Genomic DNA, 63548 nt, shown 5'->3' on the forward strand with positions numbered 1-63548 from the left:
TACCTTGTTTATTTGAATGGGGAGGAGAAGAAAGACAGGAAGATAGAAGATGTGGCGATAGTGAGTGAATATCCCGATGTCTTCCCCGATGCATTGCCGGGACCCCCACCCGACAGGCAAGTAGAATTCACGATCGATCTGGAGCCCGGATCGGCACCAATATCCAAGGCACCTTATAGGATGGCGCCAAAAGAGTTGGAGGAGCTTAAGGTGCAACTACAAGAGCTACTGGAATTGGGATTCATTAGACCTAGCGTGTCGCCATGGGGAGCACCAGTGTTGTTTGTGAAGAAGAAGGATGGAACGATGAGGATGTGCATCGACTATCGAGAGCTAAACAAACTGACGCTGAAGAACAAGTATCCACTACCAAGGATAGATGATTTGTTTGACCAACTTCGAGGGGCAGGAGTCTTCTCTAAGATGGACTTGAGGTCTGGGTACCATCAGCTGAGGGTTCGGCGAGAAGATGTACCCAAGACGGCTTTTCGAACAAGATATGGTCACTATGAGTTCGTTGTGATGCCTTTTGGACTGACGAACGCCCCGGCAGTGTTCATGGATCTTATGAACCGCGTGTTCCATCCATATTTGGACCAGTTTGTCCTAGTTTTCATCGATGATGTGCTCGTTTACTCAAAGAACGTGGAGGAGCACAAAGCGCACTTGAGAACCGTCCTAGCAACTCTAAGGGACGAGAAACTATATGCCAAGTTCAGTAAATGCGAGTTTTGGCTCAAGGAAGTGAATTTTCTTGGACATGTAGTAACTTCAGATGGAATTCGTGTAGATCCGGCCAAGGTGGAAGCGGTGCAGGAATGGAAGTCGCCTTCTACACAAAATGAAATTCGAAGCTTCTTAGGACTGGCGGGCTATTATCGAAGATTCATTGAGGGATTCTCGAAGATAGCCAGGCCAATGACACAGCAACTGAAAAAGGGAGTCAAGATGATTTGGACACCAGAATGTGAGGCGAGCTTTCAGTTGTTGAAGGAGAAATTGACCACCGCACCAATTCTAGTTGTACCGGAGTCAGGGACTGACTATGCGGTGTATACGGATGCGTCGAAGGTGGGACTTGGATGTGTGCTTATGCAGAAGGGGAAAGTGATTGCATATGCATCGAGACAATTGAAGTCCCATGAGCTGAATTATCCGACACATGACTTAGAACTGGCAGCCGTGGTACATGCATTGAAGATCTGGAGACATCATCTCTATGGAGTCCGTTGTGAGATATACACGGACCATAAGAGTCTAAAGTACTTCTTTGAGCAAAAGGAGTTGAACATGCGCCAGCGTAGGTGGCTCGAGTTGGTGAAGGACTACGATTGTGGTATAAATTACCATCCGGGAAAAGCAAACGTAGTGGCCGATGCTCTTAGTAGGAAGTCTCAATCTCAGCTGGCCACTTTTCTTACTATCGAGGAGAGTTTGATCCAGGAGTTCAGTAAGATGCGGTTGGAAGTAGTGAGAATGCCCGAGACTGTGGAAGGAATAGTAGCCACGTTGGTGATGGAATCCGACTTAAGAGCCAGAATTGTGGAAGCTCAACGGCGAGATACGTTACTAGAAAAGATTCGCTCAGAAATGAGGACGGGTGAACTCGGAAATTTTTGTGAGGCAGCGGATAAGGGTCTCACATACAAGGGAAGGTTGTGTGTGCCTAAGGATGAAGGCCTGAGAATGGAAATCATGAGAGAAGCACATGAAACCCCATACGCTGCTCACCCAGGAAGTACCAAGATGTATCAAGACATGAAGAGGCAATTTTGGTGGAACGGTATGAAAAAGCATGTTGCAGCATTTGTGGAGAGATGCCTGGCATGTCAACAAGTAAAGGCGCTACACCAACGGCCCTATGGGAGATTGCAACCCCTTGAGATTCCAGAATGGAAGTGGGAACATATTGCAATGGACTTTGTGACAGGACTGCCAAAATCCCAGCGAGGAAACACTGTGATTTGGGTGATTATAGATCGCCTCACCAAATCTGCTCATTTTGTACCGGTTCGTGCTACCTATGGATCCAACCAGTTGGCTAAGATATATGTGCGGGAGATTATACGCTTGCATGGAGTACCAGCGACAATTACATCCGATCGCGATGCTAAATTTACTTCTAGGTTTTGGACGAGCCTGCAGCGCGAGTTGGGGACTAAATTGAATTTTAGTACTGCCTTCCACCCACAAACCGATGGGCAGTCAGAGAGAACGATTCAAGCCTTAGAGGATATGCTGCGAGCCGTGGTGCTAGATCGAGGTTGGGGTTGGGAAGAAGTGTTGCCTTTGGTTGAGTTCGCTTACAATAATAGTTACCAGGCGACGATCAAGATGGCTCCATATGAGGCATTGTATGGAAAGAAGTGTAGATCGCCACTTTATTGGGATGAAGTGGGTGAGAGAAGAATTCTCGGACCAGACTCTGTAGAAGAGATGATAGAGATTGTCCGACAAATCCGTGGGAGGATCAAGGAGGCACAGGATCGACAGAAATCATATGCGGATGTTCGAAGGACCGATTTACAATTCGAGGTCGGAGAAAAGGTCTTCCTGAAAGTTTCCCCTTCTAAGGGAATAACTCGTTTTGGAGTGAAAGGAAAGCTGAGACCCCGATTTATCGGTCCGTACGAGATTTTGGATAGAGTCGGCGCGGTAGCATACAGATTGGCCCTACCACCAAACTTTGGAAATGTGCACAACGTCTTCCATGTGTCACAATTGAGGAAGTACGTGTTTGACCCCACACACATAGTTCACCAAGAAGAGATGATGGTCCTAAATCCCGATCTAAGTTATGAGGAGAAGCCCGAGGCCATCTTGGATCGAAGGGTGCAAGAATTGAGGAATAAGTCAATTGTTTCGGTGAAAGTACGGTGGAGGAATCATGGAATCGAAGAAGCAACATGGGAATTAGAAGATAAGATGAGAGAGAAGTTTCCAGAGCTGTTTGAGTGATCTAGGCAAATTTCGGGACGAAATTTCCTTTAAGGTGGGAGGAATGTAATATCCGAAAATTAACTAAATAAGATTTTTTTTACTCTTTTAATTAAGGTTTGAATTTTGTGAATATCTTGTTTAAGATATGGTTTGGTAGTCTTAATTGTTTTATATTATTTTTTTTTGGTATGTGATTATTTAGATTTTTTTTTATGATTAATTGAAAAACAAAATAAAATCCTAATTAATAAATTAAATCTCTCTCCCTCTCCCTCTCTCTCTCGATTTCTCTCCCTCTCCCCACTACTTTCTCAACCTCTCCCCACTCCCACATAACCGATACACTTTCTCCCTTCCAATCTCTCCCCCACAACGGCTTCTCTCTTTTCTCTCTCGCAATCGTTCTCATCATCACGGTAAGGTCTCCCTCTTTCTCCCCCTCGGTTCTCACCTTTTTCCTTTCACTCCCTCTCATCGATTTCTTGGTTCATCAAGGTGTTACTCTCTCTCGTTGTGAATCGGAGTCGGAAGAGGAAGTAAAGCGTTTGAACTACGTTTGAACTATCCGGGAAAGGTAACCCAAGACCCTAACTCATGATAATTTCGAAAACACATGCATTTAGGACGTTTTGAATGTTTTAGATGCTGAATAGGCTTTGTGGTTATGTGTTTGTGTGGGGTATGTCTTCGGTGGTGACTGACAGTGGGTTCCGAACCCTTTTTGACGAAGCAAACGATCTCCTTTTGGTATGAAATTTTAACTGTGTAAACTTGGGTGTGTCTTCTGTGTGGTGTGTAAATTTCAGCTTTATTGGATGTCGGATGATTTTATAATGATTTTTGTAAGTAAACTGCGCAGTTCAGCGAGTTGTACGTTTCTGGGGGATGTGTTTATGTGCAATGGGTGTGAATCTGGGTGTTTTGATATTATGATGTATGTGGGTGTGTTTGGCCAAGGGATGGCTCGGAGGAATCAGCGTTTGGTTCGAGTGTTTTGTGTGTGTGGGCCGAGAGTTTTAGGGTTTGGCCTAGGGTGGTGTTGTGGAGAGTTTTGAAGGCTTGATCTCATGTTTTCGGGTGTGTTTTGGGATGTAGAATGTGTGGTGTGAATGTCGTATAAGGTTTGAGAATCGTTGGTTGGGGGAAAACTGGTGTGCACTTGATCGGGCCAGCGGCCGAGACACGGGCCAGATGCCGAGCCAGATGCCGAGACAGGTGCCGAGCCAGTGCCGAGAGAGGTGCCGAGACGGGCGCCGAGCCAGATGCCGAGCCAGATGCTGAGACAGGTGCCGAGCCAGTGCCGAGAGAGGTGCCGAGACGGGCGCCGAGCCAGATGCCGAGCCAGATGCCGAGACAGGTGCCGAGCCAGTGCCGAGAGAGGTGCCGAGACGGGTGCCGAGCCAGGGCCGAGCCAGACGCCGAGACATGTGCCGAGCCAGGCGGCCGAGACGGTCGGCCGAGGTGCCGAGCCAGGCGGCCGAGACGGTCGGCCGAGGTGCCGAGCCAGGCGGCCGAGACGGTCGGCCGAGGTGCCGAGCCAGGCCGAGACACCGAGCCTTTTCCGAACCTTTTCCGAGCCAAGTGAGCCGTTTGCACAAGGAGGGTATACCGGGAGTACGAGTGTTTCGGGTGTGTGTCGTGTGCGCGTCTTGGGTGCGTGGTATGCGTGTCGGGTGCGTGCTTGGTGTGTTTCGGACGTGTGTTTTTGTGTGATTGACTTATAAGATGTTGTTAAGTGTGTGTACGTGTAATGTGCTAGATGTTGAAGTCATCCACGTAGGAATCATGCATTGTCGTTTAAACCTCGTCTTTCCTGACTCTAATTATGATATTTATTTATCTTTCAAAAGGGTGATCTTTTACGAGGAAATTGTGGTTGAAGAAGGGAACTATTTAAAAGCTAAGCAATTGAGGTGGGCTTTTCTACCCTACTATTTTGTGGGTTATCTTTAATACGGACGTTGTTCCGGAAATGTTTATGGAGATGAACTGTTTGTCTTGCCAACTGTTTTGTTTTGAAACCTATCTGAAGTGGTTTACCACATATGTTTAATCGAATTCGGGTCTGTTGGGCTGCGAACCCTCAGGCTAGTGTACACGAGATCGGGAGCCATCTGAGAGCAAGTTGGCCGGTCTAGTTGACCTGGGGTGTGGCCACGCCCCTTGTCACCCGTTGGATCAGATAGTGTATGATGGTGGGAATAAGGGTGGCAATATCTGAAAATGACTGCGCAGTCGAATTTATGAAATATGTTTTAGTGTACTTGGGTTATTTTCTTTACACTTAAAACCCCAAGGTTCCACTGTTATGGCATGACAAACTATGACTTTGGCGTGTGTCCACTGAGTGCAATAAGTACTCAGCCCTGCATGTTGTTTTCTTAATGTGCAGGTTGAGCGACGATGGGGATGACGGATGTTGAGCAATTAAAGTCAAAATTGTGTTTTTACTTTGCCTTTTGGATGGTGTCGTGTCGTCATACCCGGCATTATCTATCTCTTGGTCTGTTCCGCTGCTTGTAATCCGATACAATGTTTTCATTTAAACTCTGTTTACTTTAACTTTAGAAATGTCGCTACAGTACTTTGTTTTGAAGTGAACTTCCTCTAATTAAACGTTTCGGGTCAAGTATTCTTGTTCTCCCCTTTCTTCCCCGCTTCTTTATTCCTCCCCTAGTCGCGGTCCACCGTACTTCCTATCCTTAGGAAATGCGGGCGTGACAGATGGCTAGGGCTTTCGAAGCAGAACTTTATGAAGAAGAGAAAATTCCATACACGACCAAGGAGGCCATGAATATTGCCCACTGGAGGGAGGCATGCTGATAGAGATGCGGGCCCTAATGAAGAACAATACATGGGAAGTATGTCTGAAACCTGATGGAGTCCGAACTGTGGGATGCAGATGGGTCTTCACCATCAAACGGAGGCCAGATGGGTCGATTGAAAGGTATAAGGCTAGACTAGTAGCCAAGGGATACACTCAAACTTATGAGGTTGATTATGCCGAGACATTCTCACCTGTGGCGAAGATGAGTACTATTCAAGTGATTTTCTCGATAGCAGTGGCCAGGGAGTGGCCACTACATCAGTTCGACGTGACGAACGCCTTTCTGCATGGGAAACTGAAGAAGCCAATCTATATGGAAGCACCTCCTGGATTTGCTGGAGAATTCGAATGAGGGAAAATTTGCAAGTTTAAACCGAAACTTTGCGGGCTGAAACAATCACCTAGAGTCTGGTTTGGGAGATTTACAGAGGTAATGAAGAAGTATGGATCCAAGCAAAGCAACTCTGATCATACCTTGTTTTTAAAGAAAAGAGATGGAAAAATTACATGCCTAATTATCAATGTAGATGGTATGATCCTCATTGGCATTGACGAAGAGGAGATGAGTCAGCTAAGAAAGAACTTGTTTGCAGAATTTGAGATGAAGGACTTGGGACTACTAAAATACTTCCTGGGAATAGAAGTCCTAAGATCAAAGAAGGAGATCTTCATCAGTCAGAGGAAGTATGTTATTGACCTCCTAACTGAAACAAGGTTGCTGGATTGTAAGCCAGCCGACACCCCTATGGTTCTGAATCACGACCCACATATAGTTGAAGGAGTTGAAGCTACTCACCGCACTAGATATCAACGTCTGGTTGGAAAACTGATGTACTTGTCCTATACCAGACCCGCTATAGCTTATGTAGTTGGAGTAGCCAGTCAGTTCATCCATGCACCCCAAGTAGCTCGCTAGGAAGCAACACTGAGGATTGTTCGATACCTAAAAGGAACGGCAGACCATGGAATTCTGTTCGAGAATCATGGACATTTGGAGATTCACGGGTTTATAGATGCTGACTGGGCAGGAAACCCGAATGACAGGAAATCAACTGCTGGTTATTTCACCTTCATGGGGGGAAATCTTGTCACATGGCGAAGTAAGAAACATAAAGTAGTAGCCTTGTCTAGTGCTGAAGCTGAATTTCGAGGCATTAAGAGTGGATTGACTGAAATCCTGTGACTGAAGAAGTTAATTACAGAGCTGGACTTAAACTCCCCGAAGTCGTGCAAGTTGTTTTGTGACAATAAGGCGACGATCATCATATCTGAGAATCCAATCCAGCATGATCGCACGAAACATGTATAAGTGAAACGACATTTCATCAAGGACAATATAGAGGCAACGACAATAGAACTTCCTTTTGTGAGATCGGAAGATCAATTGACATGTGTACTCACAAAAGCTGTTGATGCAAGGAGCTTTCATGAAGTATTGGGCAAGTTAAGAATGGGTAATCCTATTACTTAACTTGAGGGTGAGTGTTGGAAAGAAATCAATCTAAAAGGAAAGATTGATTAAGATCACGTAAATTAGGCAATTGATATTATTCCTTATTTCGTGACTAGGGCAAATCTTGCCATGTTTAATTATTTCTTTAGCCTATATAAAGACATCTACATTGTAATCTTTCAACAGTTTTGGTAGAAAAATTAATTAACCTATAAATACATGAACTTTTAAAATTTTAAACTGTTAATATTTACTAGAATTTCCAGAAACTTTGTAGACATTCTGATTTTCCCTAATGGTGGATGTAATTTAGATGAACAATATGTCATAAAATTTGTGCTTCGGTCAAGATAATATATAGACATCCCATACGAGAAATAATGTCTCAGTCATTTCAGGACGTCCACGATTTAGTCTTATTTACTTTCCTTCATTTTAAGTAAGTGGACCACAATCTTCATTAAACTGTTGCACACATATTTCATTATAAAACTAATATATAAAAATGTAGCACACATCGCACTAATAGTTTCCTCCAACTTTCCTTCAAAATTTTATACTAAAACTTATACCATGTCAAAGTGTGACTTTAAATCGTGTTGACGGAGGATCATGAGCCCGTGTCACCGACCCTCAAGCCGCCTGCGTTGTCGAGTCCAGGTTGCCCATCACGCTTGGCTTATCCGCCTCATTTGGATCACACCAAAAGATAAAGAAATATAGGTAAAAGTTGGGAGTACATAATTAGGAGGTAAGACATGATGATGGTAGATATATTCCAAGTGGACTAATTGGAAGACAATATGTGGACCAATTGGAGCACTATACGTGGAAGTCAGACATCTTCCTCACTGGTAAAAACAAACTAAACGATTAGTGGTGGAGATCCAGATGATGTTATTTTTTGTATAATAGTAGATGTATACTATAGTTTCTTGGTGGTAAATCATAATGATTGAAATTTGTGGGCCTTCGTGGTGTAACCTATCAGCTAGCCACAAAATATTGAGAATATCATTGTGATCAAAGCACTAACTCGGAGAGAAATAAAACTTGCTAGAAGGATCAGTGACATCAGTCACTCTCTCAATTATGGAGTTAATTAAGTTATAGTACAATAATCAAATCGTTGAATGTATGCTGCAATTGTTTGGACATAGTATATTTTTGGGCTTCAAATTGAGGCAATGATCACCTCTACATTGTTATATTAGTAATATATTTTTTAAAATTATGTTTTCTGATGAAACGTAAAAATGAGAATATTCATTTTTGAAAAATCTATTTCGGACAAAATTTCAAGTGGAAAACGTATTATAAAAAAAAATCAAAATAAAATCATTAAAACCTAGCGTAAATAAACCATTTAATTTGCCTCACTCTTATAAATAAGGAATTGACTATAAAATGAAATTGACTACTATACTTGGAAAATATGTGTAGACGCACTCCTAATTGAACATGCGTACCTGATTAGTCCAATACTATTGATGGAGTACGTACTAAACAAGCCCAACAGCAGTAAAGCCCAAGACAGAGTATCAGTTCGGCATGACTAAAGAGTATCAGTCCGGCGTGACTAAAGAGTTCAGTTCGGTACAACCAAAGAGTTCGGCCCCAGCCTACAGCTCGGTGAAAGCCAACTCATCAAGCTCTGCTCTCAGGTCGGCATCAAGCTCTACTCTCAGATCGGCAAAAGCTGCTCGGCAATAATTCAGCAGTTCGGTCTCAGTATTCGACCGAACTAGGAGATAGTGGACTCATACAAGATTTCCACCTCCACTACACCGACGATCTATTTAGTGGTGTCAAGCAGTCATTAACTCATGCAGGATAGTGGACCCATGCAAGGTCGCCACGATCTCCACGACATCCACTACCTAATAAATGCTGCATGCCACGATCTTAGTTCACTGTATAAATAGAACCTAGGTCAGATAGATAAGGTCTTCTGCTTCTTCTTTTAAACTCTAAAAAAGCTCTCTAGAGAGAATATCATAAAGCAGGCCAGTGTTGTAAGCTGTAATTCGCAGATCAAGCAATACAAACCTGCCCCCATTTCTCCCCGTGGACGTAGATTTACCTCAGTAAATCGAACCACGTAAAACCTCTGTGTCGTAATTTATTTTTACGTGCATTAATTACCATCGAAAATTCGCCGCTTCATCACTGGCGCCGTCTGTGGGAAACGAAGAACCAAATTTGTGATAAAGCGAGTTTTTGATCCTCTTCTACCAAAAAAAAAAAAAAAAAAAAAAAATGCATACCAGATCACATAACACCCGTGCCTCCGTCCGTGATAACCATGAGGAAGCTAATCCAGCAGCCCATAGGCCTGGAAAGCAGCCTCGTGAAAAATCTACTTCCAGTTCTCACGGAGAAGGAGCAAGCCGCTCAAAAGGTCCACACACCGAGTCTTCCCAGCAGCCTGATTTGAACGAGGCTGTCAAGCTGTTCTTGGCCGAGAAGCAGGAGGAGTTCTTAACCTTCCTGCAGAAGAGCCAACAGTCGGAGAAGACAACGGCGGATTCTCCCTCCTCATCCAGACATGAAAGTCACTACCGCAGTAGTGACGTGTCTTCCAGGAGAAAGAATCCTCAACCCCGACATGTTCCTCCTCGGTACCGGAACCACAGGAGAACTCCATCTCCTCCGTACCGAAGAGATGTCGGGTTCGCCATGTACGGAGCATTAAAGACTCCATTCTCGGACGACATCACCCGGACTCCTTTGCCGCGGAACTACCGGACACCGTCAATGACTTATGACGGGCTAGAGGATCCTCATGACTTCTTGGGACGCTATCAATATAATATGGCGAACCAGGGTCTCAATGAGGTCCACATGTGCAAGCTGTTCCCCGAGTTGCTCATCGGGAACGCCAGAAGGTGGTTCGACAGCCTTCCTCAAGGCAGCATCAGATCCTACCGAGATCTCATGGATGCTTTCCACAGGAGGTTCTTTCAGAAAGCGGAAGCCCGAATCACTTCGGCTCAGCTGCTTTCTATACGTCAAGGTCGCGACGAAAAGATCAGCGATTTCCTGACGAGATTCCATAAGGAATGCCTACAAGTAGATAATCTCAATGATCTACTTGTCATCTCGGCATTCCAAAATGGAATCCTGCCCGGAGCTCTCTACAGAAAGCTCGTGGAGTGCGGTCCGCAAACAGCTCAAGAAATGTGGGACATTGCGGACCAGTTTTCTCGTGCGGATGAGGCAGACCGTCGAAAACGGTCGTTAGACAGCTCATCCCGAGAAGAGAAAAAGAAGCCCGATCAAAGCGGCCAGGTGCTTCCTCGCCGAACTCCTTTTGAAAGAATTCAAAGGGTACCAGTACAAGGCAGATTGGGACCACGTCTCCATCCTGAGAAGCCGCCCGCTCAGTTCGTACCATTAAACAAGTCAAGAGCGGAAATTTTCGAACTACATTCCGATATGTTCGAAAAACCAAAGCGGATGACGAAATCAGCCGCACGGCGACTTCAGGATCAATATTGCTCCTTCCATCAAACCCACGGTCACGATACCGAGGAGTGCCGAGATTTGGCTGCAGGTATTGACGTTCTTGTGAAAACAGGAACGTTAAAAAAATACCAAAGCAAGCAGCCGAAAAAGAACAAAAGGCAGAGAAGTGCGAACTGCAATCCTCAGGATCCGAAAAGACATGAGGATCCCGAAGACGACGACGAGCCGCAATACGATGGAGTAATCCTGACTATTGATGCTCTCCCAGCCGGGAAGACTAAGTCGTCCCTAAAAGCAGAACGCAGAGGTTCCAATCAAGAGGAACCAACACATAAAAGGCTGAAGAAAGACGAAGTGATTACATTTTCAGATGCCGATCCCGTCCCAGCCATCTCTCCTCACCAAGACGCTATTGTCATCCAAGCCGGGGTGGCAAACAAACTGGTCCACAGAGTATTTGTGGATACAGGAGCGTCAGTCAGCATTCTTTTTAAAGAATGTTTCGATAAAATGGAAGTGGATCCAGCTCGGCTCAGTCCGGCTCCACTTCCTCTGAAAAGTTTCGCCCAGGAGGACACCCGCCCTGAAGGTATTATCAGCCTTCCGATCACGGTGGGAAAAGCGCCTACAAGCTCCAATACGATGATCGAGTTCTTTGTGGTGAAAGCTCGGTCTCCGTACAACATCATCCTGGGGAGGGACTGGCTCAACACAGTTCGGGCCGTTTGCTCTACTTATCACCTCACCATCAAGATTCCCACTAAAAATGGGATAGCGGTCATCCGAGGTGATCAAAAGAGAGCAAAAGAATGTCTGCAGATTGCGCTTAAAAGTGCCGAGCAATCAGTTCGGCACCATCAAGCATAGCAATCACAGCAACCGGAGTCGGAGGCAAGCGAGATGACCGAAGTCACTTCAGAGCCGAACTCAATGACCGTTCAGTTATACGAAGATGATCCATCCAGAACGGTCAACGTCGGCTTCGCAGGAACGCCTCTACTCCGGGAAAAGACCATTCAGCTCCTCAAGGAGTACAAAGATGTCTTTGCATGGTCTCCGTTGGACATGACCGGAGTGCCCCCCGAGGTAATCACTCATCGGTTAAATATTGATCCTTCAATCCGGCCAGTAAAACAGAAGCAAAGACTCTTTGCGGCAGAAAGAAGCCAAGTCATCCATGACGAAGTCCGCCAATTACTAAAAGCGGATGTACTATTCGAGGTGAAATATCCTTCTTGGGTGGCCAATCCTGTGATGATCAAGAAAAAAGGAGGAGGATGGCGGATGTGCATAGATTTTACCGATCTAAACAAGCACTGTCCAAAAGATTGCTATCCCCTTCCGAATATAGATAAAAAAGTAGAAGCTTTGATCGGCTTCGAAATTTTCTGTTTTCTTGATTTATACAAAGGATATCACCAAGTGTTGATGGATGAGAGTGACGCTCCGAAAACAGCTTTCATCACCGATTTCGGCATTTTCGCTTATAAAAAGATGCCATTCGGTTTAAAGAATGCCGGAGCCACTTATCAAAGGATGGTAGACAAGCTTTTTCGGCACCTAATCGGGAAACAGGTTGAAGTGTATGTCGACGACATAGTTGTCAAAAGCAAAAGCACTTCGGAGTACGAAGACAACCTCAAATCCACTCTCGACGTGCTCCGGAAAGCCAACCTCAAACTCAACCCCCAAAAATGTACCTTTTTGGTAGATTCAGGAAAATTTCTGGGTTGTTGGGTTTCAAAGGACGGACTCAAGGCAAACCCTTCAAAAGTTCAAGTCATTCAAAACATGGCAATGCCGAAGTCCATACATGACGTGCAAAGGCTAACCGGATGTCTAGCCGCACTGAATCGATTCCTTTCCCAAGCAGCCGAAAAGCAACTGCCGTTCTTCAAAGTGTTGAAAAAAGCACCAAAGTTCGAGTGGGGAGCCGAGCAGAAAAAGGCCTTTGACGAGCTCAAAAGTTATCTAGCCGAGCTTCCTATTCTCTCTGCTCCAACCGAAGCCGAAGTAATATTCTTATACTTAGCGGCATCAGATCAAACCATCAGCGCGGTGCTTGTACGAGAAGAAGGCCTAAAGCAGTTTCCCATCTACTTTACAAGCCGAGCATTAAGAGGTCCAGAAACAAGGTATCAACCTCTGGAAAAAATTGCTCTGGCGTTAGTAAATGCAGCAAGGAGACTGCGGCCATACTTCTATGCTCACAAGGTATGTGTCTTAACCGATCTGCCTCTTCGGCAAGTTTTGACCAAGCCAGAAGCATCAGGCAGAATCGCCAAATGGGCCATAGAGCTGGGAGAACACTCGATCGAGTACCTACCTCGGAAAGCCATCAAGGGACAAGCCTTGGCAGATTTTCTTACAGAGGCCAAGTTCGATCAAGCAATCCCTGTCATTGCCGAACAGAAAAAGTCTGCCAATGCCGAACTTGCACAGCCCTTGGAATCCGAAGTAGAGCCGCCAGACTGCTGGAGCGGATTCGTAGATGGAGCTTCAAACAAGATGGGAAGTGGAGCTGGTATTTTACTCGTCGCTCCCGACGGACACGAGGTAACCTACTCACTTCGGTTCCTATTCCCCACTACTAATAATGAAGCCGAGTACGAAGCCCTCCTGGCCGGACTTCAGTTAGCGCAAAGTCTGCTCGTCAAATCTCTCAAAGTCCATTGTGATTCACAAGTCATAGTAAATCACATGTTGGGTACCAGTGAAGCCCGTGACGAGAGAATGAAGAAGTATTTGGACAAAGCGCAAAGCATCAGCCGAAGTTTCTCCTATTTTCGGATAATCCGCGTTCCCAGAGCGGAAAATAGCCGAGCAGATACCTTAAGTAAGTTGGCCTCAGATCCGAGCTCAAAGGCGGAAGAATTAATGCATCGAAGCATTGATGAAGCCGAGGTACATTCAATATCCAGCTCGCCGAACTGGATGACGCCGATCTTGCAATATCTGGATCAAGGACAATTGCCCGAAGATAAGAGAGAAGCTCGGAAGATCACGTGCCGAGCACTTCGGTACGAACTTCATGAAGGAGTCCTCTTTAGAAAGTCTTACCTCCAGCCGTTATTGCGGTGCGTAGGACCAGAAGAGACGGACTACATCCTCAGAGAAGTTCATGAAGGGTCGTGCGGTAGCCACATCGGAGCTAGAGCTTTAGCTAAAAAAGTTCTAAGATGGGGATATTATTGGCCAACCTTGGTACAAGAAGCAGTGCAGCTCGTCAAGACATGCCCGAAGTGCCAAATCCATGCAAATATCCCAAGAATGCCGCAGACCGATCTATCCACTATGCAAAGCCCTTGGCCTTTCATGCAATGGGGCATAGACATAGTGGGACCACTTCCTCAAGCTCCTCGGCAAATGAAGTTCCTAGTCGTTGCCGTGGATTACTTTACGAAGTGGGTAGAAGCTGAACCATTAGCTACGATAACGAGCTCGAAGGCATTGGATTTCGTCTGGAAGAACATAGTGTGCCGATTTGGCATACCCCACATCCTCATCTCGGATAACGGGACTCAGTTCACCGACAAGACGTTCAAGAATTGGTGCCAAGAGCTGAATATTCAACAGCGGTTCACTTCGGTCTCTCATCCACAAGCAAACGGACAAACGGAGGTAACAAATCGTATCCTGGTGAAAGGGTTAAAAGCTCGGTTAGAACAAGCCAAAGGACAATGGGTAGAAAATCTCCCTCAAGTCCTATGGTCCTACCGAACTACACCCACAACCTCCAATGGTGAAACTCCATACAGTCTGGTGTACGGCACTGAAGCCGTAATTCCGGTGGAGATCGGCGTACCCAGTCCCCGAACTCTAAATTTCTCCTCAGAAATGAATGACGACGGACTGAGAGCCGAGCTAGATCTTGCCGAAGAAAGAAGAGAATTGGCATGCATAAAAGCAGCCAAGTACAAGGAGCAAGTAGCCCGGTATTACAACCAAAGGGTGAAGAAGCTGCAATTTCAAGTGGGAGATCTCGTCCTGAGAAACAACGAAGTAAGCCGAGCAGAAAAGCTGGGCAAACTCGAACCCACATGGGAAGGTCCGTATCGGGTATCAGAAGTCCTCGGCAAAGGGTCTTACAAATTGGCTCACATGTCAGGAGAACAGGTACCCCGAACATGGCACATTTCCAACCTCAAAAAGTTCCATTTGTAAGAGACAGTCCGGTCAGTCAGTCTTGAGTCCTGTTTGCTCAATGTGCTTTATTTGGTTTACTTGGTCTTTATTTGTCTCTGTGCGTTTTGTTTGTGTGTTTTGTCTGTCTCTGTGCGTGTCGTCTCTTACAAATGTTACTGAGGTATCTTGTTCTTCGAAGACTGATCCCCTTCTTAGAACATATACAAGCTAAACAATTGTGAGTCAAAGCTTCTAAAGAGGATACAAGACCACAATTCAGCTTAAACAAGCAGTTCGTCTGAAACGAGCTGCAACAAGCCCACGATTGTGCGTCAAAGCTTCTAAAGAGGATACAAGACCACAATTCAGCTTAAACAAGCACTTCGTCTGAAACGAACTGCAACAAAAGTCCAATTCTCGCGATAAAACTTGCCTGAATTAGGACTAGGGAAAGTCCGATCCACGCGATAAAACTCGCCGAATTAGGACAAGGGAAAGTCCGATCCCCAAATTAGGACAAGGGAAAGTCCGATCCCCAAATTAGGACAACGGAAAGTCCGATCCGAGCGATAAAACTCGCCAAATTAGGACACAAACCAAGTCCGGTCAAAGAAGAGTTCACTTCATGAGACCGTGGACAAACATCAACTTACCCCATACTTTTTTCCAGAATGCCGAAGTGATTCACTTCGCTTTTCGGGGGGGGGTAGTGATGGAGTACGTACTAAACAAGCCCAACAGCAGTAAAGCCCAAGACAGAGTATCAGTTCGGCATGACTAAAGAGTATCAGTCCGGCGTGACTAAAGAGTTCAGTTCGGTACAACCAAAGAGTTCGGCCCCAGCCTACAGCTCGGTGAAAGCCAACTCATCAAGCTCTGCTCTCAGGTCGGCATCAAGCTCTACTCTCAGATCGGCAAAAGCTGCTCGGCAATAATTCAGCAGTTCGGTCTCAGTATTCGACCGAACTAGGAGATAGTGGACTCATACAAGATTTCCACCTCCACTACACCGACGATCTATTTAGTGGTGTCAAGCAGTCATTAACTCATGCAGGATAGTGGACCCATGCAAGGTCGCCACGATCTCCACGACATCCACTACCTAATAAATGCTGCATGCCACGATCTTAGTTCACTGTATAAATAGAACCTAGGTCAGATAGATAAGGTCTTCTGCTTCTTCTTTTAAACTCTAAAAAAGCTCTCTAGAGAGAATATCATAAAGCAGGCCAGTGTTGTAAGCTGTAATTCGCAGATCAAGCAATACAAACCTGCCCCCATTTCTCCCCGTGGACGTAGATTTACCTCAGTAAATCGAACCACGTAAAACCTCTGTGTCGTAATTTATTTTTACGTGCATTAATTACCATCGAAAATTCGCCGCTTCATCACTATTACTCCATTTATTTTATTATAGTATTAAAATATTATATTTAATCTTTTTATTATTTTATTTTGCTCTCTCTATTTTCGAATTCTGGTTCTGTAATTACTAATTAGATATACTTTGTTTTAATTTTTGATGATATTTTGGTATAGAAACTTGGTTATTTGAGTTTGACGTAAGATTGGTAAATGGCCAAGAAATGGTGGAATATTATTACTATATCTCTTCATTTTCACCGCCTTCGAGAAAGACTGGCTAACTCAGTCTCCTCTCTCAACCGCCTTCGAGCATCTTAGGCTGATTTTGGATGAGGTCGTTAAATAATTTTAGTATATATAATTAAAAGATTATCTAAGTTAAATATTTTGTGGGGGACCTTTCCCTTTTAATTGTTCAGCTTTAGATAGCTAGTATAAAAAAGTTTCACCGATATTTTAGTATATATCTCTCTCCCTCACTCCCTTCCATCAGTTTACAAACTCCTAATATCTACAATCACATCATACCAAAACCCTAAAATAATAAAAGTTGCAAAAAGTGAAAATAATGGATAAATTGAAAAAGTGATGGTGATTGGGTATGTATATATGAGTAGAGGTCCCCAAACCGAACCGAACCGGCCCGGAACCGGAACCGTCGGCGGCGGTTCGAACCGTGACCGGAACCGTCGGTTCCGCCGGGCCGGTTCAGGTTTCATTTTTGGATGAACCGAAACCGGCGGTTCAATCACCGGAACCGCCGGCGGTTCCCGATAGCTTTTCAAGCTACTTCCGACCTACCCCTAGCCTTTTCAGAAACCGATTCAGAAACCGCTGGTTTTCGTCAGAAAACCATTGACGAAACCGGCGGTTTCGACATAAAACCGGTGGTTCCGCCGGATTTTCAAAAATTTGAAATTTTGATTTTTTTTTTAAATTTAATCACAATTTTCCCCTATAAATACCCCCCTCCTCTTCATTTCTACTCACCTCATTCTTGTGTTAATAAGAATTTCTCTTCCCAATCTCAATTTCTCTATTCTACATCATCATTCTCTCAAGTTGTTTACTTTATTTGCGCTCATAATTTACTCACGTTGTTCACGTTATCATATTCACACAATCACACTACTCTTTATTCTCCACTTTCAATTTTCATAAATGTCATGTCTTCATCTCGTCGTCGCGGTGATCGGGGCAAGAGAATTGCCCAAGATCAAAGTGATACTCGTCGTCGATGTGCCCCTACTAGAGCACAAGTTGCGGAGGAGGTGGGAAGGCGAGCCGCTCTTCGAGCGCAAGTAAGTTCTAATATGTTTTTAGTTTTTGTTAATTCATTTTTATTAAATTCATAATTTCATTTTTTAAATCTATGTGTCAATGTGTTTTATTTTTGTGTTAGTATTTTTACTTAGTTGTATAATTTTCGTAGGAGGAAGAAGATCGAAATGCAGCCTTGTTACTTGCCCTCGCCGACGACGACCAACAAGGGGGGCATTCACATTCGGCTTCGTGTTTCGAATACGATGTGAATCTATCGTCGGACGAAGGCGATGATGGATCGCATCAATTCTCCCCTTCTAGCGCCGGCCAAGTTGGCGAAAATGATGAGGAGGCCGATGCTCCTCCTGCTTCAGGACGACAAAAGAAGAAGATGCCACCTAAGTTGAAATCCGATATTTTCACCAAACATTACAAGAAGGTCCCGGTGGTAATTTCAAATCCTAATGATCCGACCACTACCGTGGAGACAAATGAGTTCAAAGCATATTGCAACTATTGCGATAAAGTCTATCCATTTGGAACCGGTGGGGGATATGGTACTCTCCATCGCCATTTGAAGACAAAACACCCCGTGGAATATGGGCATACTAAGTCCCAAAGCCAAATAAACTTCCCTGGCGGCTCATCGTCTCAAACAGGTACGCCTCTATTTAAATATGATCTCAAAAATGTTACCGATGCTATGGTAAGATGGGCGGCGATGAAGCATTTGCCGTTTAATTTTTTTAATGACAAAAAATATGAAGTTACTATGCAAACTGCTTTTAATGTTGCTACAAAAAGAATTCCCCCCTCAACTGCTCAAAGATCTAACAACCGGCAATTTTTTGATAAAAAAAGAGAAGTTGGAAAATTTCTATCCAACTTGGGGCACAAAGTTAATATTTGCTCCGATGTGTGGACAGATTCTTTCCAAAGAAATTCTTACATGGGAATTTTATGTCATTTTATAGACAATAGTTGGTCTTTAAATAAACGTTTAATTGGTTTTAGATAATTTCCTTCCCCACACACCGCACAAGCAATTGCATCTTTAATTATTCTAGTTTTGAATGATTATGAGTTATGCAACAAAATATTTTCGGTTGGTTTTGATAACGCAACCGCCAACACTGCAAGTATACCCAATTTAATTGCGGCTTGCTCCTCGTTGATAAGTGGTAAGTATTTTCACCAACGATGTATTTGTCATATTTTAAACTTATATGTACAAGATGCTTTGTCTTTATGGCAAAGACATATTCAACCTATTACAACAGATGTATCATTGATCCACTGGAAGCCTCAAATTGGCAAGGCGTGGAAGAAGTATTGTCACTCGAAGAAAATAAGGTACACAACTTTTACTTTAGACGTGTCTACTAGATGGAACTCTACATATGATATGTTGCATTCTACATTAGAGCATATAGAATATTTGGTTGATTTTTATAGAACTTTCCCTGTTGATGATTTATATCTAACCTCTTCTTGATGGGATCAAAGGTTATAGAAATGCCACCGTTGAGTTATCGGGTGTGTATTATTGCACAACCGTTCGTGTTTTAGAACATTGCATGTACATATCACTTGGTTTTAAAACTGCAATGAAAAATTCCGCAAATAATCTTGAATTAATGTGTGTTTTATATTACATGGTTGAAAAATGGCTCAAGTATTTCAATGAGATCCCAACGGTTTTTTTGCTAGCAAAAGTTTTGGATCCAAAATGGAAACTAGTTGGTACTTTAAAAATTTTAGAATTTTATTACAACAATTTGGCTTCTATTGATCTTGAACCACTTCGAGCTTTGCAATCGAATGACGAGGACTACGACAACTACATAAACCTAGCCCAAACATTCCAAATAAACCTTCCCCACCTCCCAACCCTGCAAAGAAGTTTTGAGTTTGACTTGCGGGCTCTCTTTCACGATTACAAGCCAAGTACAACAGTACCCACCAAGTGAGACCTAGACCCCCGTCAAACACATAACTTTGGCTTCTTCCAAGTTGATGACCCCAACGCCCAATCCCAATTGGCGGACCTATACGGCTTAAGCAGCGGAGGAAGGACGACAAATTCGGTAAGTGAGTTAGATTTATTTGACTCACACTTTCATTCAATGAGGAAGAAGAAGGTCCCGTTCCCCAACAAATCGACGTCCTAGATTGGTGGGGATCACATGAGAAAGATTTTCCCATCCTTGCATCAATGGCCAAGGAGATCTTTTTGGTTCCGGCTTCCACTGTCGCATTCGAGTCCACCTTTAGTGTTGGAGGCAACGTCTTGGACGACAGAAGAAATAGACTCACCGGGCAAATCATGGAAGCCACCATGTTACTTGATGATTGGTGCTCCGCCGAAATTAGAGACCAAGAACCGGATTGGGACAATCAAGTAGTACAACCCGACCAAGACTACTTCCCCGACGAAGAAGAATAGGCCAATTCCTCCGATCAAGCCAAATAGGTAAGCAAGGTAAGAGAACTACGTGGACTTTGATTCCAAAATGCAATTGAGCATTGAGGATACGTAGGCATCTCAACTTAAATTTTAAATCCAAGTTGAGCTCAAGTTCTTTTCCTTTATTTCTTTTTTCTCCCCTTTGTTTCGAATATGTAATTTGTAAATTGTAATCAAGACTTTATGTCTTTTGTAATTTATATTTTTTAAGTTGTAATTTGTAAATTTTAAGTTGTAATTTGTAATTTTAAAGTTGTAATTTGTAATTTTGAAGTTGTAATTTGTATCAATAAAATTGCATTTGTACATCGCTTTATTCTAATTTTATTTATGCAAGTATATTTACATTTTTTACTTGAATTAAAAAAAAAACATGAATCGCCGAACCGGCCCGGAACCGGCGGTTCCGGCGGTTTACGTGAACCGCCGGTTCATGGTTCAGGAACCGGAACCGCCGAACCTAGGACGGGCCGGTTCAATTTCATGCTTTTCTTGAACCGGAACCGGCGGTTCCAAACCGTGAACCGCCGGTTCCCGAACCGTGGTGATGTTATGAGCTGTGGAAATGGACGAGTAGAGAGAGTACAGGCTGTACAACATTTTTCGTACTGCAAATCATCATACAAAGACGGTCACCAACTTCAATATAGTGATACATATTTTTGAGAATATTAGTAGTTTATTCCATTCAGATATTGAATTAAATCATATTAGGTATAAATACGTAAACACACTTGAAACACGACAATTGATTTTAAGCTAACTTCTAATTTTAGCATTTTATGTGATTAGGGAAGTCATCAACACAAATCCCACTTTTTAAAAAAAATAATATCACTTCACAATTGAATGTCGACCAACACTTTTTAATCAGCTCAGCAGAATTGTTGATATCGAATTGAGACATTTTTTAAGCACTCACTTATAATTTATAATCTTAAGATCGTTTATACTATAATTTTAGACAATTCAATTTCATTTTCAATCATTTATAATTAGTATGTTGTTGAAAACTTGGTAGAGACGGGTCAATGTATCGATATCCAGAAGATGTGGTATTATGCATGCATCTATGCCTTTTATTTTTGTCATTTTTCTTTCTTTTTGCTCTTGTGATTATATGTATTGATAGGTCTATTCATTAATTAATAAAGTAATTTATTAATATATATTACACGGAGGACGGATGGCTTATTATTCTATGTCGGTATATGCAAACAACACTCTTTTTTCGTATATTATAATTAAAATAATAATGTTGGTTTCGTATCTAAATCATTGGAATAGGGTCATATTTCAAATTTCTTTAATTAATTTTGACCCATGAAATAAAATCCCTAGCATCTTTAATTGTTTTGTTTCGTGTTATGAACGTAGAATAGGGTTTTCCACGAAAAATGTAAAAACAAAACAAAATATCATCCATTCGGTTGGAACTTTTTATTTGGTCAAATTGGATGTAAAATAAAGTAAAGGTAGAAGAGTCTTCTATATAATTCTTCCCTCTCTTACTTTACTTTGCCTCCATTTTAACTATTTATCGTAACTTTCCCAAAATAGGTACGAAAAAGAAATGTGTCACATGAAATAGAACAGAGAGTACTCCTTTAGGTAATGGACCTCACATTCCACTAACGCATTACACTCACATTTTATTTTAAAACTAATAAATAAAAATAGGACACACACCCCACTAAACTTTTTCTACCCACTTTTCATTACATTTCTTAAAACACGTGTCAAGCCAACTTAGGACACTTAATCGTAGACGGAGGGAGTAATAGAGAAGAGAAATGAAATAAAACAATAATTATTGTGTTGCGTCGGCTAGTCTTGGAACTTTTGTTCAATGGTTGCTCACCACCTTCCTTATCCCACTACCCTGGAGTTCTGATTGTGTGAAAGTTATGACTAAAACAAGGATTTGTGTGCTACGTATCACAAGCTGTATATGGTTGTAATCAATGTTTTAAAAATCGAACCAGTAGGCGAACCGGTGAAGCTATCGGTTCACGGTTCAACTCGTCGGACCGGTCCAACCACTGATCGAACCGGAATACTGTAGCATTTGTATATATAAACTCTAAATATTGTACAAACTCTAAACTATGATCTGGACCGTTAGAAAATATCAACATATGATAAAAAAAATAGCAATAAAAAATGTCAACAAATATCAACAGATGATAAAATAATAACAATAAAAAATATCAACACAATGTCAACGGACTATGATCTGGACCATTAGAAAATACCAAGTAATAGTACTAGTTATATATAAATATGCACATTCATATGTTTATTATATAGGAGTATTAATTTACATGCTATGAACGTTTATTCCATTATATGTTATTATTATTTTTTTTTCAATCTAAGCATTAGTAACTAAAACTTTAAACTTAATTAAGATTTTATTAACTTTTAGTTATGATCTAGTTATATAAAATATATGTATATACTATATATCACGGTATATAGTTGAGAGTTGGTATACTATGATACATATTAACAAAAAAAAACTGCATCCCACATTGAAAAAGTAAAGGTAAAAGATTGTAAAAGGTAACTATAAGACAAACTTTTCATCCCACATTGAAAAATGAAAGAAGAATTTTGTGAAATACTTCTATAAAGAGAGTCACAAGTGATATTTCAAGTATAGTATTTATCAATTCATAGGCCCAATACAAGTATGGGTTAATATGAAATGGAAGTTTAGTCTACTTTTTTTAAAATTGATTTTTAATTCATTTTATAAATAAAAAAAATTGAAGCCGGTTTTTGGTCCAATCGGCCGGTTCACCTGGTCCAAAACGGCCCAACCCTCTATCGGTTTTATATGACGAATCGGACCAGCAAGGTCACGGGTTCGTAGCCGGATTGAACTTTCTGTTTCTCATTCTCAGGTGATGCTTTTTCAAAATTGATATCTCATTCTCAGGTGATGCTTTTTCAAAATTGATATCTCATTCTCAGGTGATGCTTTTTCAAAATTGATAATTGTTTAACCAACATGCTTTCTACAGAGATGACTCCACTCTTCAGATGTATGGTTGCTTCTGCCAACATGCTTTCAAAATTGATAATTGTTTATCTATATTAACAAAACCATAGGTTTCTTATATGTTTTAGCTTACGATTTTTCTTATCATAGACCATTTATCGACATTCACAAGGTTTTCTTTGTTTCTGGAGCAGAAGTATATAATTGGATTGATCTCAATTGTGCATGTATTCATACTCTTAATTTAAATTATTCTAAATTTCTAATTGATGTCCTGAACATGAACAAATAACTTCATTGTTGAGTGTCAAATCCTATTTCTACTGCGAGGATTTATGGGCAATTTACGAAGCAATAGCTATCCATTGCTTCGTAATATACCTAATACAACAATTTGGTATATCTAACAAACTTAAATACAATTGATTCCATATTTGCAAGTATAATTTTTCATAGATTCCCTTATTTGTTTTTTGGCAGAGACTTGTGTTTGACAATGCTAATGTGAGCCAAGGTTTCCCATTCAACGTGTTTCTAAACAATTGGAGAGGATCGGACTTCTACAGATATGTGATTAAATGCATTGGGTTTATATGTGATAGTTCAAGTGTTAATTGGATTAACAACAACAATCCTCATATCAAAGGATGCATATGGAGAATCAATATTAGATTTCACTCATGGATAAGATTAGATTGTTTCAGTTCATCTTCAATAAGTCAAAGTGTTATTCTTCATATGCCAATACTCTGCCATGCATTTTGTTAGCAAAATGTATAATGATAAAAAATGAAGAACCACCTATGGCTAAAAAATATTGGACGTTGCAGACAATTCTTGGCCTGTCATGGCAAGATGGAGCAATTGATATCCTCTTCTGGTATATTCAAGGACCTATAGATTTGAAAGGAAACATCAAAGTGACTTTAACATGTCTAGAGGTGAGTGTTTTAAAAAAATTTAAGTGTGTTTTTTACTATAAAAAAAATTCTAATCAACTATAATTGTTATGTATATGGTTTTTGCAGCATTGATTCAAGTTTTCCAATACAATACTGAAACTTACAGACGTGGAGAGAGGATTGCTCGAGAGAGACGATGGAGAGAGAATGCTAAGAGAGGTCGTGGAGGAAGAAAAGACAGTTGTTGAAGAAGAGGCAGATCACATTCGTATAGACATTCTAAACATTGCACTTGAGGCCGAGCACGTGCACATTCAATCCGGGGCCGAGCAAGTGCGTATAGAAATTCCACCAGAATCTGAGGCATGGTTGGGAGGCTAGCCTGGTAGGAAGAGAGATACTTCATCAACATTAACAATGAGAAGTTGAAAATTTTCGATGATAAGTTGGCCATGTACAAGGAGAAACTAGCAAAGGAGGCAGAGGAGGGTTGAAAGGCGAGCTCGGACTTTGCGGAAACGTTATGGAAAGTGGTGGAGCTGAGGTTTGATGGGAAAGTTCTGAAAATACAATAAAATGAGCATGCATTAGAATACATTAATACATTTGTTTGTAAATCTGAGGTTGACAAAGGCAATTTTTTGAACGAGAATACATTTGTAAATCAGAATTTGTGTTTTGCTCACATGATTGAACAAGTTTTTATTGTTGTAGAAACCTGCGAAGAACAAACAGATGAAATACCCATTCGTGAAGCCATGATTAATATTCATTATTCATTACTAGTAGCCGAAACCGAGGTTTTTTCAATTAGTTCTCTTATTCATTATCTGTTTGTATAGTAAGTATATTTTATTGCGATAAATACACATTCATATTTTGATATTCTTTCATGAAGGATAATTTGTATCTACCGCAAGAACTATGTAGAGAGATCCTACTAAGACTCTCGATTAGAAGTATTTTGATGTCCGAGAGCGTTTGCAAATCATGGCGTGGTATAATAAAAGGGGGTGATTTTGCAACGTCGTGTACTACAATAGTTTGATTGCATGGCGTAGGGTTATGATGTTCCGTATATGCGGCAGAATTGAGTGATAGTGTTTCTATTTTGTGATTTTTCTCAGTGTTCCTTGTTTTATGTCGATTGATTTACTGACACATTTCTTCGTCATCCGAAATTAATTAAGTTTTTTAGCTGGATCGTTTTGTTTCGTGTAAGGGGCCGGCGCTGTGTTTCTTATCGAATACACTGGTATTGATACTCGTAGTGCTAATTACTCCCTCCGTCCACAAAAAATAGGGCACTTTGTGAATGATGCGTGTTTTAATGTAGAATTGGTAAAGTAAGAGAGAAGGGAAAAAAGTAAGAGAGAAGTATTGTTAGTGGAATGTGGAGTCCATATTATTTGAATGTGCCCTATTTTTCGTGGTCAACCAAAAATAGCAAATGTGCCCTATTTTTCATGGACGGATGGAGTATAAGATATAACTTCATAATTGTAGTGTTGAGAAAAAGTTTGATGAAATAAAGTTAGAGCTTCTATATTTGTGTAATATGTAATCTTGTTTAGAATAGATCTCAAGTTTGGGGGAGTGCGAATTTGGTTGTAATATTTTGTTGTTTGATCTTTGGAAGGAAGTTGTAGGAGGGAAGAATTTGGCACTCAAATGTGTAGCTTTTGAGCTTACTATCCATATTTATCCTACCTCACCCCTAGCCCCATTACAACCTTTAATTAAGACCTTGGACCTTATTGTTGATGCTTGTGGATGCTTTGTAAATAACTTGGTAGAGTTAGTGAAGTTTGATTTGAAATCCGCGAGTCTATGTGGTAAGTAATGCTTGACGAGTCAATGATGACGGTTTGAGTTGTATGATCACATGTTTGGACTTACCTTGAAGTGCACCTTGACTTGAAGTTCTAGGGGGATGAGTGATTGTTCTTGAGAGTGGGAAATCTCGATTGGAAATGTCGGGGGTTTAGATCTTGTCACTCACGTCCCTACATGATTCTTGTTGATGAAAATCTCTTTGCGGGTTAGACTTGGTTGAGTTTTTGTGCTTAAAATATATCTTGCTCGGGGCGAGCAAGAGCTTAAGTTTGGGGGTATTTGATGCGAAGCATATGTTCTATGTTTTTCCCCTTAGACTACACACTTTTATGTGAATTGTAACTCACCAAGTCGTGCTTTGAGTGTAGTTTTGGGTGTTAGAAGCTGGAAAGTCGTCGGAAATGCACAGCTGAGAAGGCATTCGGAGTCCAGAGACTTTGCCCGGTCGGGCGATTTTCGTATTGCAAAACGCCCGGTCGGGCGTTTTCAGTTTCGCATGAGGAGTACAGATTATTCGCCCGGTCGGGCGAATTTCTCTTTTAATTCTGCCCGGTCGGGCGTTTGGTGCTGTAACTGCATTTTGGCAGTTTTCTCTCGGGAGTTTTGGACAATTAAATAAGGAAGAGGTCGTGAGAAACAGAGGGAGGACGGCTGAGGAAGAAATAAGGAGAAGGAAGAAGAGGAAGGGAGGATCCATACTCCATCCCGGAGGAGATCATCCATCATCTAGAGTTGGAGAACACCACGGAGTTCACGGTTCACGGTTCTTTTGGTGTAATTCATTTTAGTATGTTTGGCTAGATTTCCTTCGTTGCTCCGAATATGTTGTAGGGTGAATTGTTGGATACTTAGATGATTATTATGGTTTGATTTACGTGTGATTCTTGTTTATGAATTGTTTAATTATTCTACTAATCTTGAGACGTCTAGATAGGTAGAACTTTGTAGCCATTATTCTATTGCCTCTTTAGCATAGATTTTGGTCGTACTCATATGCAAGGAACTCGAGATTTGATACTTGTTCAGGGAGATAATCTCGAGTGGATCGATAGTTTTCTTCTATATATTTGGTTTAGTGTCTGCTGCGCTTCTGCGTGGGCATTAAGTTAAAATGAGCTAATTATCGTGTTTGACAATCATAGAAGCTAAACTAAAGCTTACTGCGCGACCTAGCAGGAGTGATAGGTTAGTGACTAGAACTTGGGAGACGTGTTCAGCTTATCCTAGGTATACAATTCTCTTGAAGTGTTCAGCGGATAGGGAGCGTAAAACAAACTTAATCCTCTTAAGCATAGTCTTGATCGTAGTAATCCATCGAAGTATCCCAATTCGTATGCCCAAGACATATAGGAGCAATGATTTCTTCTTATCCTATTTTCTAGTTTTGTATTTTATTTATCTTTGTTTGTTTTATCCTTTCTTTATTTTTATCTTTCTCTAGTTAAATAACCTACGCCTCCCTGTGGTTCGACACTCTTTTACTACAACTACATATGTACTCTTGCAGAAAGTTGTAATTTTAGAGCTATTTTATTAAGCTTGTGTGTAAGTAATTCATTGATATAAAAGCTCGAAAATTACACATCATTTAACCTTCTACAGAGATGACTCCACTCTTTATATGGATTGCTGCTTCTGCAAGCATATCCATTGCACTGGCTGTTATAATTGACCATATATATATGCATTAACAAAACCAAAGGAGCAGATGTATATAATTGGATTGATCTCAATTGTGTCCATGTGTACACTAAAATCTGTATGTATAGATTCTCAGTTATCCACATACTCTTAATTTAAATTATTCTATATATCTAATTGACGTCCTGAACATGAAAAGATCACTTCATTGTTGAGTATCGAGGCAGCGAGGTTTTATGGGATTTGCCAGGCAATAGCTATATATTGCTATGTAATGTACCTAATACAACAATTTGGTATATCTAACAAACTTAAATACGATTGATTCCCATATTTGCAAGTATAATTTTTCATAGATTCCCTTATTTGTTTTCTGGCAGAGACCGATGTGTTTGACAATGCTAATGTGAGCCAAGGTTTCCCATTCAACGTGTTTCTAAACAATTGGAAAGGACTGGACTTCTACATATATGTGATTAAAGGCTTTGGGTTATATGTGATAATTCAACTGTTAATTGGATTAATAGCAACAATCCCCATATCAAAGGATGCATATGGAGAATCAATATTAGATTTCACTCATGGGTAAGATTAGATTGTTTCAGTTCATCTTCAATAAGTCAAAGTGTTATTCTTCATCTGACAATACTCTGCCATGCATTTTGTTAGCAAAATGTATAATGTCATAAAAATGAAGAACCACCTATGGCTAAAAAATGTTGGACGTTGCATGCAATTCTTGGCCTGTCATGGCAAGATGGAGCAATTGATATCCTCTTCTGGTATATTCAAGGACCTATAGATTTGAAAGGAAACATCAAAGTGACTTTAACATGTCTAGAGGTGAGTGTTTAAAAAAATTTAAATGTGTTTTTTACTATAAAAAAATTCTAATCTACTATAATTGTTATGTAGATGGTTTTTGCAGCATTGATTCAAGTTTTCCAATACAATACTGAAACTTACCGACGTGGAGAGAGGATTGCTCGAGAGAGAGACGATGGAGAGAGAATGCTAAGAGAGGCAGTGGAGGAAGAAGAGACAGTTGTTGAAGAAGAGTCGGTTGTTGAATTTCATTGAGTCCTATATTTCCATGTAATAATTTTATGTAGATTCCCTTTTTTTTTGTAGAGAGCAATGTATTTAAAAATGCAGATTATATACAACAAACAACTATGATTTTCTATTTTCTCTTGCATTGCACAATTTTTTTCATAGCCAACACATGTTAATATCTGATATTCTTTTTAGATCATTTACAACTTCCACCGGTTTTATTGTCTATTTGGTCCATTAAAATTGAGTTTGGTGCTTTTACGTCAACTACAGCTTCCACTGGTTTTATGGTCTATTTGATCTATTAAAATTTAGTTTGGTGCTTATACACTATTATTTGGATTGCCAATGCGGTCAGCTACACCTTTCAATGGTTTTATGGTCTATTTGTTCCATTAAATTGAGATTGGTGTTTATATCCTAATATTTAGTTTAGAGTTGTCAACTGGGCGGGTTGGCTGAGCCCAGCTCGACCCAGACCCGGCTCGTCAGAGAAATGAAACGGGTTTGGGCTGGGCTTAACGGGCTCCATTTGGGCCTATTTGTAAACCCAGGACCGGCCCTAAATCAGACCCGCTAGCAGCCCCAACCCATATTCCACCCACTTAAATAAACATGTTTAGGTTTAGGATATTTAATTATAATTATAATAATATACAAATTAAATTTCAGCAAATATTTGTTTCAATTTTCATTCCATTGGTCTTTCTTCTCTCTCCCCCTTTAATATCGTACTTCTGTCTACACCCAGTAACAATCCACTAACAATTATATCTCCATGGATCTTATTCCCAATTTTCTCATATAATCGGCTATGGAAGACAGAGGAAGAAACTTTCATTGTTTCCAATTCTCCAATTCCAAATTTCCAACGGGTATAATCTTAATTGTTCCTCTTTGATTCTCCTATAAATACATGTGATTGTATTCCATCTTCGTCCATACTCCAATTCTCTTACTCTTATTCTCTGCATCATCACTCCTTGTTGTCGAGAATCCAAATTTTGTTCAACCAACTGTTCATCTGGTGGATTTGGTTTGTCGAGAATCATCTGATCAAGTATCATTTGTCTGATTTAGTGTTGTTGAAGTACCAATAATCACCTAATTTGTTTTGATATTTTATTTATATAGATGTTCTGATTTAATTTTTGTTATTGTTATTTTTTATATAGCTTCTATTCCTTTTTTATTTCTGCTTCAATTGTTCATTACTTGTTGATTACTTCTGCTCGATTTGTGATTTCTTCGTTTATATTTTGCTATAGCTTCTGTTCCTTTTAATTCTGCTCCAATTGTGACTTATTTGTTTAATTTTTTTTTAAATTTTACTTTTATATGAAGGATGAAATTACAAATAAACTCTTATAGAAAGGAGGAAAATTACAACTGATGTAAAGAGGGCTCGAACTCGGCACCTCATACAATAATGTCAAAGCTTCTTGCTTAATTTTGTTATAGCTTCATTGCTTGCTTTTTGTTGATTATTATAAAATTGTCAAAGCCCGGCCCAGCTCGCTTCAGACCCTGGGCCTGGGCCGAGCTAGGCCTCAACAACCTTGGGCCTCGCCAGGCTAGGCCAGCCCAGCCCAGTTGACAACTCTAATTACTTTATACATTAATACCCTTTTCTTTTGTTTTAGGAGAAAAAAAATATTGGTCACTTTGCTTTTTTTCATTTTCGGTAAGTGGACCCAATTATCCACTATCTCATTCACTCATATTGTATTACTCCATCTGTTCAGCTATAATTGAGACATTTCAATTCGGTACGGAGTTTAAGAAAAAAATGTTTATTGGTTAAATGGAGGGACTGAAAAGTAAGAGAGAAGAAAAATTAGTATAGTGAATAAAGTAGAAAAATGAATAAAGTAGAGAGAATGAAGTAGAAAAGGAAAAGTGAGTTAATTATTACTACCATATAGGGAAATGACTTAACTATAAAGAAACTTTTCAAAATAGAAAAATGACTCAAGTATGGTGGAACGGAGTGAGTATAAAGTTAATATATAACAATGGAACTCACATTCTACTAATTCTTTTCACTATCCTTTTTTATATTTTTCAAAACTCGCTCCAAGTCAAATATGGATAACATTTGTTAGATGGAGGGAGTATTTTTTTTGTGTACTTATTATTTTTATTCTATTTAGTTTGTAGAGTGTAGTAACTATTTGCTTACATAGGGCAGTTATTTGCTTTAACATAAATACATTACACCTATTGGGAAAACTAATATAAAGTTCACTTTCCATTGGCTATCTAAACTTCGATGGTAGCCGGAGTTGTCAAATAGACTAAATCGATAGTTTGAAGCCCAATCCAACTCAATCCGAATGTGGAAATTGATAAATATTCTACATTCATGGAATAAATTCACACAAAAAGGTTTACAAGGTGATGGAGATGAGTCTTCACGAAAGTATTTATACTTTAAGTTTCAAAGATGGGGCCCCCTGCTCATTCCCGGACAGGTGGCTAGTGCGACCTGACCTGGAATATTTAAATATAGAATAAAACTTCATATAAAAAATTTAATGTTATAATGTATAAATATTTAAATCCAATATAATGTAATCTTAATATTGTTTAAATAATTTTAGACATTTCAGTTTCATTTTTAATCATTTATAGTTAGTAGTAGTATGTTGTATAAAACTTAGTACAGACGGGTCAATCTATTGACACCCAGAAGATGTGGTATTATACATGCATCTGTGCTTTTTTATTTTTGTCATTTTTCTTTGTTTTTGCTTTTTTTGTGATAATATTGATAGGTCTATTCATTATTCAATAAAGTAATTTATAAATATATATTACACGGACGACGGATGGATTATTATTCTATGTCGGTATATGCAAATAACAGTCTTTTTTTTCTCCTATAATAATATTGTATAATTAACATAATAAAGTTGGTTTCACATCTAAAACATGGAAATAGGGTCATATTTCAAATTTCTTTTATTTTAACCCCTAAATTTTTTGTTTCATGTTATGTAGTATGAACGTAGAATAGGCTTTCCAAGAAAAAAGTAAAAATAAAACAAAAAATACCGTCCCAATCGTGCGGTTGGAACTTGTTACAAAGTATTGTAGTAGTAATTTAGTTTTATGGAAACGTTGACTCAGACTCATTATAATGTGTTACTATATGCTTTTTACTTTTTATGTTTCTTGCTTTTTTTTTAACTACATTTTGCAATGGCTCGCTTACAATAACTTAATTTTTCGACGATGAGAAATTCGAAGTTATCATTAGAAAATTATTAACCACAATTATTTAGTGGTACATTGAAAGAATGCAAATTCTAACAACAAGGCGTCAAGGCATATGAATATTACAAAGTTGAGTTATTAGAAAAAGAAAATTGAATTCACGCCAAAATAAAAAATTTACAAACTCATGTAGTAGGATTCTTGTTACCAATAAAATAAAATAAGTTAAAAACTAATTTGAATAAAGTTCATGTATTCATAACCAATTAAAGTACTTATATATAGGGTAATAGCATTAAAATCATGAGCTTTGATCACTTTCTAATACTTCCTGTAAACCTATAGCATTCTTTAGGGAATTGTGTAATTTTCCCAACATGACCCGTTCATGTTATTTCCAGCGGCATCTCCTCCGTCCGCTATTAGGAGTCTCATCTTGGCTGCACGAGTTTTAAAAAATATTAAGAAAAGTCCACTTGTATGTATTAGTTTTAAATGAAATGTGAGTGGAATGAGTTAGAGGAGGACGAGACCCTATTACCATTTATGGTAAAAGTGAACCGGGACTCATATTCGCGGACGGACTGAAATGGAAAAACAGGACTCCTATTCACGGGCGGAGTACAATTTTAAAATTTTATAATGTAATCCATGAATTTTGCAGCCAGATAATACTACAAATCTTGTTTATAGATCAAAACTGATTCCAATGAGAAGCTTGCATAGAATATATCATTCTGAAAAACAAGACAAACGATTATATCAGTAGAAGATGCAAATCCAAAATACAAAAAGCACAATAAACATGACCAGATATATAAAAAACACAGCTCCTACAAATTCCAATCATCGAATGAATAGAATAGTACCTAATTATGTGGCCTTACAACATTATACAAAGAAAGGTTGGCAAACAAACTGCAAATGAACAAGTGATTCGGTTCGTGTACATTCAGCCCCTGTAAACAAACAACGACTCAACTCGAACTACCTTTGTATTTTTCTTGTTTCGCCAAATAACCTTTACCATAGAGCATACATAGTGCAGATACAGAACTTTGTTGGGCCATGGTATATCGAGGATATTCCTTCTGTAATCTCCCAAAACATGTCGCTAGAACTCTTTAATTTTTTTAGCACCTAACTTCATATGAACCAGCTTTTGTAATGTAACGAACCCATTCCACAGTGTTGTAGCCACTCTTCTCCCATACCTGCAAAAAAGTGTGCAATAAAATTATAGCAGTCCTAGATGTGAATAGTTCGTGTCATATGGAGACTGGCAACTACCTTCAGGAAACGAACACGCAATCCCGAAGCTGTGAACATTGGAACCTGCCATGTATATGGTTGAATTGTAAGACATGTGAAACTACTAAGAATCTTCATTCTAAATATTATTTCAGCGGAATAGAAACAAACAAAAAAACATATGTAAAACACAAGCAAAGAGGATAAATTTATATCTCAAACTCATATGGTGGTGTCAGTAAAAAACATACCAACTTATTTTGTTGAAGTCCTAAGAGCAAATTCAAGAATATTATGCAATCCAAAAGCGGGCGAGGAAATTACGAATCAAAAGATAGCCAAAAACCACATCCAGCAAAGCTTAAATCTGAACAATATGGCTGTGTGTTATCTTTTAGTTGGTGACAAACACCAATATATCATTTATGTTGTCATGTACTATATGTCAGTAAATTGGCTATCATCCTACTTCTATGTAATACTCCTCCATCCACCAACTATTTCTCACTTTCCATTTATAGTAGGGCCCGCACAACACACCACACTCACCAAACATTTGAAGTGGACCCTTACTCGACTCAGAACCCACCAACCACTATATTCAAACCCATGTCGTCCACAATGTGGAAAACTTTTTGGGAATGGAGGGAGTATATTCCTTATTGTAGCTAAGTTTGACTTTCGTATATCTTTTTGAGTTTTAACATTTATAAATTTAACCTCCAGATATTCCTAGTCAGACTTAAGTCTCGACTACACCTCTTTCAACCTCTTTACCCTTAAAAGAGAAGCTCCAAATACATGCAAAATCCCCTGATCTCCTTGCACAAAAGGGACTCTGCCCACATTAAACCCTACAATCTTTAAAACCTTCGGCCAGAACTCTACAAAGACTTAAAGCTGTTTCAGCAAATCAAATGAAAATTTTGATAACACAAAACCTAGATCTTGACCCAGAATATAAAGCTAACCTTTAAAACCACACCAACTACAAAGATTTGAGCAGTTTTTGCAAATAAACTATACCCTGAAGTTGACGCTAGCAAAAAAAACTTAAAACGATAACAGTTAAAATGACTTGCACAGTCAACTTCATTATACTATTATGCAAAGTTGCAAACTTCTGATATCATTAATATGCATGCATTGCTAAGAATTACGCTACTAGGCAATTGCACCTGAAATTCCATCTGAATTGGTGGCCGCGTCCAAGACTTCTTTTCTGTTATTGTGGATATTAGCTCTACTTCAGCACTCAATGTCGGCTCAGTTTGCCCCGGAAATTTTCTTATCCTGAAAAGAATCCAGAAAGCCCATGATCAAGCTTAATAAATAACATGAAAAAGCATATTACAAAACTTTCTATGCTGTTTCACAATGAATAAAGTTATCATATAACCCCAAACAAACTCAGCAGAACAGCTTTCACTATAAAGAGAGCAAGAGAAGGTAAAATAAAATGTCAAATAAAACATATAAATGTGCTTGAGTAAAGAATGGTGATTCCAAAGAAAAAATTATACCAAGCAAAGGAATGAAAGGAGATAGGAAGACATGACAATCCCTCCCTTTCTGTACCAAGCACCTCTCTAGATTTTCAGGCTTTACATGCATTCAAATAGTGGTGCAACAAAAGTATTACTCTGATTCGACATAAAACATGTACTATTTGATGATTCCCCTTGGGATGGATTTTTATGCAGATAAATATGGCAACAGTTGTCAGTACCCCATTTAATAAAGAATAAGAGCAGGATGTATAGGATCACCCTGATTCTTAAGTTTGGAAAAGAAAGAAGAGTAGAGGTGTTGGACATAAACAATATCTGGCAAAAGTAAGATATATTGCAAGTCAACTATCAATCACATTTCCAATTTCAAATTCATGCTTTAGAAATAATAAACCGATTCGGTAGGAGATTGCAGCTCAGTTTTTATAGACATGAACTTGGTGTTCTGAAAGGAAAGTCTAGCAAAGGAGTTTCCAGACTACTCATGGATTTATAACAGTGTTTATTTACATTATTCTGCCTGGCTCTTTAGTTTTAATTTTAATAATACAGCATTGCATTTCTTTAAAAACCATCATTTAAGTGAGACAGTGAATAGAACAGGAACTGGAAGGTATTCCACTGGAATAAAACTCAAACGTGCTTGCATGATGATACAGACTAGAAAGAACTTACTTCCAGACCAAACAATCAATAGAAGGACTGTACTTTGCCTTCCCAGATGTCACCTGAAAACTTGTTTTTGCTGTTTGTTTTGGAACTGGAATCTTAATAACCACTCCAAGTGCAAACATTTTAGCCCCAAAAACACTCTTCACCTAAAATGAAGAATAGTGTTATGAAAATTTCTGTTGCTATTAAAAGTGATATGAAATCAATGTTTGCATCACCAACCTTTACATTCACTTCCATACGTGTCCGACCCAGTTCCTTGATGGTTGGCAAAACCCGAAATGGAAGATTAACTCCCTCGGTAATACGATACCTGTGGTGCAAAGGAAATTATATGTATAAGAAAACTGGTAAAGTCAAGGAAAGCTCTGCTTATTAAATTCCAGATTAAAATATCTAACCCTGAAAATAAAAATAAAAATGATTGGTTGTAACTGGTAATAAAGTGTTTAAGAGGGAATTAGCCCTACATTTCCCATTTGAATGTGACTCTCAAAGCTAAACAAAATATAGTTAAGGCAACCATAACCAGCATTGAAGAGATTCAGAACACAAAATAAAGAAATGATTCTTCTAGAATAACTTTTAGAGTACACCTGGAATTTTGTCAGTCAAGATTTATCCTACTTAGAGTTAGTATTACCAATAAGAAAAGGAATGAAGTAGATCTAAGCTTACCATAATGATATATTTGATCTATTGAAGATCTTTCATAACACAGATTGTGTACAAATGGTAAGATATAAGAGATGTGCATACAATTATATCAAATGTACCATAATAAAACACATTATTTAATATGAACTCTAGAATCTAGATATCTTTGTAGGAAATTTAAAATTTAAACATCAGCTTACTTCATCAATTCGAATTCACCATCTGGAGGAACAAAACTAACAGTCTTTTCGGAATTGAATCTTGTAAGGTTCACACATTGATGGAATGTGACATCATCAAGCTCAATAGTTTTTCCACTGCAACCCAAAATAGAAAAAACTGGTTACCAAGCAAAACATAATACATTGTACAGGCTAATAATGATAAAACTGGCTAGAGAAGATATGGAAGATGTCTAGTATTTCCCAGGTGAATACTAAGTCAAAAATAGTAATAATCTACACATTTGAGTCCAGCCTCAGTATTTCATATCCCAGAAAGTTCTTTGAAACAAATTTTCAAAGCTCGCTAATAAAATATTTGCAAGACCGGTACTTCAGTATCTTAAGTTAAAACTTAAAAGTAAAATAATGAACGATTACTGACATACTTTCATTAACATGTTAGTCAACAGTTTGCATTTTTCTGCTCCATGCTTAACAGTTGTAATATAGTGGAACTAAATGTGACCTACCTCTTAGCAGGCCGGGATTTGAGCTGTGATTCTTTCTCCAGTCCGATTTTATCATTCAATCCCAACTTCAAATCAGGCATCCCCGAAAGAAAGCATTTCATAAGAATCTTCCCTGTTACATCACAACGTAGAACACTACCTACAAAGGCCATATGGAAAATGGGCATTATTAAAAAAGTTGCATCAAAAAATAAGGACATCCATACTATGCAAATGGTAGCAGGCACCAGGCAAACAAGAATAAAAATGCATTACACAACTATTTCACAATGAACAGATACTTTACCTTTTGAAGACATAAGAAGATTGACACTTTCCACAATATCAAGAAACACCTACGAAAAAAAATTTATTTGGGTCACTTCAATAGCAAGAGGAAAAACTACAACAGTATCAATCTGAATACCCTACCTCATTTTTCTTATATACTAGGCCCTCCCTGCGCCACCCAACAGCACCAGTAACTTGTAAAGTTGCATTTGGAACGGGTTTATCAGCAGTCTGTAAGTTATTCACACATGGGAAAGGTTAGTATCACACACTCATAATAATATCAAACAACATAATCTGTTAGATATCTCTACAATGCTACAACTTCCACAATTCAAATACATCCACAAGATAGTCTTGAATAACCTCTGACCTTGGATGAAAAAGGAGAGCGCACACCCTCCTGAGTTATATAAAGCTTCAAGATTTCAGGAGAAAGGTTTTGAGGATAACCAAAATCCATAATTTCTGCAATCGAAATGCAAAACATCAGAATTTTATCCAGCCATTTAGCCAGTTTGGCTCCACAAAGATGTTATTTACTCTTCATACTGCTTTATTCACTAACGACTAACGAGTACTGGAAGTATGGTGCAGGTTTATCCCACACTTCCAAGAAACAATAGAAGACAAGTATTCTTCGTCTTGTACCCTAACTTTGGCTAATAAAGAGAGTTCAGTGATTTGATTGGCATCAACGTTTTGTGCAAAACGATTGTAAAAAATAAAAAAAAATCACATCAAGATCAAGGCTCCCTGTGAATTTCTAATTTCCCATTGAAAATGAAGAATGGGATATAACCTAAGCCACGCCCACGCCAAAGAGTTCAAGAAAAAAAACAAATAACTGTCACAGATACTCCTTCAGCAAACATATTCATAATTATAACTTCAGTGAAGGAATTGCTTCTCATAACACAAAAGGTCTTCCTGAGAAGAAAGTCAATAAGAAAATATTCAGTAGACATACCATCTAACAGTTCGTATATCAGAACGAAGTTGTTGCGGATGGCATCCTCATCAAAAGATCCTCCAAAATACGATTTAAATAATGTGACTGCCTGAACGTAAGAACATAATCGCGTCAAGTGAACTAGAAAAATATGTGAAAGATATAAGCTCCCTAACAGCTTATTCAAAGCCAAAAATTATTTCTTGAGGCTTCAATGATCATAAGTTCATAATGATTAACAACTATATAATATCTACTGTAAAGGACTAATGAGAGGGAGGAGATGACCAACTCAAAAATATATATTCACTAAATTCTCCAACTACAAGGTATTCCACAAAGCACACAGATCCCCAGAAAGGGATCACAAGCTAGGCTGCACACATAATAAGATAATTTTAACCATAAGATACCTCAACGACGAACTTGAATGCACAAGCGACATTTGCATTGCTGCTTACTACAATCACGATATAGACATTGCTAATTCTCATGTAAAAGAATGAGCATCCTCCAATCTGCCGAACAGGACAGGTGCCAAGTTCCTTTGTTTGCATGATATGGACTCGGAAAGCATCCACCATGTTGCCTCTGATAAGTTTAAGCAGAAACACTGTTATGCATGTTCAGATTACTGTAATAATTTATTTAGATATACATATGTATATACTCTACTTTTTTGTGTAAATGCAATTATATAAAGTATCAGATCAATCAACAAGAACCAAGAAACAAATAAGATAGTAATTCAAGAAATGAAAGCCATGGATTTCCAACTAAACAGCACAAAACTAAGTTCTGTCTAAGATTCACAGCATTAGGCTTGAGCAGGAACCCAGAACCAAAATCTCAATAATGATAAAACAGCATTTAGTCATTTACACAACGGATGAACGGAAGTTGGTGAAGAAGAATTACTTGCTAGTGGTAAATCAATTTCAGAATTGAATTTAGAAAGCAGATTTAGTCCAACCTTTCCTTAACGGCTTAACCCCAGAAGGTCGGTAGATACCAGATATCAAGTCAAGTACATATGATGATATCTCGTGAATTTCTAGTGGTCATGATTAGTTGGATACTTGGATGATGATCTTTCTTAATTTAAATTTTCCATGGGTAGCATCAGGCACCAATTTTCAATCAAAATACCCGATTATCGTAAACATCTGGCACCTGACCCCACTTTAACAGGACAAATGTATAAAAGTATCTTTATGCACGTAAGATAGTTTGGACTGGATACAACATCAGTGCATTATTTACAAGAATCTGCTAGGTCAACAAAAGATTATTGGAAGTATTGGGGTGGACAGAACACAGAATGGATAGTACATGAATAAGGGTTTAGAATGTCATATTTTTCATTGTACTGTTATAAAAAACTTTGGTACTACAAACATCTTTCATTTTGTGGTTGATATTTGTTTACTTCCACTGCATTCTAAAATCAAAACTAGCAGTTAATTCAAATTTAGCATCCTACTAAATGCATTTCTAAAATTTCTATGGTTCAAGCATGTCCAGGACTCTTCTATTGCCTGCATAACTAGCCTTCAGTTGTACAAGTCCATGCTACCTTGATCACTTCCTAAGAATCTTATCTTGTAGGAGTATATACTATTTGTGAGTACCTATTAATGAGCCATTTGTGATTTTTATACTGATGCACCATTTGTGATTTTTATTTCCATAGAAGTTATGATACGGATTGGAGGAGGGGGAGAGAGAAAGATGGTTGGGCCGGCAGAGAGAAAGGAGGAAGCAGGTGGAGAAGATTAAGGGAGAGAGCTGATTCCTATTTTTATGCTTTTCAAATATTTGTTATTCGGTTTCCTTTATTTTAGCACTAGAATTGCCTATATATACAGAGAGTCTCCTAATAGAGAGATCATCTTGGAGAGATCATTATTGGACAAGTTTTTCTCGTAGGCCTCCTTCGTGAGGATTAGGCCTCTGCGGAGGATTTCCCTTTCTTGTTTCGCTATTCAGTTTCTTTCAATAAAGCCGAGCATTTCTGATTCCAGATTCTATATTATATTCTTGTTCATCAGCCTTTACTCCTATCAATTTGGTGCGGTGAACGTGGATGAATTCCAGGACGGATACGCGATTGGACGGATTGGAGAAGGCTGTAGCAGAGTTGAAGTGGCGGTCCCAAAGGAGGACAGATCAATTCAAGGATTTGAGTACTAAGTTAGACGAACTCAGACGGGGAGTTTCGGGCTTCCCTTGCTGCACATCTGAGGACCTTTCCCACACCCAGCAATAATACTGCGGCTATCCTACCCACGGTGACAGCCCCATTGCTGCCCTCTAGTCCACCTACTCCTACACCAGCAACTCCACCGACACCAGCAACTCCAACTACACCAGCAACTCCACCTACACTAGCACCAATGACAGCACCGCTGCTGTCCTCGTGCACTATTATGCCACAGTTTCAACCTTCCGTCTTGCCTCTGATGCAACATTGTGATCCTGCGGCTGCTGCGGACCATGCCAAACTCTTGGTTTCTTCTGGTCCGCCTACAACAACCATGGTGTCAACACCACGGTTGTCCTCCAGCCCCAATATTCAGCTTCAGCCTTTGCGTGGTTTAGTTTTGGCTGCTGCCCACCAGTCTATGCAGTCGATAGTTTTCCTTCCGGACCCCCCATATGCAGCAGTTGAAGCTCCATTCTCCCATCGGGCCATGCTGTTATTCCTTCATATAGTTGGCCATCTTCTATGGTTCAATGCTCTGGCTACTACCCAAAAGTATGAGTTTGAACCTCACCAGACGAAGTACTTAGGGTCCAGATTTAGACCTCAGCCTTGAGGGCAAGGCTGTTTTGAGGGTGAGGCAGTTGATACGGATTGGAGGAGGGGGAGAGAGAAAGATGGTTGGGCCGGCAGAGAGAAAGGAGGAAGCAGGTGGAGAAGATTAAGGGAGAGAGCTGATTCCTATTTTTATGCTTTTCAAATATTTGTTATTCGGTTTCCTTTATTTTAGCACTAGAATTGCCTATATATAGAGAGAGTCTCCTAATAGAGAGATCATCTTGGAGAGATCATTATTGGACGAGTTTTTCTCGTAGGCCTCCTTCGTGAGGATTAGGCCTCTGCGGAGGATTTCCCTTTCTTGTTTCGCTATTCAGTTTCTTTCAATAAAGCCGAGCATTTCTGATTCCAGATTCTATATTATATTCTTGTTCATCAGCCTTTACTCCTATCAAGTTACTTCATTCATTTTATAGACTATAAAATCCAAACAAATGTCAAAAGTTGAATAGCCTCAGTCTTCTTGACCACTACAAGCACACAAAAGATGAGCTTTTAACTTCATTGACATTTGACAGAAAAAACTCCTTAACTATTTGTTGGAATCGGCATGATAAATCTATCAAGATGCAAAACTATCTTAGCAGAACGGATCCATAGGTTATTTGATACTAATAGCTCTTTTGACAGAATTGAGGGCGGAGTCAGCAGATTCAGATGCTGATGGCTGCCTAAAGTGCAAAAAAATGTTGCCTTTTCTGCACTGTAAAGAGTTCAAAAAAGCAACCAAGTTTTTATAATTCACCACAGATAGAATGGGTATACACTATTAGTTTTATAATTCACCAGAGATTTCATGTAAACAAAGGGCTATCATCTTATTTCTTTTGCATCTCCATTAATCTAAGAGCTGAAAAAGACCCTCAAAGCTCCAAGTCAGTTACCACTTCAGATTCAAATCCCATTTCTTCAACACAAAACGTTAACTACACAATATGACACAAGTTATCCAGGTTACTGATTTCACCCATATCCTTCCACATCTCCCTCACACCTTCAACTATACTTAGCGGTAGCAAAAGAAATGCAACAAAGCCGGAAATTCAACCATATAATACATAAATCTCATTTACAAACAGCATTTCTAGTGAATTCTCGAGAGAATGTCGTAAGCAATAACAGCAATCTGAAGCATAAATATATAGAAAGAGAAAATTGGAGGGGAGGACTGACCCGACGTCGTCACGGTAGAGGCGATTGATGAGAACATCGCCGCGAAGATTGAGGAAGTAAATCGCGGAAGCCGCCAGCGGCATGGCTGAGATCTCGCCGGAGCTCCGATCAAGTGAGATGAGAAACGAGATCTGCTCCCTTGAAGAAATTTTGCTGGCGATGGAAATGTATTCAACTGAATTCTACAGTCAGCGAATAGCTCTTTCGAAAATTACTGCGCCACTTTTGTTTATTAACGTTTTTATATTTTGGATTTAACTATCTTACGTCTAAATGAAGTGATATACCAAATTCAATTCATCACACGTCGATTTCACATAAAATGTTACTAACATAAAGTATTTTTAATTAAAATTAAAATAAATCTTAAACATATAATATAAGCAAAGCTAAGATCTCAAAAATTCAACGTTCTATTCATTAATCAAGATTAGATATTAGTATTTACCAACTTCAAAGGCATAGATTAGTCATATCTTAAAAACTTATCGAATTTAAACTATACTAAACACATAAGGCACAATGATAGTAATGTCTCCTACTTTATTCTTTGGACATTTCATTTTTTATATCTATTCTATAGTTTTATACCTAAGTTATCAAATACGAAGTATTATTTTCTTAAATCTTGTGCTTAAAAATGTCAAACTTGTAATGAAATGAAGTACTATAAATGAAGTGCATGGAGCCAGTGAGGAGCGAGAGCTGGGAGTGAATAAAGAGGTTGCCCAAAAGCTTCGAAATTTATAGGATAAATGATCGATTTTATCCCATCATTTGGGACGTTAACCCAAAAATATCACATTGTTTAAGTAATTACTAGTACTACTTTTTAATACTCATTATTTTTATGACGGTCGAAGAATCGACATTACAGCTGAAATTTCATATTCAATTGAGTGATCGATGTGCAATTTTGGATAATCAATGTATAATTTGGACTATTAATATGTAATTTCAACTACCACGTTAATAAATAAAAGTAGTTTGCTATATATGAACGCCATTAGCAACAGAAACCCAATAACAGTGACAGATTCATTAGCAACAGAAAAGCCAATAACAGTGACAGATTCATGTTTTTGTATTACATATCAATGCGTAAACACTGCTTTTTTAATAAATTAAATCCACATTCCTGGTTACACTGTCTAGGTAAGGAACAGCTATCAGTCAGAATCTGATGATGCTTTAGATATAGGATTGAGTTTTGTTACCATATCAGACAGCGTCTCTCCTATGTCTTCTACATCATCTCTTCCGAAACCCCAACTTCCCAGTATCTCTGACCCCAGCGCCCCTCGTGCAATCCCCAACTTCCAAAGATTTTGCAGTCGATTCTCCAAAAATGGCAAAATGGCAATGCTTGATCGTAGTCTTGCTGCCATTGGGATTGAGTGGACTTCAAGCGACCCTCTTGATGATGATGAATCTGAAACTTGCGTATTGAACAGCTCCCCACGTTCACCAACAAGTTTCCCGAATATTGAAGGATAAGGCAATGGTATGGGGAGAGGGCATTGAGCTACTGAGAGACGAGAGAACCTTGGCCTTCTTACTGCATTTGTATATGCAGCCTGCACTGCTTCTGTTACCTCACAAACTGAAGCCCTTTCCGATCCTGAGATTAATTTACACAAATCAATAATTCAAATAGCTTCTGTATGGATAAAGACTATACCATGAAGATCTGAAAGACTACCACTGTTATTAGGCATGCACAAGGGTCGAAAACCGCCGGTTCAGGGTCATGAACCGGCGGTTCAAGGGTCGGGGAATGTATGAACCTGAACCGGCCCGCCTAGCTCCCGGCGGTTCCGGTTCCGGTTCCGGTTCAAAAAACCGGCGGGTTACGGGGCGGTTCAAAACCGCCGGTTTTCGGCTTGAACCGCCGGTTCCGGGCCGGTTCGACGGTTCAACGAATTTTTTTTTTTTTTTTTGCATTTTTCAACTTTTCAATTTTAATCAACTTACATTACACTTTTCAAGTTTGTTTTTTGTATGAAATGTGAGTAAATAAAATTGAAAAAAATACGGATAAAGTTGCAATTTTATTGAAATTGCATGTTTACAAATTACACGTTACAAGTTACAACAATTACAAATTGAAAACATATGGCGGTCTTGAAGTCTTAAACAAAATTTAAATACAAATGAGACTACTAGTGAAGAACTAATTACAAATGACAAGAAACGATGTTGAAGTTCTTAAACGTATAAGTGTATTATATATATACTCTTAACCGGCGAAGAAGATCTTTCTACATAACTAAATTAAGGACACCTTTAGCAATTCAACTTTAAATGTTGAGTTCCGTCTAACAATCAACAAATATAGTAGAATTGTCAAAAGTTTCCATCATTTAGCCGTATAGAGAAATATACTTCATCGACTAGAGTATATACAAATACAATTATGTAATTGTTTTTGCATATACAAAAACATATGGCGGTTCAACCCTAAACCGGCGGGTTGTCCACGGTTTCCGTCAGAAAACCGGCGGTTTCTGACCGAAAACCGGCGGTTTCTGACCGGTTTTGCAGGCTTACACACTGACCCTACGGCCTAGCCTCTGAAAAGTTGCCGGAACCGTCAGAAACCGGCTCCTGAACCGGCGGTTTACCCCGACAAACCGGCGGTTTACCCCTCAAACCGGCGGTTTACCCCGCGAACCGCCGGTTCCAACGGCTATACTAAACCCCTACGCGAACCCTACGAACCCCTAACCTACGAAACACTATTTAACCCTTTGAACCGGCGGTTCGAACCGCCGAACCGCCGGTTTTGAACCGCCGGTTCAGGTTCAATATATTGCCGAACCTGAACCGGCCCTTCCGACCCTTCAACCCTTCTGCCGGTTCAACCCGCCGGTTCCGAGCCCGGTTCCGGTTCATGAACCGGCGGGCCCGAACCGGCGGTTAACCGCCGGGCCGGGTCGGTTTGTGCATGCCTAACTGTTATAGGTGTTTCCCATTGATGATAATAAAATCAAATAGCTTCTGAATTTACCAATATTGTCCCCATTTAAATGCTAGAGGTGTGTACTGTGTACTCAGATATGTAAATATTATTTTCATTGACAACAAACCATCTTTAGAAGAATCAAACATCTCCATCTAATATACACACACAAAAGGATGCATCTGTCTCATTTTGGAGATATAACTGTATGCATAAAGTTGAATCTTTGCATGAGTTTTGGATGATCTTTGCAGATTAATGCAAACTCGAGATCATATGATAGGATTCTTTGTGCATTAAGAGCATTTTTTAGTGCATGGTGTTCACTGTTCACCACCAAAAGCTGCATAAAATGCTTGGCAATGATTTAAAAGAAGATTAACAAATGAAGGAAGCTCTCAACATTACCTGATGCAAAGGCTCCATGAATGATCATAGACTCCAAAGCTTGCATGTCTTCGACATCTTCAGCTGTTTCTGGAGTCAGCGGCTGCAATGTCTCCAACAAAGGTTGCTGGAACCCAGTACCTAGTATACATGATTTGATATTTCATATACAACAGCAAATTAATGTCAACACAAGGGTGAGGTAGAAACCAGAATATAGTACTTGTCAAAGCAGGAGCTGGCATAGAAGCATCCAAAACGGCAACCATATTCTGACGACCCTGTCCGGCTAAAATCTGTATAAGGTCATTCATAGTTACTGCACCAGATGTCGAGACGTATTGTGCACTGGGCGCATGTGGCTCCATTCTGAAAGGGAGACTGATAGAATGAAGTGCAGATGCATAAACAGCACTCGTGTGGTAAGGCTTTCGATCTTCCAAATAAAGGTACTTGGACATTTTACCTTTGTAATTGGAAAAAAAAAAGCATATGCAGTTAGAAAATGCAACAATAGATATTGAAGATTTGCGCAAGTTACAGTCAAATGGACGAGATTACGTTTAGATAAATAACACTCCCCCTTCCCATAATACCATTTGAAACTGCTCATTCATTTTGGACACATTGGGTGGTATCTCACTGCATGTGCAATGTTAAAAAGAGATATGGGCCCACAAATTTTATCCAAAAGGGAAATGAGACATTCCAAATGGGACAAAGGGAGTAAAAAAGACCCCTTAAAAAAGAAATTAGAAAAGATCCATTTTAATGGTTTACTTGATACTATATCTCATTTATCTTCAATCTACAGATACTACAATTATTCGATAAAGACAATCACCAAACCAATAAAGGCAAGCCTCTCAAGATGATTGCATGCTTACTTGTACTCAGGGATGGCAAACCAACGGGTACAATCAATTTACAGAGAGCTGATTGCTTTGCAAATGAAACTGCATTATGAAGTCTGCGGGCTATTGTCAGCTTGCGGTGGCTGGGATCCAGACACGAGTCAGGACTGCGAACAGAGTACAGTAGAACTGGAATGTTTGGGTAATCATCTGCTATAATTTCTAAAACCTCCCCTGCTACACCAGAGAATCCTCCAGAGTCATCAACAATAAATTGAATTCCCTGTGAAAAATAAGGTGACACAGAAATTCCAATAGCCATAGAGAGCAGGCATTGCATCAGAATAAATTACACTGACTGTACTATGAGCCTCTACTACCTCCCGTTGATTATCTAAAACCACGCAATGAATACCTTAAAGGTTAAAGTAGCTAACTATTGGTAACCCTTCTATCAAAAATTATTCCAGTTGAATGTAAGAGATACATGTATATGTTTCAACCTTTTGGCGAACTCGCAAAAATCTTGAATATTAGTGAAGAAAAACCAAAAGGGTGAAATTGTAGCTACCAGACATTCCTAGAGAAAGGAAAAGGTACTAGAGATATAGTGCAGCAGAACTACCTGAGGATGGTCACACTCTTCAAGAAAAAAACGAAGCCTGTCATTGACTTGTTCAGCATGCAGACCGCCAGAAAATGACTCTCTCCCGATCCCATAATTGTTAAAATCTTTACTGTCTGTCCATAATCCACATAATTCATACAGACTTTGTGGGTGATAATGAACTTTTGAGAAGTCCGACCAATACTGAACTTCATTCTCTAGACTCTCAACAATGTCCTTATCCTGAACTTCAGCATGAGCCTCATTTTGTGCATTGTCATAAGCTCCAGACCTATCCACATTTGTGTTCTCTTCCCAGTCCAAGCTTTGCAAGAACAAATTCTTCTGTAAGGGTTGAGATGTTTGAGTTGTTACAGAACCTGTCCTAAACAAATTGTATGGAGCTATTTAATATACATGCATATAGACTAAAACAATAGATAATGTATAAAGTTAACATGTATAATTACACTACAAAACTATTAAATAGGGTTTGGAAGCCAGAGCATGAGATGAATCTTGTATCTTAATTCAAAGAAAATTATGATGGAACTTCAAAGGAAAACAAAGTCTCACCATGTTAAACTACCCACTTGTGCTTCTTGAATCTCTTTGTACAAGGTTCCACGTGAGCTCAATGATCCTAGGGATCCTGTTGAGTCAAAAGGGATGCATCAGTATCAATCCTAGAAGATGAACAAATCCATTTTCTACAGATTCGGGTAATTTAAGAAAAAAAAATCGCCCAATGACAGTCAGAAGTGCGAAATGGACAGCGAAACAACGAACTTTGAGTAATAATTTGGAATGATATCAATACCTTGAAGGCCCATGGAAACCAGCCGAGGGGTGTAAGTGAGAATGCCCTAGACAAGAAAGACACAAACAGTTTCACAAACAGGAACAAGGCCTAACAAAATCGCACTTGTTTCAGATGAAACAACGAAAATGAAACCGTGAAAAAAAAAATCAACCTGCTGAGTTTCACCAGGACGGTAAAGAACATCCATGTTAAGACCATGGCTTTTGAATATCTGATCATTCTCAATGCTGTCGGTCAGTCCAAGCAACTCATCCTTTCACAATGAAGTAAATTATCATTTTTCCATTGAAAGTGCAATTACATAAGGGCTAAGGCTTAATTACTAATAATTCTAACAACTATGTCAATGAAACTGTATACTCTACTATCTTCCGAGTTCGTATAATTGAACATGTGATGCTATTTGAAACCCTTTTTTTTAAAAAAAAATGGTACCTGGAAATTCCAGAAGTGAGAGCCCACAAAATTTGCATAGTAACCAGCTTGGATAGTAACGATTTCCCTCATAATGTTGAAATTTGGTTAAAGATAAAATTTTGATGCAAGCGTTTATCCCCTGTAATTGTAAGCATGAAAAAATGAGGGAATTTTGCAGTAGGAGAGAAAGCAAGAGAAATGGGGGAGGGATCTTCCATTAAATTAACTTTTATATGTAAAATTGTGAATCTTTTCAAAAGAGAATCACTGCTGTAATCTTTTCAGATATTTTACCGATATTATCCAAATGAGCACTTATTGAAAAATATGTAAGTCACGTTTTCAATATACTTTTTCTTTTATGAAATGTTTATTTAAATTTTTTACTTTTTTGTTTAATATTTTATCCTTAAATACTCCAAGCTAATCATTTATTATAATATTAATCTGTAATACACAATTAGAATCTATAAGTATCTTAGTTAATTGATTTAATCGAAAATTAATTGAGTGTTTTTAACAAAAATAAAAATGTCATGGTAATAAATAAGAGAAAAGTTTATAGCAAATTTCAGACAAATTATACTCATACTATCTTTTTTAATACTCACTCTTTTGAAATAAGTACTATGTTATACTATTACAAATGAGGGAATTTTGCAGTGTGAGAGAAGAAACTGCGACGCAGAGTAGAGCTGAGGAGAGGCAGTGCAGAGTGAAGCAACAAAGGGGGGCATAAATTAGTTAAGAAACTAAAAATATGAGCCAAACACATAATTAATGCATAAATTCTTTATTTAAAATGTTATAAATACTAAGAGTTGTTATATAATTACTACGGTTAAAAAAATCAGGATCAATAAAAAAATGGATTGTCCCAAATAAACAACAATATAACACAATAATTTTTATATAATTAGATAATTCAATGAAACTGAAAAGTGTAAATAATAAAAATTATTAAAAGATTTGTGCAAAATATAAACATAAATAAGAAAATAATCATATATAGCTATATCCCCTAATTGCATCTACAGTTTCATCAACATCATGTTATTAGGCAAACAAAGCCACCAAAACAAGAAAGTTTCATTATCTTTGCCTCTCTGACAAGCCTAGAAATTAACATAATAACAACAACCCTACTGAAATTTCATATACATATACTCCTAGTACTATGAATTTTAGATTCAATATTATTCTTTTTTAAAGCAGACATGTTTGTTTTTCATATTTCTAATATATTGACATTCTGGCAAAAATGCACCAAATTCAGAATATAAGGTGATAATAATTTTTAAATTAAATATGTAGTCATAATAATAACGACAATGCATTGAAATATATACAATCACATATTCTACATTAAATTATGTATATCATTGCTAGCAAATTGAAAGTAATAATATTTTTCTTGAAGAATTTCTCAGCTTTCACAAATTTTCCTTAGCTTTCATATATCATAATTTAAAAATCGACTATCAAATTGATATTTATCCACTACTAACAAAATAATGTGTGTTTGTTGTCCTTTTATTTCTATATATTGATAAGTAGAGAAAAGCATGTTATAACCAATAATAATAATAATGAGAAAAAGAATGCTAATTAATTCAGCAAAGCCATTAGCAAGAAATCACACGCATCACATCCGAATGAGAAAAGTAAAGGGTATTAAAGCTACTAGTGAAGGAAGGCTACATAGATGAGAAAACCAACTAAATTAAAGCATCTCTCTATCAGTGATGGATGTCAGCGTTTCCAGCCAGCCCTGGTGGCCTTACATTTTGTTGGAGTTTGGCCAACCCATGTTCGAATACATTGGCACCTGATGCCCACCAGCATTACCATACCCTCCTGACCCGGGAGCCAGAGAGCTATCACCGTTGTCCTCAGCAGAATCACTTGAACCACCCCCAGAGGGAGGGCTCGCCTCTGTGCCCGGAGTGCCAAAATTCAACATATTCGGAGCTGGACTATTATTGGATGACGGTCTGCTACCCTTCGGCTTTTTCCCTTCAGCAATGAAGCTCCCCACCACAACCTGAAAATGGAAAATGTGATTTCATTGTCTTGTGACAGACAGAAATGCAAGACGGATGGTAGAAGATGATAACCTGAATGGGCGATGCAGCTTTAAGCACTCCAACAACCCCACCACCCAATACTTTACCATCTGTCCCTGCCAATGACACACTCAGTGCACCACTTCGACTACCATTGCTCTCTGATGTTGGGAAGGAACCTGATAAAGAGATGATCTCATACCGCCCCTGTCAATTCATGAATGGCCCATATCATCAACACAGCGTGGAACTAATCAATGTTATAAAGTGAGTCCCTTGAGATTGAACGGAGGCAGCGGGAGCAGTTAGGTAAGGTAGTAGTAGGGTTTTGCGTTTAAATGTTGAGAAAATCCGAAAACATATTAAAACCATTACAAATATGTAGGTGTGTCGAATTTTAGAAAATGGCTCAGATTTTGGGAAAATGGGCAGGGTTTAGGGTTAATTGGCAAATGGGATGGGCCATTTGCGCAATTGGGTCGAGTTTAGGTCTAAGACATTAAAAAACACGCCATAAACGCCATAACGCCCTCCATAAAAAAATCTGCCACATATCGTCATGACAGTGGCATTTTTCAAAACTGCTGTGGAAACGCACCATGACAGTGCCGTGGCAGCTTATTAATAACATTGGAACTAATTCCATCAAAATAGCCAATGCCAAATGTTTTTACAGTTCAGATCAAACTCTGAATATAGAACCGAACTTCTAAAGTTGATATACATGCACATACCCCCTCTACCCCGCAAATATAACCCCCTCCTCCTTTTCACACGTATTAACTGTTAAGAATATACTTGGAATAAAATTGACAAATAATTTACAACTATACTCTCATTTACTCATCATCCAGAATAAGAAGTAGGAGTATAAATTTTAAAGAACAGTAAGAAGAGGTAAATTTTTTAGAGAAAAAAGAATGTACTGCACCTTCAACAACAAAAGTGGAATAAATCCTAGAACAAACAATAAGGAATTCAGCATTAGAGTATATCTTAAATGCTTGAAATATCAAAGGATTGAAATTCGAGATGTCATGTAAACTATGTAAAGAGCTGAGGTGCAAAAAACCCAATCAAGTTTTCACCCACATGAGCAGATTTCCCTTCTGTTCTCTTTTCTTTCTGGAGCAAATAGAGCCAATATAATTTTTCAGGGGTTCCATACACTTGTCACATACAGGTAAGTAGAGTTCAAACAACCATGTTTAGGATACAAGGAATGCCTCAAGCAGCATATCCAAATATAATTTCAAAAGTTAATCTAAAAATGGAATTTCATATCATATGTTTGGACTGATATTTCAACACACAATCCCAAATAAAATGGGAAAATAGATCTGGAGGATCTGGCAAACGTTTATTTAAATGATAGGAAGCATCTAGTTCAGGGAGTAGTTACAGAAAGGACTCTCTCTCCCTTATTAAAAAGTCTCAAATAGGAACAAACTGATGTACAAGTGACTGAGACTTTTCTCTTATGGTGGAAGCATCTCATAACAAATGAAAATCTATCTTTTCAGCCTTTGAGGTGACAGGCCATAAAATGAGGGGAATTAAGAATACAGGAGATTTTGAATGCTGAGGAGAAAAGGGACCAAAACGTTGAGTATCAGAATAAATTAGACCTAAGGCTATAGATGCTGCCATGTTGATAAGCATAGTAGCATACTTATAAAACTTGTGTTTAAGAGTTATTGTCAATTCATTTTCTGGGGAGTGTACGTCAAATTGATATGTGGATGCAGGAGACTACTGTCCAAGAGATTAGGGAGAAAAAAGAAACCAAAGAAGTAAAAAGAGACTGGCACTTCCACATATTACAAATTCCTGTACAGCAAACATAAACAATACCTATATTTAGATGCAAAAATAGCATTACTTATGAAACCACAGATTAAAGTTCATGTAGACATGTTGGTGTTAACAATATATACGTAGGCAGCAGATTCACATCTCTCTTTCTAAATAGAAGCATTTTAGGCACAAGAGCAATAGTGATATATTACAATTACATTTAACATAAGGCATATCATCACAGAGGTTATCAGTAGCACCCACCTCATAGTTGACATGGCCACTAGGCATCGCTGGTTGGCGTAGGCTAACGCTAGAGATGGCACCATTAGCAGATAAAATGCAAACTGTGCGTGGTCCTTGTTGTGAGAAAGCCATTATCTTTGAAGCTATGTCCTACAACAATGTTAACCCAAAACATTAATCAGACAAAAGTATTAATCTCTTCATTAACACATAAGATGGCCGATTATGATTTCATAGGAAACAGCAGCACCAAGAAATGTCTAGCAGTAATAACTGAACAGTCCCTTATTTACTTATAGCTAGTTTTGCACAGATAAGGGCTCTGTGAGAAAAGAAGCTGGGTCCTTGTTGCTATAGCATCACCTAGAATGTTATAGGTACTTGTAACTAACGAGACAGCTTTGTAGTAAAATTCAGGTAGGTAGCTTTGACATGCAAAAAAAACAATAAATATAGACCCAATCAACATTGGATCAAATTTAATATCTGTAATGCATTATAAAATGGTGGTAGCTAGGATATGCAAATATGACCAATGGTTACATGTCCTTGCAAATAGTGCAGAGAGAAGAATACTGAAAGAAAATTGAGGTCTACTGAGCATATAAATGAGAAAATATTTGAATGGTTAATATGTACCTGTTTGTGAATGATTGAAACTAATAAACAGAACCTAAGTGCAATAAGTTGGAAAGGGATTCAGAAATAACTAACCAGTAATTACATCATCGACTTAGCCAACTCACATCACATACGTAAATAGGATTTACAAAGCAGAAAAATAGAAAATATAGATGCCCTAAAAGTACACTGTTCAGTAAAACCTTTTGAACCTGCATGCAAATGATTGAAAGTGGAGTAGTATCTGACAAACCTTAAATGCATATAATAATTGAGAACTTCCTTATACAGACCATTCAAACTTTTTCCGAAACCATACACCATATTTGGTTTATATTACACTACAATGCGGTAACACTATACAGATTCTATGAAGTATGACAGTCAATTATAGCACTTTTAACAAATTTTGCTCAAAGGAAGCCCTACTGTATGTGTAATGTACATCACACGGATCGCATCAAAGACCACATAAACCAAGCATAATTATTAATGGACAGTTAACAGCGTTTGTTGATTATCAACATAAGTGATGGAAAACTAAAAAAATGGTAAAAAAGCAAAGAAGAAAACAAAAACTTTTTGCTAAGCATAGAGATGAGGAAAAAGCATATCTTACTTCATGTGCTATTGAGGAGTGATTTTAACATGTAAAAAAATTCGCTGAAAGACAAAAACCATTCCTGGGGACAGAAACTGAATCATGGACTTCTTAATCTTAACTCAAAAGCAATTATTCACCAAGAATGCACTTATGTCACCAAGTTTAGTAACATAAACTGGCAGCATTCCTGCTAGAAGGCAAGGGCTTGTTATTTCCATACTCGCTTTTAAATAAAGCGACAGCACTAATTAACCACAAAAGCATAAAACCCAAAACATTTCTAGCAAGTAATGTGTTGGTAGATAGTTCTGTTGATTCTCCAACTGGAAAAATCCACTGAAATTCCGTAAGAACTTACTAAGACAACAGCTTGTAACGTTCCGGCCCATAACTTAACCCAACTTGATCCTTAACATAAAATCATAAAATTCAATTTTCGAAACATGGAGCCAAAACCAGAGGCTCATAAAGACTGAATCTTTAAGCTATAAACCCCACTCAGCAATCACCAAAATTAAAGGGAAAACAACAAAAATTCTCAAAATCAGAAAGTAGCATAAGCAATTTACCTCTCCGGGATTAACAGTAATGACATGAGGTGTGAAACCGATTCCTGGATTTCCTATTCAGCAAAAGAGAAACATTAAGATCAGCAAGTAAAGATCCCAGTAAAAGGAAGAAAGAAAAAGAGGGTAAACCTAGCGCATCCAGCTGCTTCTTCCCGGAGCCAGGAGGGCGGCCGCGGTGGCGCTTGACCTGAGATTCAGAAGAAGGAGTCGTCCCAGCAGCGCCCCCTCCGGGATCTAAGTGTCCCCCAGCGGGAGAAATCTGAGCGACGGGCGCTGGAGAGAGGCCGAGGCCAATGCTGTTATCAGGAGAGTACTTTCTGGGGCGGCCCCTTTTCTTTCTAGCGGGCTCAGCGCTGAACCAGCCGCCGGCGCTGGCGGAGGGGGAGCCGTCGGCGAACTGGTGATCGAGCGGCTTCTGTGGCGGCGGGGCGGCGGGGGGCATGGAGTTGAAGGGGAAGCGGGGCTGGTGCATCATGGGGGAGTTGGAGGCGACGGAGGTGGTTGGGGCGACGGAATTGTTGGTGTGGGGCAGTAGGTAGGAGTTGTTGGAAGGGTGCTGCTGTTGAATTTGAGGGTGGTGATGGCCCATCAACATGGCGTGGTGGGCGGAGAAAGGGGGCGCCTGAGGGTGGTGGTGGTGGTGGAGGTGGTGGGGTGGCGGAGGAGCGGAGGAATCTTGGGAATCCATGAGGGGAAATGCGGGAATCTCAGGGAATTAATTTTATATACAGCAGGAGAAATGGGGAGGAGAATGCAGTTTGAGTTTGATTTTGATTTTGATTTTGATTATGGAATCTGAATTTGTGAAAGAGACTCACTGAGGTAGTTCAAGAATCGCGCGATCAGTGGGGGTTTTAGAATTAGGGTTTTATAATTTTCTATTTCAGTCGCCAAATCTAAACGCCGATCTCATTTCATACATAAATTAATGGACGCTTTTCCAGATAGATGCAAAGTAAGTTAAGTGCGGATTTTGGGGTTGTGTTTAATTTAATACTCTCCCTATCATATGGTACTTGCACATTTCATTTTTAGACTCACCCAAATTATTTGAAATATTTCTATTTTAAATATTAATTATGATATTTAATTAAGATATTAGAGTTAATTAAGTAGTTTAAGTGTTCCTTTATTACACTTAAAAGTATAATTTAATTATATTAATTATTCTTACTTAAATTTATGTTGTCAAATTGAAAAGTGCGACTAGCATGGGGAGGGAGAGTAGGGTTTATGAGAAGTGTCTACTTATAAATCCAATACTAGTACTAGTTACTAAGGAATATACTACTACCAAATCAACAATATACTCTAATCACACAAAAATTAATAAAAGTTGATGGTATACTACTATGCTAGAACTTAATAGTTTCAAATTTGTGCATATCAACATCTTAAACACCATCCAACTAGCTAACTTTCTAAAAATTAAACTGTCACAAGTTCATAAAAAATACTAATATAATCATGTAATTGTTTTATAATCATAATCAGTTATTTTTGGCTACTTTGAACCGATTGAATCGAAATTTGAGAATATAAATTCAAAATGATTTAAAATGTCAGTAAATCCAAATATTTTATATTAAATTCAAACTTACCATAAATATTCAACCATTCCAAAAAAAACTGGAAAGCCTAAAATCTGAACATTTTTTTATTATTATAATTTATTAGGTTATATTTAAATAAAATTATATTTGGATTTTAGAGTTAAAAAAAAAAAAGCAATCCAAACTGAATTGTAAATCCGAATTTCGAAGAAAAAGAATTCAATCAGATTTCAAAATTTAATAAATTCAAACTGAAATTATTACTTTGGGTGGTTTGATTAGATTATTTGAATTACGGATATTTTGCTCAAACTCTATAAATAACCATCTAAAAAGGAGTATAACTTAGAATATAAATGTCATGACCGCCCTTAATAATGATAGGAAAGCTAGGGAAATCGTGACTAGGGAAGGGACTAAGGAGCGGGGAAGAAGAAGGGAAAACAATGAAAGACAACATCTTAAACAAAGCTTTAAAAGAAAAGTTTTAATCGATTAAACAATTAAGCAGCGGGTTAATATCTCAAGGTAGTTAATGTCATAAAGTAGTGTAGAGCAAAACGAAAGACTTTATCAAGAACGATTCGAAACAAGGCAGCGGAATAAAGGTGTCTAGAGAGTCATAGGGAGACGCCTATGTATGAAGACACGACGCATCCGAAATTTCTTAAGACTCGACTCAACATCCGCCGCAACATCACCGCTCAACCTGCACATAAAGAAAACATATGCAGGGCTGAGTACTTGACATACTCAGTGGACACACGCCAAAATATTTGATAAAAGTTATGCCATCCATACCATAGTGAACTCGAGTTTTAACATTTTAGAAAAGAATATCATCGAGTATCAGAAAACATTTTCGTAGACTGGCCAGTCAAAACAATCTCCCCACTTTCTCCACAATCAATCAATCACATCCTCTTACCATAGTGCGACGAAAGTGTGGCCACACTATTCGCCCACGAGACCGGTCGACTAGCAAGGACGGCTCCCGATTCCACCTGCGTACACAGCCTGATAGGGTTTGCGACCCTACTCAGACCCGAATTCGTTTCCCACATAGCCCTATAGCCTAACGGAGCAAGCTCAAACGAACTAGGCATCAGACAACAATCTCAACATCAAAACAATCATGGCATGGCATAACACTTTAAACCACTCTTATAGCTCCACAATCATATTTTTGAAACGTAAAAGAGTTTTAGTAAAGAAAGCCCACCTCGATTGCTTACAAACACGGTTCACAACTTTATTGAAATCATTGCTCTTCGTACCCACGTACGCACAACAACCCTTATCAACATCATAAACACATAATACAACACAATCAGTTTTCTATCAACACATTACTCATGCATGCCCTATCATTCCTTTCATCGTTTTCTCATATTACCCATCCCAACGTTCACCATCATAAACGATACGAACCCTTTGGCATACATCAACGCGCAATGTATAATCACATCATAGGATAAGTTTCTTATTCACGCATGTATCATGTATTTCATTCAAAACTTGCCAACAAGACTATTTCAATCAAGACATGAATCTGGCAGAACAGCGCAGTCGTTTTGTAAAAATCATTAAAAATCCATCTGATATCATTTGAAGCTAAAATTTGGTCACCACACAGTAGACACATCAAGGTTCATCCAGTTAAAAATCCACACCAAAATCACATCTTTAGGTCGGTCAAAAACAAAAACGAAACTCACTAGACGAGAATACAAATTCTGACAGGACTACGCAGTTCAATTGAAAATTCGTTAAAAATTCATCTTTCGTCTAAAGAGGCTGAAATTTGACACAACATAGAAGACACTTAAAATTTCACTCAGTTAAAAATTCATGCCAAAATAAGATCGTTTGGCCGGCCAAACACTCGTCGGAACCTACTGTCCGAACACCACAGTTTTCATGCTCAACATTTACAAACTATGGTTTGTCTATCATTCATCCACACATATATATTCATGCTTTCAACACATATTCCCGCTTTAAAAACGACATCACAACCATGTTCTCCTATTTACACATAGCATTCACCAATGAATCATCCACAAACTCACACACACACATACATACACGCACATACACATACTTTCTCATGCAAACATCCTTCCCAACCGATTAATTTTTAGATCTACGATTTCTACACTCACTATATGCATGAGGGGATCAAGAAACATGGATTCAATGGTAAGAAGGAGAAAGATGAATCAAAGTATACCTTTCTCTTGAAAAACAATCGGTAGGAATGACGAATGATGCGATTCTTCGATGAATTTTGAATTTGCAACTCCACAATGATGCAAGAACAAGGAATTGGTGAAGGATTGGTGGAGAAGGAGAGGAAGAGAGAGACGTGTGGTATGGAGAGAAGAGGGAGGCTAAAATATGAGGGCTAGGGTTAGGGTTCTTTTAATTTATAGTCTAGGATAAATCCCACAATAAAGCAATTAAAATTGTGGAAGAATAAAATAGAGGTCAATGAATAAATCTCACCATTAAAAGGAAAATAGGCGTGTAGTATGTGGGGGAGTAATTTTCGAAAATTGCTATTTAATTAGCATAGATATTTATTTGGTATTTACTTGGAGAGAAAGATACTCACAAAATAGGTAAAAAGATATTGAGTATCTCATAAATAAGGTAACAAAATAATTCAGGCATCTCCAGGTGGGGAAATAAAAAGGGGCGTGTATAATGGGAAAAATCAAGGAAAAATACTTAAATCCTCAAATCAAATAGGAATAGGATTTAAATTTGGTAATTTCTTGTAGGAAAATACTCCCACAAAATAGGTAACAAATAAATTAATCCCACAAGTAATTGAAAGGCATATGGGCAAAAATTATGAGGTTTTAGGGAAAGAAAGAATCAAATCCTAATTAACATAGGATATAGAGAGATTTGGAAAGATATGGTAAGATTTAATTGGACTTTAATTCAAGGAAAGAGATAAACAAGATACCAATTAAATCTACAAAAATAATTCATTCTCCTAATTAATAGGAGGTTTCGAAAATCTCAAGGGATGGCCAAGGGGTCGAAAATCATGTAGAATAGCATAGGGATAATTTGGTTTGGATTTAATTTGGATAAATATCCCAAAGCAATTAATTAAATCCAAGAAAGAAAGTATTATTTCCAATGAATAGGAGGGCCAAAAATTTCAAATAAATGGCTAGAATGATTATGCATTATCCCATTTAATTTAATTCACACATTGGAAGCTTAATCACATTAACTCACATAACTCACAACAACTGATTTCACATAATTAACGCAAACACATAGAGACTTAATTTCCACAAAAGAAATTCTCATTCAACATCCACATTATTTAAAATAAAATAAGCCATCAAATAAAAATAATAATAATAATAATAATAAGTCAGAATTTTCCGGGGTGCTACAATAAAGGATTCGACCAAAATTCAGTACCTATAGAGATAGTGACCTCGCACTCATAGAGTCCGTTCGTACGCAAAAACTCTTGCAAGATATGTTGGAATCTTATGTTCGGTCAAGGACTTTGACCAAGAATAATTTCAACGAGACATTTAATTTTGTGAAATTAAATGATATAGTATCGATCTACGTTCGGAGTAGATGACCGTGGTATAATCATTTTCTCAAATCCGATTCCCGTTGAGTGAGAAAAATGGATTAAAGTTGTGCAAAATTGCAATCTAATTAAAGAGCTATGAGATTAATTAAGAGAGTTAATTATCCCACATTGAAAGTAACAAGTATTTAATAAGAAGGATTATTACATGTAATAATTATTATAGTGGACTATGAGATTAATTAAGAGAGTTAATTATCCCACTATAGAGCCCGCCTGCCCCGAGCCGCGTGCCTCGAGCCCGTGGCCTTGGACTTGGATCTTGACAATTGGTCTTTGGGTGTTCTTTGGGCCTGGTCATGTTGCTTGGTGCTTGGGTTCGACTTGAGGCTGATCTAGTTCTTTTTAGACCACCACTGTTTCAACGTCAGCGAGCCAATGGGGATGACACCTCATCAGTATGAAGCGGTAAAAGCCTACGTGGCTGACACGCGATGAAGTCCACATCGTGAACGAACCTAGACACCTCTCAGCTCTCGTAACGCCTTGTAACGGTCGGCCTAGACACCTCTCAACTCTCGTAACGCCTTGTAACGGTCGGCGGTTACAGCTTCGCAATGATGACAGCCATCATGGCTGTTGACCCCCTGCAGTGGACTGAGCCTATAAATAGGCTAGTCATTCCATGCATTCTACACCAACTCATTCACAAGCATCACAACATAAGCTATCTCCCTCTCTGCATTTGTCACGCCCGCATTTTCTAAGGATAGAAAACACGGTGGATCGAGACTAGGGGAGGATTAAAGAAGTGTGGAAGAAAGGGGAAAACAACACAACTCGACCATAGCTCGAAACAAATGGGAATAGCTCGAATAAAATCAGAGTATCTCAACAATGAACAACTCAAAAATGAATACTATTTCAGCGATACAAGAACTCAAAATAAGGACAACTACTCAGCGGAAGCATTTGAGAGAAGGAATATGCCACGTGTGAAGACATGACACATTCTAAACACTTAAATTTCTTCAATGGTCTTGCTAAACACCCACCGCACTCGTCACGCTCAACATGCATATTTTTTAAAAGAAATGCTTGAGTACTTGATGCACTCAGTGGACTCATGCCGAAAATATTTTATAAAAAGTATTTATCATGCCACCATTGAGTGACCTCGAGGTTTTAACTTTGAAAATGCTCGAGACACTAAAATCATTTCCATTGTAAAATTCGACTGATCAGTCATTTTCCCATAGATGTCTACCATATCTGATCCATTGATGACAAGGAATGTAGCCACATTCCAAGTCACTAGACCGGCCGACCCAAAATACGGCTCACGATCCCCATTAGTGTACACTAGCCGGAGTAGGGACTCACTCCCTAGTCAGACCCGAATTCGATTATCCATAGATGGCAAAAGCCACATCAGATAGGTTCCATAGATAAAACAAAACACGGCATGACAACTATTCATATCATTTTCACATAAAAATATACTAAGGGCCTTGCCCTTATTTAAAAAGAAAGCCAACCTCGAGTGTTTGATCCGAAATTATATTCTTTCCCTTGCGATCACGATTCACTTGCGAGGTATCACCTTTGAATTTAAATTAACCCGTAGATCAACACAAGGAATTAAAACAAATAAGATGCATGCATCCTATGAGTTTGATTATTTTCTCGGTCACGATTACAAATTTTCTCTAATTAAAACTTAATTATTTCAATTAATTTATGCTGCCCAAGCGTCGCGGCGATACCGGCCACTAGAGTCCCCAACAAATTTTGCGAAGAGATAACTCGGCCAACGAGGACTTAATTTACTCTATTGTATTTCCCAAAATACCTTAGTCCATTTAAATTATTAACCTAATGGTTCAAAACTAAAATCAACTCAAAGAACTTGGCCCCAAAAACAAATCCAAGCCTCCTAGCTCAAGTGGTTGAGGGGCAAGGATACCGCGCCATCCTAGAGGTCACGTGTTCGACCCCTGGGAGGCGCATCTTGGGGATTAATTTCCCCTGGGGGAGATAGGTTAACTAGGTCCCCTTGATTGGGTTGATAGGTTAACTGGTCTGGACACGTGCTTAGGTAAGGTTGGCTGACTCGTTCCTTCTCATCCCGACAACGAAGTGCAGCTTGGTGGTAAGACGCTCCACCTCCGACTGTTAGGCCGGGGGTCCGAGTCACTTCGGGGGTAGATGGAGAACCATCGTCGATCCTCCTTAAAAAAAACTTAGCCCCAAAAACAAGTAAAAATGACCCACTCACTTTGGCCTATAGAAAAGGACGAAAACAAAAGGGATTAAAATTAGCATTTGCAAAAGAAAAGGTGTCAACATATATCCCCACCCCAAACCACACATATACTCCATTGAAAGGAAATAACCCCAATTCGCCGCTGCAGGATGGGGATGGAACCTCTCTGCCTTCACTCATCTTCCCAAATCAACACATTCCTCACTCTCTTCTTATCTCTGCCTTCACTTCCGTCGCTCTCTCGAGAATCACATCTCTCTCTCTCTTTCTCACAGAAAACACAAGTCAGAAACAAAACAAACCAACTCCCATCTCTCTCGTCCTAAAAGCTTTCTCCCGCGAAAAATTGGCGCCGCATCACGTCCCTCCGTCGAAGACCAGCCACTGCTTCTGCCACCGCCGCGGCGCTACTGCCTCTGGCCGTCATCTCCGTTTCACACGCCGGGCCGCCGCAAGTTCCATCGCAGCCGTAGCCTCACCCGTGTCGCTACTCTTTTCTCCCGGCAGGTAAGTCCTCCCCCTCCCAAATCATTCTAATTCTAATTCTAATTCTCTTAATCGAGGTTCATTTGTTTCTCGGGGATTTAATTTCAGTTGAGACAAAGGCTAAACTTAAAGATTGGAACTTTGTACATGGCAAGGTGGTTTAAAATTATCCTGAATGAATTGCAAGGAATTCAATGCTGAGAATTGATCGGTGATTACCTTCTTGGGCGGCAGAAAACTCTCTTCTCCAACTCGGTTCTTTCTCTATTTTTTTTCAAGGTTTCTGTAAGGTGGGAGACGTGTGGGGGTATATATATATATATCGTTACTGAATGCCTCCTAATTCTCAGGGAAGAGATTTGAATGGAAGATTTGAGCATATCTACGGTTGGTCTCATATTGGATTCTCCAAGAGTAGTTTCATAGAAAGAAAATTGGGCTTGAAAAATTAAATAAATTGGGGGTGGAAAAAGAATAATTGTTATAGGCCCAAAAAGTGAAATACTTCTCTCGACAAATAAATAAGGGCGAAAAATTGTTCAGATGCACAAACAACGGTCCTTTCAAGAACACAATAAAAAGGGTAGAAAAAGTCGGGGTGTTACAGCATTGTCTTTCTATCGAAGCTCTGCCCTCTCCTCCATCCAGTTCGCCGGAGCTCTGCTGATAGCGGTGCTGCTTCACCAGAGACGTAGCCATTTTATCTCTGGGGACGAAACGTCAATCCGAATAGCACTACCGGGGCATATCTCGTCTTGCGGAAAGAGGCCTCCTCGACTCGGCTTTTTCCTACTTTACGGTTTACTGTTTCGAATTTGTCTTTGTAATTTCGTTTCAGTTCTTCATTCTGTATTCCTTCTTTTAGGTTATATTACGTCCGGTTTTATCTCTTGTAATCCAGAAACCAACAATCGCAAGACGAGATAACTTGCATTTGAAGGAATTTGGACCTTAACTGAACTTAATCACTTTCGAAACTTAATACCGTTTCTTGGAGATGTCGACTGGATTCAACACTGCCGCTGCCACCACTCCCTCCACCATGTCCACTACAACACCAGTCAAAACGTCGTCGGAATCGACGATGATACCCACCCCCGGGTTCACTGCCTCTTCATCAACAACCTCATTGGGGTTCATGAACCCCTTTGGGCTCACTGCTGGATCCACCTCGAGTGGATCGGTTGGTTCCACTTTTAGTGGTTCCATTGAATCTTTTATTGGATTGAGTGTTGGGACCTTCAGGTTCAACACGGGTATTGGCTCCTTCGGGACCAGTACGAACATGACGGGCTCTATGCCCAACATGAATGGTAGGGGCTCTATGCCCAACCAAAGTGTTGGCTCCTTCGGAGGCAACGAAATTGGTTCATTTCATGGACCAGGCGCGGCACCATTGGCACCTAGAATGATGCCACCTGCCGAACACCATATAAATTTGGAGGATCAGACTTCAAGAGGTGGTACCAAAAGATGTTGTTCTACTTGACAACATTGGGCGTCGCCAACCTCCTCACGAAAAACGAGCCGCCCGCGCTAAGTGATCAAGAGACAAGGATCGAGGTCATTGCGGACTATGAAGAGTGGCGCAAAGGAGACCATCTTTGTAAAAAATTCATTCTAAGTGCTTTAGATGATAGTTTGTACAATGTATACTCCGTTGTAACCACGTCAAAAGAAATGTGGGAAAGCCTAGAAAAGAAGTATAGCATTGACAATGCAGGTACAAAGAATTTTGTAGTAGCCAAATTTTTGGACTACAAAATGGTAGACTCTCGACCCGTCATGGAACAAGTTCAAGAGTTCCAAATGCTCATCCACGCACTCGTGGTTGAAGGGATGACCTTGCCTGACAACTTCACAAGGTGCACGATCATTGAAAAGCTTCCTCCTACTTGGAAGGACTTCAAGAGCCACCTCAAGCATATGCGAAAGAGGATGACCCTTGAAGACTTGATCGTGAAACTGCGCATTGAAGCATACATGCGCAAAACTGACCAAAAGGCTAAGGGCTATAGCCCACTTGAAGCAAAAGCCAACCTATTGGAGCGGGGCGGTCCCTCCAACAAACTCTCTCGCTCAAGTCGTCCCAATAAGAAGGACAAAGGGAAGGGAAAGCAGCCTGCAAAGAAGTTTGAAGGCGACT

General features: G+C 39.1%; 3 protein-coding genes across 3 annotated transcripts; all 3 read right to left on the reverse strand.

Annotated features, from left to right (window-relative positions):
- Positions 1-32355: 32355 nt before the first annotated feature.
- On the reverse strand, positions 32356-41788 carry LOC121756936 (AP-2 complex subunit mu). The gene is made up of 13 exons (XM_042152378.1): positions 41571-41788; positions 37990-38167; positions 37595-37685; positions 36998-37092; positions 36766-36855; positions 36641-36689; positions 36355-36493; positions 35861-35977; positions 35226-35316; positions 35007-35149; positions 33999-34113; positions 32860-32904; positions 32356-32783 (listed from the first exon to the last, which is right to left on the reverse strand). The coding sequence occupies exons 1-13, from the start codon at positions 41651-41653 to the stop codon at positions 32703-32705; spliced, it is 1317 nt and encodes a 438-aa protein (XP_042008312.1). The 5' UTR covers positions 41654-41788; the 3' UTR covers positions 32356-32702.
- A 788-nt stretch (positions 41789-42576) lies between these two features.
- Positions 42577-47817, reverse strand: LOC121759246 (protein misato homolog 1-like). The gene is made up of 9 exons (XM_042154766.1): positions 47639-47817; positions 47355-47456; positions 47201-47246; positions 46957-47032; positions 46399-46765; positions 45807-46056; positions 45143-45385; positions 44941-45060; positions 42577-43191 (listed from the first exon to the last, which is right to left on the reverse strand). Exons 1-9 carry the CDS (start codon positions 47708-47710, stop codon positions 42740-42742), a joined length of 1728 nt encoding a protein of 575 aa, XP_042010700.1. The 5' UTR covers positions 47711-47817; the 3' UTR covers positions 42577-42739.
- Positions 47818-49186: 1369 nt separating this feature from the next.
- Positions 49187-54426, reverse strand: LOC121757341 (AT-hook motif nuclear-localized protein 8-like). The gene is made up of 5 exons (XM_042152889.1): positions 53653-54426; positions 53524-53576; positions 51748-51879; positions 49738-49893; positions 49187-49664 (listed from the first exon to the last, which is right to left on the reverse strand). Exons 1-5 carry the CDS (start codon positions 54209-54211, stop codon positions 49401-49403), a joined length of 1164 nt encoding a protein of 387 aa, XP_042008823.1. The 5' UTR covers positions 54212-54426; the 3' UTR covers positions 49187-49400.
- Positions 54427-63548: the final 9122 nt, after the last annotated feature.

Source organism: Salvia splendens, chromosome 12 (genome assembly GCF_004379255.2).
Source record: "Salvia splendens isolate huo1 chromosome 12, SspV2, whole genome shotgun sequence".
NCBI classification, from domain to species: Eukaryota; Viridiplantae; Streptophyta; class Magnoliopsida; order Lamiales; family Lamiaceae; genus Salvia; species Salvia splendens.

Bases quoted from the DNA above. Each gene is read 5' to 3' on its own strand.
- LOC121756936 (XM_042152378.1), bottom strand. From the start codon at position 41,653: ATGCCGCTGGCGGCTTCCGCGATTTACTTCCTCAATCTTCGCGGCGAT. The intron at 35,978-36,354 runs GTAGGTCACATT...TTTGGGTTGCAG, and splicing joins AAATCCCGGCCTGCTAAGAG to TGGAAAAACTATTGAGCTTG. The intron at 35,150-35,225 runs GTTGGTGATGCA...TCTTCATTTTAG, and splicing joins GTATGGAAGTGAATGTAAAG to GTGAAGAGTGTTTTTGGGGC.
- LOC121759246 (XM_042154766.1), bottom strand. From the start codon at position 47,710: ATGAGGGAAATCGTTACTATCCAAGCTGGTTACTATGCAAATTTTGTG. The intron at 47,033-47,200 runs GTATTGATATCA...TTGACTCAACAG, and splicing joins GGTTTCCATGGGCCTTCAAG to GATCCCTAGGATCATTGAGC. The intron at 46,766-46,956 runs GTGAGACTTTGT...CAATTTGTTTAG, and splicing joins CAAGTGGGTAGTTTAACATG to GACAGGTTCTGTAACAACTC.
- LOC121757341 (XM_042152889.1), bottom strand. From the start codon at position 54,211: ATGGATTCCCAAGATTCCTCCGCTCCTCCGCCACCCCACCACCTCCAC. The intron at 53,577-53,652 runs GTTTACCCTCTT...TTTGCTGAATAG, and splicing joins GAAGCAGCTGGATGCGCTAG to GAAATCCAGGAATCGGTTTC. The intron at 49,894-51,747 runs GTGGGTGCTACT...ATGAATTGACAG, and splicing joins GTGGCCATGTCAACTATGAG to GGGCGGTATGAGATCATCTC.